Source organism: Simochromis diagramma, unplaced genomic scaffold (genome assembly GCF_900408965.1).
Source record: "Simochromis diagramma unplaced genomic scaffold, fSimDia1.1 OVJJ01000685.1, whole genome shotgun sequence".
In the NCBI taxonomy this organism is placed as follows: Eukaryota; Metazoa; Chordata; class Actinopteri; order Cichliformes; family Cichlidae; genus Simochromis; species Simochromis diagramma.
In genome coordinates, this window is record NW_024387477.1 from 18,630,969 (window position 1) to 18,703,057 (window position 72,089).

The 72,089-nt window shown below is 39.9% G+C and overlaps 2 protein-coding genes across 7 annotated transcripts; both read right to left on the bottom strand.

The window, feature by feature from the left end:
• Window positions 1-20,617: 20,617 nt before the first annotated feature.
• rab28 (RAB28, member RAS oncogene family) lies at window positions 20,618-53,264 on the bottom strand. Of its 6 annotated transcripts, none has more exons than XM_040015984.1 (8): window positions 52,803-53,264; window positions 46,191-46,287; window positions 43,235-43,323; window positions 40,471-40,600; window positions 26,367-26,470; window positions 26,191-26,250; window positions 24,121-24,222; window positions 23,235-23,348 (listed from the first exon to the last, which is right to left on the bottom strand). In XM_040015984.1, exons 1-7 carry the CDS (start codon window positions 52,875-52,877, stop codon window positions 24,127-24,129), a joined length of 651 nt encoding a protein of 216 aa, XP_039871918.1. In that variant the 5' UTR covers window positions 52,878-53,264; the 3' UTR covers window positions 23,235-23,348; window positions 24,121-24,126. The 6 variants fall into 6 exon arrangements, with proteins under 6 accessions (XP_039871919.1, XP_039871917.1, XP_039871921.1 ...); XM_040015982.1 differs by having other exon boundaries at window positions 26,191-26,268; window positions 52,803-53,263; XM_040015985.1 differs by lacking the exon at window positions 24,121-24,222 and having other exon boundaries at window positions 20,618-23,348; window positions 52,803-53,262.
• An 8,480-nt stretch (window positions 53,265-61,744) lies between these two features.
• Window positions 61,745-64,302, bottom strand: nkx3-2 (NK3 homeobox 2). The gene is made up of 2 exons (XM_040016527.1): window positions 63,663-64,302; window positions 61,745-62,966 (listed from the first exon to the last, which is right to left on the bottom strand). The coding sequence occupies exons 1-2, from the start codon at window positions 64,033-64,035 to the stop codon at window positions 62,542-62,544; spliced, it is 798 nt and encodes a 265-aa protein (XP_039872461.1). The 5' UTR covers window positions 64,036-64,302; the 3' UTR covers window positions 61,745-62,541.
• Window positions 64,303-72,089: the final 7,787 nt, after the last annotated feature.

Sequence of the window (72,089 nt, forward strand, 5' to 3'; positions counted from 1 at the left end):
CGACCCAACAGCCAGCACCCCTACATGACATCATCTATTATTCAGTCACACTGAAGTGACAAAAACACAGTCAGACATAAACATTTGTGAAGGTTGAAAATAAAAACACAGGACAGACAGGCTGGTGCTTATCTAACAAAACTCCCCCTGTATGGTGTCTGAATCTGTCACCTTCTTCTCTCCCCAACATGTCCAATATTTCCCTGCTCCTGCTGGTTTATAGGTTTAAAAATGGGAGCGGTTCCAAGCATTACTAGTAACATTAGTGTCAGTAATTTAATGCGCAGGTGTGAATGGATTCTCAAACAAGCCGGGGAGGCCCCCGGCGAGGCCTGCGCAGGACCGCCAGGGCCAGCGGCAGGTTTAAATAAATACGCTGCTGAGCAGACATGTCGGCAGCTGGGGCTCGATACGGCTGCTGCTGTTTGTGTTGTGGCTTTGAGGGTCGCTGAGGAGAAAGCAGCGGGACCCTACTGTGTTTCCTGGGAGATGAGGAGGGGAAAAGTGGCCAAGTGGCACCTGAAGACACGCTATATGTGGCAGATTATGGGATTTTTTTATTGTTTACTGTAAGCTTCATTAGTGTTGACTGCAGTTTTTTGTCTTTAAAGAAAGTAATTGTAGTCTTTTGTTCACTTGTGCCATCTTTGTCAAAAACAGTAATGACCTCAGAGCTCCATCAGTTAAATTATGGGGACCTGAGTATGACATGACTATGAAAAACCTGTGATTTGTTTTGTTTGTAGTGTTTTAATTGTATAAGAATTATTTTATTGTTACTATTATTATATTGTTTCGTGGCACATTCACTGACTCAGGTTATAATTATCAATTAATTTAAGCTTAAGTTAAGGGACTGGGGATTAAATCCCCAGAGGTTATATCCAGTGTTGGGGCCATTCCTCTATAAAAGTAATGTATTACTTTAATACTCCCTATAGAAAGTAATCTGTTACACTACTCATCACATGACCTTTCCATTATTCCGTAACATGGCCTGAAATGCATTATTGCATAATTATCAGTTAGTAGGCTACATACACTGGCACAAATCTATACCTGAAGGAGGATATAAATATGACAACACAAAGCAAAGATGAAAACAAGCTGAACACAAGCCTGACTGGTCTTAGCTTTGCTAAAGATCAGGCTCTGGCTGTTTGGCTGGGATCGGCATACCCAGCTTTAGGTTCACCGGTGGGTTCTTTGCTAGCCTTCTGTTAGCATGCTGTCTCTGCAGATGCTTCCAAAGAGCTGATGTTCTGTCAGCTGTAGGCTGCAGTGTAGTTACTTCTGTCCTGGACACACCAACTATACCATTGCACTAATGTTGTTTTGTGCAATAGAAATAAATCTAACATCCATACATGCATTTCTTAAAAGTTACAAACAGCTACATCATTTGTTTCCTCATGTACACAAAATGAAATCAGCTGATTGTAAGAACTGAAAGAAAAGGGCACTTTTGATGTAGAGCGTTACAACCAACACTGGAGACTGATGTAGTTGTTTGCATTTCTCTGTCTATATTTATCTAGTTTCACAACTGTAATAAAGAGAGAGTACTTCAGAATCCACAGAGTTGACATGTGTATTGTCCAAGCAGTTGTAAAGAGCAACACTGTAGATTTAAGGCAGTAATATGAACCATAAATCCAGTGCAAGCTTTTACGAACCAAAAGCAAAATATGAGTTTCTTAGTCTTGAGCTCGTGGTTTCTGATTTAAATCTGAATTTTGCCAATTGTCAGAAACATACTGAAAAACTTTTGCTTTTTTTTTTTTTTTGAAAGAAAACAGGCATAGTATCATTTGGGTGCTGGTACCAAACCTTGATATGATATCAGCAGTAACCAAACCAACAAAGATTTATATGCTCTCTCCTTCTTTTCTTACATTAACACATAACTTAAACATGTATGATTCATAAGCTTAAATGTGGTTTATGAAAGAACTGTCAGCAAGACATAATGTGTATATAATAAAGCTGAAATAAAACATGTTGGTGTGCCCCCTTTGACACTGTTCGTGATCTTCCTTTAAAAAATGCATGACATTTGTGTCCTTGATGCCTTGGACTTGATTAATAGCTTATAATAATCAACATATGATCCCACGCCTAACTTCCGTTTTGAACAATGGTAAATGATTCTTTTTTAAGTAGTCTTAGCCCTGTAATGGACTGGCAGCCTGTCCAGGGAGTAAGCCACCATTCACTGTGACAGGTGGGATATACTCCGCAACTCCAAGCTGAATTTAAGCTGAGAAAAAAAACATGGTTACAGCCGCAATATTAATTTTCTGTCAGTTGACAGAACTGTCAATCATTGCAGCTCAAGTTAAGCTGTTATAGGAATCACCATTCACTGTAGATCAACACTCATTATTTAACCAGTATGCTTGGATGACAATGTAACAGAGATGAGGAAATGACCCAGAAATCCCTAAAAGGTGGACGTGAAAAGTGAAATCACAGGCACAGAGAGGAGGTAAAAAAAAAAAAATGCTGCTGTCTGTAGGCAGCATGAGAGGGAGTCGATGAGGAGGCGCCCAGATGCCAGATGGGCCTGTTCGGGGATGGTTTATGGATTAAGGTCTGAGCAGAAAAGGGCAAAAAGAGGAGGATCGGTTTCAGAGTTTCTTTCCAACCTGCCAAAATTCCCTCGTGGACATCCTGACAGTCGTTACAAAAAAAGCTGGAGCTACTGATTCCTTCGGGCGTTCAGCCAGAAGTGGTATGAAGAGAGTGCACCTCTAAGTCCTGTAGTAAATCCCATGGATCCATGCTGAGCCACTGAGAGACACCTGCAGGATATATGATACAGTATATTTCATCTCAGCCTTTGAGCTCAGCTACATCGCCATCACTGAGTATTAGGTTGGCTTTGACTTGGAGAAAGACTTTATCATCACTTTCTATGATGTTAGTACTGCATAAAATCCTACATGTTAGCCTAAGATTGTGTATATAAACCAAACAAAACATTGAAATAGCCTTTCAAATGTTTCAGTTCTATCATTTTTATAACCAAATAAGTAATAAAAAAACAAGTTTAGCCTTTCTCTATTCCCAGTTCGATGTATTTCAGATACAATAATTACAAATGATAAGATCGGGTATGTAATTTGATCGTTGATTAAATAGAATCAAGTCGATTTAACATTTTCAATTTCTATTTAAGGCTTAAAATTGTTCTATTAGCTAATTATGACAAAAATGCTTCGATCTACTGTTTTTGTGTGCATCCATTTTCAAGGTAAACTAATTTACTTATTATTTAATTCAATTTTAGTTAGCAACTTCCCACAAAATGCCTTTCCACAGCCTTTAAAGCAGAGCGTGAACGTGTTTCATTGAGCAGTGAGTTATGCATGCAGGAACAGGGAGTGATGGTGATATTGTTAGCACCATGTCAGGGGGGTCCCCCAGAGGTCAGGGGTCCCCAAGGTGGGTGGTGGTTAAGCAGAGGGGTTGAGATAACACCTACAAGCTGGTGAAACAAATCTAGACGTTATTAACTAGAGATGTTGATGTTTTATTATTCTGTAACATTAGTTACCTGTATATCCTCATTTTTCCCATACAGTTTATGGATGTTGCTTCCTAACTACATAAACTAATGTGACTGTATGCTTTCTATCAAAAACAGCAGCCAAAGCTTTAAACGTGCCACTTCTGTGTTTGTACTGATAGAGAGTAGTGATGCTTTATTTTTAAGATTGGTTTTAAAGATACATTTTTTGAGGTTATAATGCAGAACTGCTCTTGTACTATATTAGTATAATTTGCATCTGAGGGGTGTAATATGTGGAGAAACTGTACTCGCCTCCATTTAAACTGCCCATCACTCAGCCGTCCCGTTACGAAGGAGCTCACATGATATTGATGAGAAGGGCGCAGCGACCTTTGTTATTCTGACTTCATTGTGTTTCTCTCTTCTGTGAAACTCTCAGAGTAGGAGTGCAGAACCCTATCCTCTGCTCTATGAATAGCAGGGCAGCAGGAGGGGATAACAATAGCAGAGGGTTTGGGTGTTCCCTGTGTCACACACTCTGAGAGTCAAACCTTTGGTTCATCCCAAGTCCCTCATCAAATATTAAACCCGCTGTCAGTCACCAGCAGCAGCACAGCCAGGCCTGTGAGGGTAACACTTTTCACAGCTGGTGGGTTGCTGCTGTTGGATCGGTTGTTCAGAATCAGAATCAGAAAGGGGTTTATTGCCAGATGTTGAGGAGGTTTACAACATTAGGAAATTGCTGCGGTGCTTCAGTGCAACATACTGTCATAAAAATATAAAAATAAGAATAAGAATTAAAAGTGCTAAGTGGATAGATATATACATGATATATACATGAGTGCAGGTGGTGATCAGTGCCAAACATGGAATGATGCAGTGAACACAGCGTAGGGTCATGTGTTAGTGGTGGGAACAGTCATATGGTTATTGTTCATGTGTCCGACAGCAGAGGAGGCAAAGGCTGTAAACTCCGTGTTGGTTGGTGGTGTCACAACTGTAAATACATAGCATGAGAAAAAGGTAGCAGGTGTCACAAAGTTCTCAGATATTATGCAAACCACAAAAAAATATCAGATTAGGATTTCATGTCAGCAAATTGTAAACTATAATCCACCTGCCATTTATAGAAGTAGGATTGCAACAAATTATAGTGGCTTATTGCTGTAAAATCTGATTTTTGTTTCTATGATTTCATTTCCCCTTTAATGCCTTTTTATTGTACTTATGGAAGGTGTCTGTTTTTCCCTTTATACCCTGTCAGGGTTCGGTGTCTGTAGTAAGGCATTTAAACTGAAGAAGTAGCTGTTCCATCTTTAAATTACTTCCCAAAGACTATTTCAGAAGAAAGCTGAGAATCTGAAGTCAGTTCTGGGGCAGCCTCCATTCTACTACTGCTAACTGTGACACTACTAAATGAAAGTATATAGTGATACAGCTCCCCACTCCCAATAAAGGAATGCTGTACATTTCATTACATTTACCTTAGCATATCATCTTGCAGGGCTTTTTGATTGGAAAAGTCGTATTGATATAGCATTACTATTTTGATAAATATTGAAATCGTGATTGTTTAACATTATTACTTAATGGCTATGAAAACAAATGAAAGATCCCCTGTTGAATTTTGAGAGGAGACATGAATCTTTTGGGAGCTGTGTGACCAAGAACATGTGGTGTAAAACCACGTGGAGCTACCTGCTGTGGTGATCCCAGCGGAGCAGGGAAATCTAATGCATTTATCGAACATTAACTTTAAACATTAAAGTTTTTCCAGCAAGGTGGTGCACCACCACATTATGGGTGCCAGGTCCGAGCATTCCTAGATGAACAGTTTGCTGGAAAGTGGATTGGTCGTCGTGGGCCAGTTGAATGGCCCCCAAGGACTCCCGATCTGACCCCCTTAGACTTTTGTCTTTGGGGTCATTTGAAGGCAATTGTCTATGGTGTGAAGATACGAGATGTGCAGCACCTGGATGCCTGTGCTGGCATTTCTCCTGCAGTGTTGCTATCAGTGTGTGAAGAGTGGGAGAAGAGGGTTGCATTGACAATCCAACACAATGGGCAGCACATTGAACACATTTTATAAGTGGTCAGAAACTTGTAAATAACTCATGAAAGAATAAAGTTACATTGAAACCAAGCACACCATTGTTGTTCTTGTGACATTACCAATAAGTTTGATGTGTCACATGGCCCTCTTCCTATTGAAAAAACAAAAGTTGTATCCAAGATGGCCGACTTGGATGGCCACCATGGCCACCATGGTCACCACCCATCTTGAGGAGTTTGCCCCCTCACATATACTAATGTGCCACAAACAGGACTTTAATATCACCAACCATTCCCACGGTGTATCCATATAAATGACCCACCCTGTAGATCTGAACTAAACCTAGCCTATCACAGCAAATAGGAATTCAGTTTGTCCCTTATGGTAGGTAGAAGAACAGAGGTGCTCTGGGTTTATTGCAAAATAAAATACAGTACCATCATCGTGACATCTTGCTTATCCTCTTTTCTTAATTAACCAAAGCAAAAGCTTTAACCCTTTAGAGCTGATCGGAGCGGACACGCGGAAATGTAGTCTTTTTTACCATCAGGGCCTCAGGGCTTATACTGGTCTTTTTAAAAGTTATCTTTGACTTTATGACTTTCTGTGTCGTTTCTGGGATGCTTAGGACTCATATTGCACTGCTGGAAATAGTTTTTTTTTTTATGCATATGCTGCTTTTTTGCAAATTTGCAGTATAATATTTATTTTCGTTTTTCCTGCAGTGTATAAAAATTGGTGTATTTCAAAAATAAAACTATGAAGACACTCAAAATAAATTTCCTGTGGTGGGAAACTATTTTGTGCAACTTTTTTGTATTTACAGTTTTGAGGGATAAGCCTCTTAAATTTCTCTAACTAGAAATATAGGTTAAAAAAGCAAAAACGATTTTCAATTTTTTTGTAGTTTATTGCACTTTTTTGCAATTTATGTAATTACTATGCACTTAATGAATACATATTATTAAAATCTGGGCTATAATGGTTGTATTGATGTATAGCAACTTGAAATGCTCCCAAAAATGGCTCCACAGCATGTAAAAATATAATATAAGCTCTGGCGGACTTGGTTCTATGGTAGGTCTTAAAGGGTTAATGAACTGCATTCACTCATTTTCTAAACTGCTTATTCAAGTTAGATTCATGGCGAGCCTGGAGCCCACGTCAGGTGTCATAGGCTGAGAAGCAGGTTACACCCTGCACAGGACTCCAGTACAGTATGTTTGTATGATGCATATTGTGTATTATTATCTATGTACTTATAATTTGTATGTTATGGAGTTACAAATGATCAATATTAATGAATTTTTATGCTGTTGTTCCTTATAATGCATTCAGCGAAAAGAAAGAAGGAAATTATTGAGTATTTCTTTCATCAGTCTTTCAGTAATATTCCAAGACTTTATCAACCATTTTCCACAAAATGATCTAACTGCCATGAGCAATGATGTTTACAGATGCATCCAAAAGTTTTGCTTTTCATAAACTTTGCCTTTTCAGTTTTTATTAGATTATCTTTTACATGTTTCTATGACATAGTGAAGGACTGTCAGACTTTAACTGGGGAAATAAACCAAAATTTAGTGTTGACAGCTGTGCCACAGCCACAACATATGGGCCATAACTGTAGCCCATGCACATATAAAGTTTTTTGAAAATACTAAATATTTTTTTTCAGACAATATATAGTTGAACGGTGCCCTGCATCTGACTGGAGATCTGTCCCCGCCTCTCACCACTGATCACACTGATTAGATAGAAGTCTCAAAAACTCCTGTATCAAATATGATACATTTGGCTTTAAAGGGTTGACATTATTATCACAAGCACAGAGCCGTACAGAGCTACAGAAGATAATAAGGAGCAGTAGTATAACTTGCAGTACAGGCGTCTCCATCATGGCACTGGGAAGCAGGTGAAAAGCAAGCATGCAGTGTACTGAAAAGGTGTTTTCCATGACCATTTCCACACATTAGAAATTTGAATCTGTTGGAGACACCATGCAGAACATGTTTCTCCAGATTTTGTTCACAATCCTCCCAGTGGAGATCAGTTTCTTTCATGGTGCTCTCTTTTGAGTTTGTTCTGGCGAAGAAGGCGGCAAACGATGAGACGGACACAGAGAACTTCTCTCCCAGCTCCCCTCCACCCGGCTTCTTTGTGACTGTTTTGGGATTAGTCACAGGATACTGCAGCTATTAATGACTCTTTTTAAAATGAATATTACGTGTCATCAAATCCCCTGTTGCATGATTTAATTTCCACACCCCTGAACATAATGGTGAACATAACTCCTGGACCTGTCAGAAAGGCAGTAAGTGGCGTTAACTCCTGTCAAATGAACAAAAAGGACGAAAATATTTTTCACAGGCTCCATCGTGGCGATAATGTTTCAGCTGACATTCTCCCTCGATACACCTGAGACAGGTGACTTTTGCGCTGCGAGGATTATCTGTTATGGAGTTTGAAGAGGTTCCCATTGTCCGAGGCCAAGAATATGAATAACCAAAGAGCTGGCGTCGCTAAAGGGGGAAGACATTGGCAGTGAGATGACACGAATACAAGATTAGCTCATCGAAATATATGAATTAGTAACACAGTGAAGACACTTTGGATGGTACCCTGCGGATTCGGCATCGGAGCCGCCCTTGATGATGAAACACTTTAATTGGTCCGTTTATGAAAAAGTGATTGAATTTCTGAAGCTGACTCAATAATTCAGCAGTTAATTGGCGCAGCTTAATTGGCAGTGGAGCATAAAAGATCCAGGGTGGCTCTTAAGTGCAGCACATCAGGTGCCACTTATAATGATGACAGATGGCTGTTTGTTGGGTTGGGTGTCAGATAGGGAAGGCTTTGTCATATTCACACTTCTCTCTTGTTCGGGGGCAGATCAGGTTTTTCCTCCCAGAGCGCTACACAGTTTCTCTTTTACATGCACCAACTGTGACTGTAGTGAATTATTGAAATCCAGCGATCCTCTGCCTGCACGACAGATATTTTGTTCGTTTCTTTAAATCAGCTTAATGGAAAATGTGTCATGTTACAAGAATTATTTTAGTTTAAGCTGTGTATGAGTTGCCCAATGGTTCTTCTATACATTATTTAGTATTTTTCAGACATCTCAACTGTGCTGTGGTTACTACATCACAAAGGGGTGGATATGGTCAGCAACAATACTCAGGTAGGCTGTAAAGTTTAACCACTGTACAAACCACAGGGTGGTCTTCAGCTGTAGTTCACTGCGTCAGGTGCTCAGAGACGCTCTTCTGTATGATTGGTTGGAATGAGTGGTTATCTGAGGTCTTGCCTTCCTATCAGCCGGAAATAGTCTGGCCATTCTTGTATGACCTTTGGCATCAACGAGGTGGTTTCAGTCCACTGCCTACCTGTCTACGTAACTCCTTTATTTTGCAAACTGTAAACAAAGAATGTGAAAGACATTAAATAAACTATTAAAATTAAACATATTTACTTCCACAACCAGGCTTTATGTTATTCTCTCCATTACCTCACTGGTAAATGTTTCAATGTGGCCACTGCATGAGGCAGGTACATCTCTTAACTTCCAGTACTAGTTTACAGAAGCAGGAGGTGTGTCCACATTAAACCCTCACTCACTGACTTTTCAAGTGTTTTTGTTTGGTTTTTACTTTTGATAAAATTTTGCGATCTCATGTGAGCCATTGGAACTAGTTGTTGTCCCTCTTTGTACCACCAGATGTAAAGATTCCCTGATATCCTCACTATTTAGCCTCAGAAATATATAATGGTGATTGTCTGTGGAGGTTCTCAGTGACTGTGACCCACACCTTGACTTGTGTGATTAGGTAGAGGATTAATAGAGGGTCCATGACCCTCTTGGGGACACTCTCATAGAACTTAAAATCTGGGATTCTCCACTTAGAACTGAAGAAGCTTCTCGGATGAGAGGTGAAACTTAAAGACACTTTAAGTGTCCAGACAATTTTCTTTCCACGCTCCTTATACAATAATGGTGAGTACACAGCAGCAGTACATCAGCACAGTATTCAGTGTATCAGAAGCTGCTTGCACTTGTTCCCTATTGAGTTCTCTGTGCTGCAAATAGACATGCTGGGTGAGTGAACCAGTCTGGCCTCTGCTGACAAATAGCTGCAGTTTAACTAAAGGAAAAAACCAATACTGCATTTAGTTTCCCATAAATGTGTTTATTCTTCTTTAACTTTTACCCTACAAATTACAGAAACTCGAAATTAGAGCACCCGCTAACTTATGTTTTTATTCATTAGCACTAAATTAGAAAGAGGTTAATTAACATGAATCAATTTTGAGCAGAACAAACATCATTTTCAACTTTGCCATTTTTCATAATCACTAATGATATATTTAGCACTGAAAATACAAACCGAAAAAGCTTGCTGATTTTCTCCTAAATCACACAAGAAAACTCCCCATTGTACGAGTTAGCAGTGCGTGTACACACACCTAATGTCTTCCTGTGTTCGGTGTTCTCTACATTTCCCGTCCCTAATTGCCTAATAATTTAAGCACACTTAAGTTGGCTCATTAGACCTGTATGAAGACTTAAGGGGGGAAACACCTGTTCATTTACTTAATGAAGTCCAGAAAACACTGCACTGTGTTCCTGGGCAAGAAAACAAACCGAGACATAACATTGCGGTTTCAAGACATACAAACCTTTAATGGAACTGCAACAGTAAAATGTAAATATCAGCACTTATGCTTTTGTTAATCTACCTGCAGAGACATGCTGGAGCGGCGTTCTGGGACTGTAAATCAAGTGTTTCCTCCACTGGAAAAATAATGAAGGGATTCAGGTGACCTGGGGCCAAAATACAGAATGAGGTAAATATCCAAAAGAAACCATTTGGATTGTATTAATGATATTTCCTTGTGCACACACAAGTGAGTGAGTGCTGGTCATGAGTCAAGAGACAATTTGGACTACTGGAGCAAAGAGTGAAAAAAACTGTAAGGGACAGAGGAAAAGGTGGGCAGGTGCTCCTCATTTAAAGTACATTTAATGCATGTGAAGTCATTTAAAAAGTACACATTCCTGCAACTTTGATCACATGTGGCAACATTTTATTTTTAGTAACTTACTGTATAACTATGACTGACTTGTGCCAGTTGTTATTACAAGGCCTCAATGCATTCATGGAATATTTACCATTATTGATTTTTTTAAATGATACATTAAAACTCCTATAATCAGTTTTTATAATGGATCAGTGTTTACAGAGGTGTATACACTCTCAGCTTAGATCCTGCAATACTGTTTTATTAACATAGGATTGCCACATGTTTGATTTTGTTATTTCTTTACACCTAATGGGATTTATGTCTTCTCCCGAGACTGAACCAAGGATCTTTCACTTGTTAGGTAAATGTGTATGATGTAGGATGTGACGGTTGGTCAGAGTAGTATTCATTCCACGCCTCCTGCACTATGACACTGATGAGCACAGAGTTTCACCTCAAAATTACAATTTTACAGTTTTCAGCAACTTAAAATAAAATTCTTGCTGCTGTTTTTATTATTTTACAAAAATCACTGACAGACTATTTGGATGCCAACATGTTGGGTGTTTTTTGGAGCCAAAAGTTGGCTTAATTGAAGAAAGTCTTGAGTAAAAAAATATCACTTGCTAGAATTGAACTAATGAAAAACTGAAGCAAAAATTCTTAAATAACCACACAACCTGTGAACTACACAGCAAGCTGTTAAACTGTACTTCATGATAGTCCTTACAGCTGTGCTGATGATGTGCAGCTGTTAAGAACCTCAACAGCCTCTCCTGTCATTATTAACAGTACAAAAAACACAAAAAACAACCCTTTGCATGCTCTCAAAGTACATACTTTGGTCGTCCTCTGTATCAATTAATGTAACTTACTTTTCACGTGCATTTCTCAGTGCACACCAGAATTCATTAAAATGTTTTATTAATTACATATAAAGCCCTATATGGCCAGGCTTCTATGTAGCAGACCTGCTGAGACCTTAGTCCAGCAGTCAGCCTCTGATCGAGATCCTGCTCCAATATAAAAGCCAGAGGTGCTGATCTGTGGTTTGTTTTAAATGACTGCTCAAAACGTATTTTTGTAGTTTAGCTTTTCCTTGATCTTTCTGAAAATATGAATGAATGCAAGACTGTGTGTTTGCATCTACTGTATCTCAACACACAGTACATGCAAATTCACAGTCTTGCATTTGAGATATGCAAACTTCCTTAACGTATGCTTTATCCATACTTTATAAGTACCTCTTAACAGTGCTAGCTATTATTTTTGTGCTATTTTTCTGTTATTAAAATGATTCAAAAGGCACTAACAGCACAGACGAGTGCAGAGAGGTCAAATTCATTGACTTTAATTAGCAGAGCTGAGGTCTAGTAGACACCAATCTGCTATAGCTACCTGTGACTGGACACCTGTTTAACACCAATATCCAGGCGGATGAGTAATAAAACAGAATTACCCCCCGAATACTTGTTAAGAAGGGGGAAACTATCCATAGAGGCCATTATGTGCACAGGGACATTTTAATGCTTTTTAATGCTGCAACATGGGAATCTTTGGGGATTGTCTAGTTTTTGGAGCCAGCGTCAAGTTGCCTCAAGTTTCTGACAGATCTGACTTTAGTGTGCACACATGACATAGAACTGTCGCCCAATTCTGCAGCTGTCCCTGGCATGCCACATGCTTTTAGGCTGCTTCTGTGATAACTAAAAATGATGCCGACTGAGACCTAACTGCAATTAGGGCAATATACCATCCTCAAATGGAAATGGAGACTCACTCTGATCACCAGGCTATATGCATTAGTCTTCTCTTGGTTTGCACTTGCATGTTCTAACGGTAGGACTGAGCCTGTGACAGCATGGTTTTCACGCAGAACTCACAGCTCCTGTCATCTGGTGATCAATGTGGCGACTTTAGGATGGAACTGGCCCGTGCAGTGTTAGTCTTTGCCATCTTCCAGCACTCTTTGCTCACACCTCTCTGTGCTGGAAACCCAAGACTACAGGACACAAAGGGCTATGTAAAGCATCTCACCCTTCCCTCTCAGTATAGTAATTAACCTGCCTCTCACCTCCCTGTCCAGCAGCGTCCTCAGAACAGCCTGGCAATCACCAGACACTTCACACAACAGCCTGCACACGGGAACTTGACCCTCACGGGTCCCTTTCTTCTTTTGTGACACTTTTCTCTGTGGCACTTCTCTTTCCAAATTACAGCGGCACGGCATACCTCGCACACATGCAATGTCATCACATTCTGTAATGACTTCATGTCTCCATTAAAACAGTTTGACAGATCACCGTGAATTAGTAGCAACTTGTAAGTGATTTCATATGTTTTAATACGAGGGGGGAACAAAAAATTTCTTGATGTGCAGCTCAAGCAGCTGAAGTCAGTAAATCACAGGCTCCACTCTGTCCATAGGCAATTTTCAAAGTAGGAAAACATTAAAGACTTATTAACTTTTAGTGGACATTCAATGCAGGTCAAGAAATGGAAATAGACTGAAACAGCCAATGAAAGCATGAGACCTTCTTTGGCGCACGTCATGACAAAAGCAGCCCTTAAATCAGATTTGAACAACTCGGCCTTGTTCATAATGCAGCCTGTCTAGCGACTCAACATCTAGCAAATAAGTGTAAGGGAGAGCCACTGGGGCAGTCCAGCACCTTTATTTCCATCAATAATTTCCTCTCCTTGGCTGATGACCTTTGTGCCCCCACAACGGGCTGGTTTTGATTAGCACTGCTGTGTACCGAAGTGAGACCTGCAGGGTTTGCGATGCTGTGATGGATTCTCTGAAAAAAGTCACACCATCCAGGTTTTCCACACTGCCCACATTGTGTTGGACAGAGAGAGGAATTCTAACGTCACCTCACATTATATCAGCGCTTTCGTGCTTCTAAATATGAGCCAGCCACTTTTTCCATCATACAACTTTCTTACTGGCAATCCAGTGAGAGAACATTGTCTGTTACCACCAAGAAATGGCCCAGGCACTGTCGCAGGACATTTCTTTCAAACATTTCAAGAAATATTCTTTGATTTGAACATTTCGGTGCTGCTCTGTATCGTGCAAGTCCCTCATTTAACCATATATTGTTTTTGGCTGAACCAGCGGGGTGGTGTTGTGATTGGTGTCACAGTACTTCAGCCAGACGGCCTAGGCTCAATTCCCCTTGACAGCCAAAATCCACCCTGCTGAGGTGCCCTTCAGCAAGACTTGGAATTCCTTCCAGCTGCAGAGAGATGCAGCTCTGCAGCAGAACACGGTGGCTTTCCGACTGACAAAATGCAGCTCTCTCCTCCATTTCAGTGGGACCACTCGGTTTAGGGGGAAAAAAGTTGGCCAATGAAATACAGCGCCAGTGGATAGCTTTGTAAACTCAAGCTTTACCCCAGTTTACCTTATAAACAATGCAATGAAAGATAAAATAGTTTCTCCCATAACATTCCCGAGCCATATAATCCTCTATTGCTGTCTCATGGGGATTAAAATGCTTAAATCTCTCACTCAAACTAGACTTTCCAGATCTTATCTTATAAAAAAATAGGGCTCTTTCAGTCTAAGGATCCTCTTATGCCGAGATGACATGATGTCAGCCAGACAAAAACCTGATCCAGCAGACAAACGGCATTAAGAGGAAGGGTTAGAATTGGTTGCTATTTAATCCAACGACTAAAGTTTTTAAGTGTGTCACTGAAGGTCACAGAATCTAACAGCATCTTGGACTTGAATGAATGTTTCAGCCACTCACAGTGACTTTGACAGCGTCTATAAATATAAAAGTAGAATGAACCCATTTAAATACACTGAACCCAAGTATTTAAACAAACCCGTGAGCATCTGGCACCCTCAGTTCTTTTTGACAACCATCCATCCACTGAGACCATTTCTGATGGAGCTTCAGTGAAACGCAAATGGGCTCTCAGATCACACAACATGCCTATTTAATTTTATGTTGTCAATCTGTGTGTCAATTTTGGTATTTGGTATTTTCGGTTACTTATTATACACTTACCCAATATTTTTGCACTCACTGTGTACTTTTACTGTTCTTTTGTCTACACTATGTCTTAGGGTGAAGAAAAACTGTGAGAAGCATTGTAATGGTGCATGTGCTCCTTGTTGCCCCTAGAGGCCAGAATGAAAATGCATATCAGTTGCACCCCTGTGTTGAGTAAAGTCATCATTACATTATTATTATACATTATTATTATTATGTGCATTTATAATGTGCACTGAAATAAAAACCTTTTATTACTTGCTCAAATCTACTTTGAGTTCCTGAACCTGGATGTTTTTTTCTGTCTTCTTTTTCACTAACCAAAACCTATTTTTACCAAACAGGGAAATAAAAGTCTGAACCACTCTCACCAAGTTATGACAAATGTGTCTAGATTCAGTTGTCTACATTAACCACAGTTGCATATGTTGTCAGGTGTCAGGGTCAAGTCATGAAATTTGGTGAGCTGTTATTGGTCGAGGTCCAACGTGTCATCCATCAGATATTCTCTGTTCTCAAATATAAATAATGGTCCAAAGTGAGATTTTTTCTTCCCCAACTTATGAAATGCTGAACAGCATCTCATCACCCTCATACATTACATGTTCAGTTCAGATAGATGTAGCCTTCTATTTATTCATCTTCTCTGGGCTCACAATAATGTCTGACCATATGAAACCCTTTCAAATCCCTTTAGATAACATGAGAAATGCATTTGGCCTCAAGCCTCAAGCATTTCTTGATTCCTGAAAAGTCTGTAAAAATCGCAGGGCACGCCATTTCCAGAAAAACCTAATGGAAAGAAGTCATATTCCTGCACCCTTTGTTCTCTGGAAAAGGGTGGACCACATATGTTCATTCCACTTGAGCAGGGTTTCTGGGTTTGAGCAGTCATCCCTCTAGAGCAACGAACACCTGAAGCAGTCACTCATGGATGTCAATAAACACAGACTTGTTCTATCTTACATGTCATCCTCACACACTATTGTTTCTCCACTGAGGCCTGAACAAGAGGCTCATTTTTTGAGGCTTCGAGCTGAATGAATTTTCCAGTCAAACATGGAGTGAAAGTTCCAGTCTGTCGCATGTTAAATGGGACATAATTAGTGGCAGGCATCAATGTGGAATTATCATACTTGCACAAATCCAGAAGGGATATGCCCTCTGTAACTAACAATATTGCTCAATTCATTTTGGCTGTAACCGTTTTTGGTCCACAAAAGCATTTATTTAATCCAAGGGCCAAACTTTCCCACCTCAAAAAATTCCACAGTGGAAAAAAGTATACATATCTTCACACTTTTCAGCATCTCAAAGCACTGCAACATCTCCTAAGTAGTCTTTTGAAAAGCTTCAAAGAGTTATCTTTGGATAAATGCTATTTTCAGTAGCCTGTAATGAATAGCACTTATAAAAACTGAATGGCTCTCATATCAGGTTTTATAGCCAAAGTATTTTGGGGAACAATGAGGAAGACATTACAAAGCAAACGAGACATAGAGAAGCAGAACTGAGTAATGACTTTGTAATCCACCACCCTCCTTATATTTTCACTGCGATGATTAACTCTTATGTATATTTATCTTCCAACAGATGCAGTAAGTACTGACACCCAACTCTAGCCCCACCCAGTCACTGTCTCTTTGTTGAAGGATGGCACAGGTTGGATTCAGGCACTGAGGAGAGGGTAAGTGCTCAGGTGCTGGATCATTGCTGTCATTTTTGCACGATGATATCATTGTGTTTTCTTCTGACTGAGCAGATCCTTTATCAAACATTTGATCTATACAAGCCTGGAAGTCAGGAGAGGTTTCAATTATCAGCACTGAAAAGACCGTGTTCATTCATCATCTGCTCTTTTTTGAAAGAGACGGCCTCTGACATATATTATGATGTGCACACATGTAGCATGTCTGCCGCTCTCACAGTGTTTGAGTAAGTAATCCAGCACATGATTATACTCAAAAGACACAGAACAAACACAGTTGACAATTCGAGGTCGCAAACACGCCTTAATTAAAGACCAATTTACAATTTGAGAATTTTTTTGTCACTGCCTAAAATAAATCTGACATCCATCCATTCGCGTCCGCTTATCCTTTTCAGGGTCGCGGGGGGCGCTGGAGCCTATCCCAGCTGTCATAGGGCGAGAGGCGGGGTACACCCTGGACAGGTCGCCAGTCTGTCGCAGGGCCAACACACAGAGACAGACAACCATTCGCACTCTCATTCACTCCCACATTCACACCTATGGGCAATTTGGATTATCCAATTAACTTATCCCGACTAAGTGCATGTCTTTGGACAGTGGGAGGAAGCCAGAGTACCCGGAGGGAACCCACGCAAACACGGGGAGAACATGCAAACTCCACACAGAAAGACCTGATGGTGGAATTGAACTCAGGACCTTCTTGCTGTGCGGCAACAGTGCGAACCACCGTGCTGCTAAATCTGACATTTCAAATAAAATTTAAAGAGGCAAGGCTGAGACACTTTGGATTTGTACAGAGGAGAGATGGTGGATATTTGGGGGTTAACTGGTGATTCTAAGCTGTTGGTGTGGATGTGAGTGTAAATGCTTATCTGTCTCTCCCTACAGGCCCCGTGATAGACTGCCAGCCTGTTGCTGATGATCATAGTTAGTGAGCAGTAAAGAAAATAGATTTATAGAATTCATTTGTTGTAATTATTTGAGTATTATGGCAAATATCCTTTGCTTTGACCAAAATGACAACACACCAACCCAATAGTTGTAATCTTTGAAATTTTCACAACATTTAACTGCCAAACCTCAAATCTGATTAAAAAAGCCCTACATTCAATAATATTTAGATACAACTATCATGGCTTTAACCCTCGTAGCCACAGATAACACCGTGTCACAAAAACAGAAACATACAAGCTCAGAGGAGTTTCTGTTCACCTCGTTGCTCTCTGGATCCACTTCAAGATAACAGCTGTAATTTTGAGCTATTATCCACCTTACTTTCTTACTTACAAATAACCTTTGTTGCACATATAATAATAAAAGTTTTCCTGGGGAACACATAGACCGATCTCAGTCATTTAACAATAAATAAAGAAGCGGTTTAACACGTTTCTCTAGATGACATTTGTTGCCGTAACACTTAGCCTCTGTTGGGATTCATTCTGTTGTATGTAAATAGCAAATTTTTCAAAGCTACCTAAAAGAAAATGTGGAATTAGATGCTTAAAAAATGAACTGCACTATTTAAACTGATTTATTCTGAGGGGATTTAATTAAAGTACAATTTCTTGTTTGACCAACACTCAACTGGCATTTGTAATTGAAAAGGTTATGATTTCCTAATCAAAAGACCCTTCAATGTTTTTAGATTTGAAGGCTATAACATGCACTACAAATATGCTTGTTTTGTTATTGTACTGGCTGCACTCCTCCTCTTTGCATCTAAAAGCCAATACTATAGCTATTTAGTTTTACGTGCTATTCACTACAGCCCACTGAAAATAGCATTCATCCATGGCCTCTGTAAAGAGAGAAAGACTTTCAGTTTCCTGTCCCCCGTGCCTCTTTTTCAGAATCTGCTTTTACTGGCAGGTCTTCTCACCAGACCAACAGACTATAAATATGACCCCTCTGAATGCCCACATCCTTGGCCCTAAAATAAATCATGTGCCTCTTGGCTGGAGCAGACACACGGCACCTACCAGGACAGTCCCGCCTGACTACACAAGCTGCAAATGAGACAAGCAGAGTTCTCAGATCACAATCTAACAACACACAGAGAAAACAGAGGAGAGAGCAATCCTCTAAAGCACCATGGGAACTAAGCACTGCTGGCTCACATCAGCGCTCTGATCAAATGGATGCCAGCTCGGGCCCAGAGCAAGCTCTGCCATGCCTTGCCTGTCACTCCAGTTGCTGCTGGCTGGCCGGGTGCACAGCGGCAAAGAATAGGAGCCAGTGTGGGGACCAGGGGGGGACTGGAGCTCATCAGAGAGGGTTGACTCAGTCCTGCCTACTCCCTCAATGCTGTGGGTCTGGCACTGTGCACAGGTGGAAAACGGAAGAGGGTGAGTGGGTAATCATGAGGGTGTTGGCCCCATTCTGCCCGCACAAAAAAAGAGCGTAGCCCACAACTATGGCCCTCTTACCAGCTTGTCATATGTGGTTTTTTGAGACTGTCAACACAGAGTTTCAGCAATGAGAAACACAGACGGGGAGGAAGAGGAACGAGAAATACAAAAAAAGGGGGAAAAAAGCAGGACTTGTGCCCACTGAGAAGATGTGTTTTGGTTTCTTGGAGGACTGAAACTTCGTCTGAGACGACAAAGTACTGAGCAAATTTAAAGTGTCAGAGTGGTTAACTAAATACCAACAAATACATCGTCCAGTTTGTCTGTTTACTTCTGGATCTTCTGGTATGTGTACCCAAACGGAAAGTGAGCAAACACCGAAACCAACCAACACACAAAGTGATTCACAAGAAGAAACAGTGAAAGCAGGTAGACAAATTCACTTTGACGCAAATCGGCCTTGACTTCTGCCTGTCTGTCAAAAAGCCTCACCCTTCTCAGGCATTATGCACTCCTTCCTTTCCTTTCGTCTTTAGGGGAACGTTTGCTGTTGTGAGCGTCTATGATTGAAACAGAGCTGCAGTTGTTTTCTTTGCAAAAACACCTGTCTAAACAGCAGCAAAGCCAAGGGCAAGTCTCGCCTGTCAGCGACGGTGACAGCTCTTGACAAAAATTCAGCAGAGACAATTCCTAAGACGTCTACTCAAGCGAAACAATGCAAGTGCGCTGGAATGACCCCAGCTGGGCTGCCTCGCTCTCCTTTAGTGTTGTTTATAGTAGCTCTGCACCGCACAGTCGCACTTAACAACACCTGGAACAGGACAAAACGGAGGGCATCCCTGTATAGATACAGCGTTTGTTTTGTTTGTCTCAGTGGTTTTGAAAGCGCTTAATCCTTCCAACTACGCCAGTGGATTCATTGACAATGACTCAGCAAATAAAAAGGCTAGCAAAAGGCCAGAGAATTCAAGTCATTAATTAATAAAGTTTACAACCATTAAAAAGCCATTTGGATCATCTGTTCAGGGTGGATTTAGTCAACAAAGACCAGGTGGCTCATTAGCTACCAGAGACTTAGGTTCGTCTGTATGGATGGGGATCTCTGGGGTGGTCAAGTTTCCATCCTTATGCTTAAATTTCAACACATGGGCTCTTACTCTGAACATCTTCATCAGCAGTAGTCTTGCTCATATGAGCACCTCCAGGGCGTGTTCCTGTTGGTTTCTGTTAGCAGAATGAGGTGAAAAATTGCAGCGACACCAAGGTCCAAATGTGGTAACAAGCTAACAAAGCCTGAGTAATGAGAATGTCTGCGCACATTCAGACAGCTCATTCTGTGGTAACAATATTCCCCTCAAACTCACATCATTTGCTAAATCAGGGTTTCTGCAGGGTAAAGCTAATTACGTTTTAATCCCACACATCATGCAGTAATTTCACGGTAATATAGGCCAAAGTACAAATGATGAAATCAACTATTATGAATATATCACATTTTTAGTGGAAGACACGGTAAACATTGGGCTCATTTCTAGCTCCACATTTTCATTCTTGGGCTCCACTAGAGTTGCTTTAGCATCATGGTGTTGAAATTATCCTAATTTATCTTATACTGGGTTTCAGTTCATTCTCGTAATCTATACTCTGTTGGAAATAGCCTTTGCCTTTAGAATCAGCCTTTCTTTAACCCAAGGTTTGAATCACAGGTGGGTGGGGCTTATGTGCTCACGAAGCTATGTGTCTAAATTGATAATAGGGATGAGATTAAGGATTAAGAATTATATAAAGTGTAGATTTTCCACAGAAGTATAACTCTCACATTAGTTTTAAGTTCACAGGAATTATTTGTACATATGCAAACATTATTGGGATGTAAAAAAAAAAATTAAAAATTACACTTTCCCACTAATAATGGATTGGATTTATATAGCACTTACAATGCCACTATTCATTCACTCTCACATTCTCACACTGGTGGAGGCAGCTACAGGTGTAGCCACAGCTGCCCTGGGGCAGACTGACAGAAGCAAGGCTGTCATATCGCACCATCGGCCCCACTACGAACCATCAAGTGTCCTGCTCCAATTTTTAACTCCACGCTCAATCCAAATCCCACTCTTTATTCAAGACATTGGCTGCTTTTTTAACTTAATATCAGTTCAGTCTTTGTACCTGACCACTCAGAGCAATGCTTTTTAAAAGCATAAAACTGTAACTAAAGACATGAATCAGTGGTGTGTCTACACATAACAGACGACTTACTAAAGAAGCAATTTTAAATTGTATCCTTGGACAATTTGTTTACTAGCAATCTGTTGGAAATTAGCAGAGTCTATGAAAAATATAACAGCTTGACAGGCATTAAATTGTATTCTGCCACCCTCCCAAAAAGCTATAAGTCAAAAAACTTGATCTGAAACTCATGTCCTTAGAAAAAAAGGAGAAAAAAATCTAACAAAATCTAGGGTCCTTTGTCCCTCTGTGGGGGGAAACTCCCACTAGGTTTAAATCTGGGACTCTCCACCATTTGACCTTAGAACTGAAGAAGCTTCTCGGATGAGAGGTGAAACGTCTTGAAGAAGTCCAGACGCTTTTCTTTGCAAGCTCCTTTGACTAGCAAATACTTGAGAAATAATTTAAGTTCTGCATCTGACCTTCAGTTGATCCATCTACTGTTCGTGAAGTGTCATCAGAACTTGTTGTAATGCAGAGGTGCCTGTCAAGAAGCTATTCTTAAGGGAGGCAAATGGGGAGAAAACACTGAGGTTTGCCAAATTACACAAGAACTGGGCTGGAAATCAGCAGTGACAGGTGGAGGCTCTGTAGAGGCTCCGTCATGGTTTGGGGCTGCATATCAGCCGGTGATGTTGGAGATCTTGTCAAAATTGATGGAATTATGAACCAAGAAAAGTACCATCAGATGTTATCCATCATGTAATACCATCTGGCAATGGCTTCCCTTCTCAGCTTTTCTGACAATGACCCAAACACATTTCTAGCGCACGGAAAGCGGACGTGGACAGAAAAACGCCCAATGCAACACCATCAGTCATGGTTTGACTCCCCCAGAGCGCAGACCTCAGCATTATTGAAGCAGTGAGGGATCCTCTTGACAGAACAGAACAAAAGGCAGCAAATCTAAAGAAGAGTCTCCTTCAGGAATAACTATCCCTGATGACTACCATAAAGACATTTAAATAAAACTTAAATAAATGTCTGTTTCCCATTTTCCAGGCAAGACCTGCAAAGTCTTGCTGTACACACAAGATTAATTAATTAACTTCACAAATCACTTCTTTTTCCATGTAGCATTTATTTAAAAACACAAATATGTGTCACTGTATATCTAAACATTCACTTTTCACTGTACATTTTTTTCATTTCTAAAGAGTACCTCTTCTTAGCATGATCAGAATTTACAGTGATGCCTTGTGATGATTTCTAATCATTGAAAGCTGCTTTGAAATGGAGCGGGGATAGCTTTTCATATACAAATACACATTTTACACATATGATGGCTGTTTAGTTGTGACCACCTAAACAAATCTGGTAGTATCTCAGACACACAAACTAAAGAACAGGTTGTTGTGCATCAAACTCATTCTCCAATTCAAACCGCTGTTCTAGACAGTCGAAGAGAAATCTAATCAAAACGTAAATTTTTAGCTTAGCTGATGCTCAACTTGATACTCAGAACCTCTTCAGTCATATTCATCTAATGTCATTAACACTTTACCAAAGGAGCATCTAACAAAATTACATGAACTCTAATCATAAATATAAAACTACATTTTCAAAATGGATAATATAATCTACAAGGAACACCTGGAGAAGAGACGCTGTTTAAACAGATGGAAATCATTTGTATGTTTGTTTTGTGGAAAATGTAAATCCTAATTTACGACTAAAATTTAAATATGTCTATGCAAAAATAACACAACATACGGTAGTTCACATCACATTACTGCTAGTGGAGGCCCTTACTTGGCAAAAAGAAAGCAGAGATTCATTTCACTCCACTCGCTAAAACATTTTCTACACCTACTTCCCCTCTCTTCAACTGATGAGCACCACAGGCATAAAAAGAAAATCAGAAAATCACATTTGCTTTCATCTTCCCGTTTATGTCCCGTGAACATCCACCCTGCAGTCGTAGTTACAGCCACAGATTAAACAGGGGTTACTGTTTAAACAAACGTCTCTAACAGCAATGGTAGAAGAAAATATGCTCATGTATAAAAATATTCTCAACTAGCAGACTGAAAAACCAGCTTTGTACTAACATAGAGCTAGTAATCGATGTAAGAGTCATTTTTAAATATAAATCTAAGATGAAATGAAAGAATAGCTGCGTGTAAACTTGAAAAAAAGAAAAGTGAGGTCTCGTATCCTTTTTGGTGAACCACCAATGAAATTATTCGTGCTAAATATCTGAACTACAGGCCAAGGCCTCGAAACCGCACGGTCTGTTCTCCTCACCCACAAAGAGAAACACTTTTCATCCAGTCATCAAAAAAATCTGGAAAGAGTAACACTGTAAACAAGCTTTGTGTGTGTTTATGTGTGTGTCTGTGTTTGTGTGTTTCGGAGGGGATCACTGCACCACACACATGGAGCTGCGAGGGGGGTTGACTGTCCTGGCTACAGTGTCCTGACTGTAGTTCACAATGTCCGCCTTCACCACGCGCTGAAAAAGATGGAAAGGTGTCTTTTTAGTTTGAAAGCTGCAACAACAATTCCTTTGAAATACCAGAAACCTCCAGTTAGGCCACAGATTAAATTAAGCCTCGCCTAACCAGAGTTAAACTGCTGAAAAGTGCGATAAGAGACACTGTGAATGAGATCTTGAGAAACAGAAGTGTTTGCTTTCATGCAGCTTTGAATGAAAAGACTGATACGACTCTTACGTCTTGACTATAAATTCAAAGCCACAGCCAGCAGCAGACTAGCTTAATTTAGCCCAAAAACCATTATCAGGAGAAACATCTAATTTTAAAAACTCTGTATGTCCGTCTAAGCGGTCCCATTACTGGCCGCAGGGTCATGCACAGACATAAGTTGTAAGGACATTCTCTTCTAGATGGCTGACTGAGATATCTCCCAAATTGTTTCTTTAACATTTCTTGACATGGGCTCAAAGTCCATGCTATGACTGAAGACATTGGTCAAAATGTTTGTGCACCCATGCCCTGAATCTGACAGGAAGCAGATGAAGGTCAGAATGGAGTCATATCTGTTTCATGGTTTTGAGGTTTTTCTCATTACATCACACATGGACAAAAACACACATAGCTTAGAATCCCAAAGTGGACTAAAAAAATAACACAGAGGACATGTCTTTTTATTTGATTCCTCTACTTTGTAAATTTAAACTCTGAACCAAAACATAACCTCTATTACTAATAGTTGCTACAACTACAAATCTACGGGGATATATCTGTGTAACTGTAGAGACATACTTCCGGCTACTGAATCAAACATATTTTGCTTTGCTGGGCGTTCTCTTGACTAATTGGACCTTCATCCTGTGGGTAGTCCACCAGCTCAGCCTTCACAATCCTCTGAGCAGGTTCAGTGTATCGAGCAGTAGATGAGTGGAAGACAGGAAAAAGAATAGAAAAACAAAACAAAACAGAAAAACAGACAGTTATAAAATCATGAGAGAGCACACGTATGATGAGAGTTAAAAGCGACATTGAGCAAAGTAATGAGTGAATGAGAAAGAATAAATCAGGGAGTGCTAGAGATGAGGAAGAAAAGGAGTGTAGACAGCACACAGAGCTAAGCCAGTTTTCTAATTAAACACACGCTAAAACACACAAAGGAAAAAACCTTAGAACACTGAAAATCTAGTCTTTCATTATTGAGATCGATGCCATGTCAGTACACTTCATCCTAGTTTATGTCTGATGAGACATTTTAAATTGCTGGTTTGTCCAAACCCTAAAAATAATTCATTTATTCAATAGAAAAGGGCAATAGCGCAAAAGGCAGCTGGACCCTATGGTGATTAACCACCTTCGAGGAGCCCACATGGCTGAATACCAGGCCCTGGTTGGCTGCCTGATTAACGAGCTGCCGAAACCTGGTGTTGGAGTCGGTGAGTGATCCGTAACTTCGCTATCTGATCTTACAGACAGAGGACCATGACGGAGAAGCCTGCCAGGCAGATATAATACTGTCGGGGGTTGTGACCCTCGTGTTCAGCTCTCTAAACCTGACAGCTGATAATGACACGTTGCTCGCCCACGGCTACACCCAGAGGCATGACCTGCTGAAAGCCTTCTCTCTGCACCAATTTCCATTTACAACACTGGTCTTTATGAAAATTTATGAACTGTTTCTTGCGTTTTGTTTTTGCTTTGACCAAGTAAAACACATTCCTCCACACCAACCTGCAGAAATCGACAACCACTTTGGACTACTGCGCTGACAAAACATCTGAAAATACCAGCTATGAGAAATTCTGAGCAAACCAACAGACTGAGAAAATAATTATTTGATTAGATTCTTAATTCTTAGATTATTCACAATCAATCAGATCCTCAGATCACAACACATACAGTATCCACTAGATATGTAAATTTCTGGAATGTACCTTTAACTCAGTGGTTTTACAGGAAGTTTAATAAATGTTAAGTAGTTTCTTTTGCTTATACAATATATGTTTTCTTCCCTGTAGAGCTGTGCTGTGTTTTGTGTTTCTGACAACTACTCATCCCTTCTTTATGAGTGGACAGTGGATCTAGCCACCCACCCAGCTTGATTAGCCTGGATTAAAGCACTTTGCTTTACTGACAGAACTATGAAGGGAGGGGGTTAAATGCAAAAGCAGATGGACAGCTACATTAGTCTGTGGTCATTTTCACTTAGTCAGAAGCGGTGTTGGCTGATTGGAGCAGAGCTTGAGAATTTGGCCACTCTTTCACCTACAAGCTCTCCCTTCTCTGGGGTCCTGACCTCTCTGTAGCCCCTCAGGCTCATCAACCACTAGCCAGCCAGTGTGGCTCCAGCCGGTCATATCACACTCAGGATTAATGCCTCTGGGGGAGGTGACCTTGTAAATCCTACAGCTGCCACTATTGGGCATCATGGACTGGCTGGCAAGCAGAGGCTCCGTTTTGTCAAAAAAAACAAAAACAGTGGGAGATAAAACTAATAAATCAGGCAGCCACTCCTAACCTTCTCACCCCAACAACTGCCTACCTTTAACCTCTGACTTCACGCATTAATGTGGTCAATGTGGGTCTATTTACAGATGGGCAGTGTCAGCGGCAGGTATACCATCACAGGAGGCAGACGTAGCAAAATCATGTTTACACAGCAAAAAGTCCTATACAGTGTGTGGTGACCTCCATTGACCTAACGCACTCCCCGTGACCTCGCTTAAGTTCAGGCATAACATTACACATAGGTGACTGGTGAAGTACTGATGAGACTAAGAGCAAATTATCCATATACGATTAGAAGAACGTCGCATACACATAGTTGCAAAATCTCTGCTAAACCTTGATGCTGTCACGGCTCACCTGTGACTGCTCTAGCTCTGCTTTGTTTAGTTTTACACCCAGAATCTCAGCAGCCAATCTCTGAAAACAAAGGTACACCTGGAATAAGAAATTCAGAGAAAAATAACACAAGGTGAATCCAATGAAAGCCACTTCCAATTTATTTTCTGACCTACTGAAAACTGGCTGGTACTAACCGAGTCCCCTGTCTTGGCTGATACGAACTGACTGATGAGGCCGTTCTCTTGGCAGAAGCGCTGGTGTTTATCAGACTTCACTGTCCTCATGTGCTCCAGGTCGACTGTGGACAAAACACAGCGAAGACGTGAGAAAAATTACAAGAGACAGACAGATGGATTTATGCGATGGTTACACAGCACTCTCACAGGTTTAACTGTTAAATATCAGAGCATAAACAAAAAAGATAACTGTTTACACTTGCGTTAAGATAGAAGAGGTCTGCCTAGTGTATGAGGATGGCATGCATAGAGGCATGTAAAAACAAAGCGTAATTCAATTGTTATGTTGCTTTCAAAACCCAGCTGCATAGACTGATCGTCGTTAGCTTTCAATTTATGGATGGAGTCATTGAGAGTGGAAATGATCTCCTTCCATTCCCAGCTGGTATTGAAGCTGGATGCGGCACATTCCTCAGCGTTAAGCCGAGTACAGTTGCACCCTGAAGCCACAAACCTGTATTTGACCCGAAACAGACAAACCAGCCCAGCTGTGGAGAAATACTTAAGAAACAATACATGAATGACCAAAGACTTGAGGCTACAATCACAGTGAGAGTGTAGACAGAGAAAGACGTTTGACTTATGAGCACACCGGGATGTTAAGGTGGGTGCAAGGGCCCGAGATCTGGGACTGTCACCTACACAGTGATTTACTGTGAGCACACAATGACAGCACCTTCCTTTTTTTCACTATTGTAGTGATGTCCCTGTCCATTCGACTCCTGTATAGTGATACTGGGCGCTTTGCTTCTCTCCTTCCTCACTATGGGGTCATGCTGGGGTCGATAAGGAAGGTCACCCAGGGGTCTTGTTGCTGAAAACATTATCTTGGTTCTTTATTTCTGGCTTTGTGCAGGAAGGTGGCCACGCCCGGTATCTGGTGCATGCATGTCTATGTTAGCTGGAAGAGGTCAGGCTACTGTACGGTTTTGCATTTCTCTCACCCCCCCTCGAGTTTTAGTCTTTGTGTGAGGCTTCATTGAAGTTGTCAGGATTTACCCTGTTCTCATGCCCCTTAGTGTGCATGTGTGTGTCTGTGTGTGACAGGGAAGAAGGGAGGTGTGGATCAAGCCAGAAGCAGAGAGAGAGAGGGAAATGTAAACACTGCACTAATCCTGTATTATTAATATCTGAGCCTCATGGCATATGACCTAAAAATGCTAAAGGCCAAAAAAATACATTTAGAAAGAATCATTTTAGGCTAACAGGAATATTAGCATCGTCATAAGTGACATATAAACACAAACCTTTCTGGGCAAGGGCAGACTCTTTTACAGCTACTCAATGTCCAGGGCAGACTGTCATGTCTCTCCCTGTACATAAACAGAGCTGTCTCATAGGCGTCAGCAGGTTATTAATTCCAGTCATTTACAGCCAAGGTACCCAGCATGCTACTAGAAGTAAACACTACTAATCCTTTGGATCCTGCACACTTGGGAGAGGCTATCAATCATGTGTCACAGTCAGATTAACCAACATTAACACAGTGGCTCAGAAGCTGTGGAAGACACGTTACTGTTAAGTAAAGAAAAAGGTGTGCAAATTTGGGAGGCTTCTTAATTTGGCCTGTGGGTGTGCGCGTCAAGCCAATGTGAAAACTGGAAGTGAGTAGCTGCTAAGAAAATTCAGAAAACAGCACAGACGCATGTCTGGAAACTTCAGGTTTGCTTACATGCAAATTAAAATTTCTGACAAAGCACCAAAAGACTAATCTCTAAAGTATTAGAATTGTCATTAATGTGGAAACACAAATAAAGGCACTTCATGTCTTTTGAAGACAAATGATTGTATTTTAAGTGCCAGAAATCTATTGTGAAGTGCCAGTTAAAGTGTACAGGCAGCAGATTTACTACTTACAACCTAATGTCTGCCTGGGCTGCTTGGGCACATTAGCATGAATGGTGTGTATGTGTAAGTTTGGTGATGGAGTTTTTATTATGAATGAATGATGAATTTTTATGAATTATTATGTCTATTTTTTATGCTTAAGGACAACAGATGGAAATTAGCCCTTGGCTAATAATCTGGTATGTTTACATTCATGTAATTTTTTTTTTTACATTTATGTTCATTAACATGCACTGTCCTAAATAAAATAAATAAATAAACAGCATGAGCACTGCATCTTGTCTAACTATTGTAGAATTGTAGATGTTTTTATATTTTTATCTGAAAATAACTCTTTAAGATGTTTTTTCAATAACTTTTAGATATTTAGATTAATAAATGTTTAAATTTAGATATCAAATTTAGATAAAAACACATGTTGCAATTATTCCATTTTGTTTGACTAACACCAGTGAGATCAGTCACTGTAGCTCTGAAAGCAAAATGGTACGCCTTTTGGTTTTAGAATATGATTGGAGCTGCTAAACAGTTTGGCTCCACCATTGTTGTACTTTTTGATTTATAATTCGCTTGGTTTTTTTTTAAATGTTGGCCATGTTAGCACCTGTACCCTTTTATTACTCTCTACCAGGGGTGGGCAACTCCTCGAGGTCTGGTGTCCTGCAGGTTTTAGATATCACCCTGGGTCGACACACCTGAATCACATGATTAGTTCGTTACCAGGCCTCTGGAGAACTTCAAGACATGTTGAGGAGCTAATTTAGCCATTTAAATCAGCTGTGATAGATCAAGGACACATCTAAAACCTGCGGGACACCCACTCTCGAGGCCTGGAGTTGGCCACCCCTGCTATGGAATATGTACAGATTGTGGTTCGACATCACCATGCTGAAATAAGCAACACCTTCCCTGGATTCTGGTAGAATACAAAGCTCCTCAGTATAATCACTCTGGGGGGGGTGCTACTACTACTACGAAGCAAAATTCAACTCAGAGATTACAGGTACCATCATGGTGGTTACCAATCTTGGATATTACTCTTTCTGGTTCGTGTTCTGTGTCCGCTCACATAAAGAGGGGGTGTATGATGCATCATTTCTTCTTCGGCATAAAATCAATCATCTGAGCACTACTTACTCCTATCTCAGCTATTATCAGAAGAACAAGTGAGATATATTTATAAAGAATTTTTTAATAATATAACAGTAAAACATTGGATGTAATAGTAATGTAATCGAGACGTAAAGCAGACTACGGCCAAACTTATAAGAATTTCTGCATTTTTTCTGCATCACAAACTGAATGCACCACAACAGTTTGTGGTTACATCTCAGTAGGTTGCATAAATAAATACTTCAGAGTATCTATGTCACAGTGGGGCACTACAAGAGACTTAACATAACCTGCTGTGGGCCAAGTTATGTGTTTAGCATCAGTTAGTATGGTGATTTAAAAGACAGCCACCTTCGTGACTCTGAAAACTCTGACTCAAAATAGTTTGCTTAGAAGTAGACACCTCTGGAGATTTCACATGTTGAAGTACACTCTGCTCCTCCCTACCAACATGGTCAGACAACAAGTATGACTAGCCTTCTCCTCTTTAGCGTTTGGGACACAGTGTCAATGATTTTGAACGAAATAATAAAACATTTTGACCAATTTCTCTCCATCTTAAATGACTTGCCTATGAGGATATGTGGATGTAGATATGTGTAGTGTAGCCTGTGTTCACTGACAATGGTTTTCAGTAGTTTCCATTATTGAAAATATTTGTGTTTTCAGTGGGGACATGAAGATCCCAGTCTCTTAATGTTTAAAGAAAAAAATCTAATATGAAAATGATTACATTGCATATTTATATTACACAGAACCCAGTGTTTTCTTTTTTTAAAGGGTTGTATGATTAAAAAAGGAACATCTACGTGGTAATATTAACTAAATATACATTATGATAGATAAGCAAACAAGGTAACCCTAAATTCTGTATATGGTAGTAGTGGTTCCTGGCTCCTTTAAGTCACAAAATAATACTGTAGGGTAAAGGACCCACTTTCCCACACAAAATAATTTTTCAGCATCTGTCTGTGTAGACTGAATACAAGACTAATCCCACAGTTTTAGTGTTTTGCTCCATTTTTCTCCCTAATGTACCCATTTCTACTTATCAGGTCAAAAGAATCTTTCTCCAATGATCTGGTTTACCTCTGTTTCTGTCAAACTGTACATCAGCTTAACAACCCCGAGGAAGTGACTGCAAACACGAAATAAACTGTTTAGGCCTCCGAGAGCATAGAGATAGCGAGTGGATCATTACTCGTCAAGAGCGATGGCTCTCCCTCGCTGTGGTCACCATCAGTGTTTATTTAAAAGGTCTGCCTGTCATTGGGGTGAATTACAAGACAACAGTTAGAGATTAATATCTGGGGGATAAATTAGGCTTTTACCGTAAATAATTGGTTTGTTATTGCAGTGACCTATTAAATGGGAACACAACCAAATGAGAAGAAAATATGGATGTTCCCCTCCACAATTTAGTGTCTATGTGGATGTCAGCTTTCCTCCTTCATGGAAAGAATCCACTCACTGGCAGACCTGATCATCCTGAAACCAGACAGGCTTGGCGGGGTTTTTTATGTCACTTAAAAACTTGAAATTAGTAAGGAGGTTGGATTTTGTTTGGATGGATCTGCCCAGAGAATGCTTTTAAAGTAGTACCATTTGCTCTGTCACCTTCCCTGAAAAGACAATCACACATTAACTGCCAATGAAACGAAGAAACTGAAAAGCCATTAGTGATGAATTAATATCGTCTTTACTGCTTTGAGTGACTTAAAACTAGAGTTTGTTTTTAGCACAGACCGCAGCTCTACTGGCACACTTGCACTTTCACATACACTGCTTACAACATCCCCATGGCTGGGACTGGAGCCAGGCTGAGATCTCGAAGCTTATCCAGCAGATCATCGTGGCAGTTGGCTATTGAATAATGGCTTGCTGTAGCAGTGTCTGGTGGTTCTTTCTGCATTGAATTATAAGAACCCTTTGAGTCAGTAATAAAGCACAAATAGGTGTATTGTGAAAATGTTGTGAAGTCATGTTGAAGAAAACACAGCAACCTGCTGTAGCAGAGCATTTTGTACACACTGCTCCAATAACAACCGAACAAGATCAAATTCAGTAAAAGACTCAAAAGCATGATACCAATAATCATGTAAACATAATTTGTGCAACTTTTGAAGGAAGAAATAATATGCTCATCTACCTAAAGACATAACCCCCTTCTTACTTATAACAGCGGAGCTAATTTATAAGAAAAGTATATTTTGTAGTAATACAGCAAGATGATCTAAAGACTTTCTGCCACTGAATTCTATACAACTGCAAGTCTTTTTAAAAATAGAAAGACAACGATCAACCAGCCAGGGGCTTGTACTGGCTGATTTTCAGTGTGTTCAGCACACACTGGCCGTCCAGTCTCACATATTACCTCAGACGATTATAAGTCGGTCTGAGACACTTACATCACCTGCCCAGTTTGAAGAAAGTGACAAAGGGAAAAATGGTAAAACTAAAACTAGCCAGAGCTTACAGCCACCCACAATCCACCAGCCACAGTATGGGCAGAGAAAAGACCGAAGCAGTAAGGAGAAAAATTATCAAGATGAGTGAAAAAGAAAAAAAAGGGTCAATGTCCTGTTATCTGGTGATTATATAAACATACTGAAAAATGATGTAAGTAGCTGACATTTGTTTTGTTGTACAACTCTATTGCATCTTTGGTAAGGTAAATTATGTCTGCTGGTGGTTGCAGGTTAAGTGCCAGTAAACGTGGTTTGTATTCACTTGTTTAAGTGAAAAAAGATCCTGTAACTTGCTAAAGTTTAGGGGAAAATGAATAATTGCTTTTATTATAATTTTTTTATTAGTTAATTTTTGTCTGTATATGCTGTCAGTTACCATCCTTTGAAAGAAAATCAGAACCAGAAATTATAATGAGCCAAGAAAATTACAATTAGTGCATCTCGTCGTCATCCCCTGTTCGCCTTTGCAAAGAATGCAGATTTAAGGTTTTCAATTAAACGGACCCACAAGCTACCTCCATCTTTCATATACGGTCTGGCTTCATTTGCAACAGCTTAAGTTATTAGCACAGTGTAGTCACATATTGCAAGACATTAGGTCAGTTTGATTGCTTTTTTGTCCCATAATAGTAAGTTTTGCCTGATAATTGTCACACATTATAATATGTGACTTTAGATAGTTTAACATGATACTGTTAAGTACCAGATCTCCTTCAAAACAACTTTGGTAACTTTAACCACCCCAAGCAAAGTTTTTTCCTCTTTTAAACCATCACTTTGCCAATGAGAATACACACCAGACCACAAAGGTTACTGGGCAAGTACCTTCAAGAGACACTGTATGGTTATTGTCACTGTACCCAAATGTGAACAATGTGATAATTCAAGGAGGGATTCCTTGATTGTTGGAGTTCACTGACACATGCTGCCAAGGCAAAACAATCACCTAAAAGGTCTGTGTTGGCTAACCAGCCTGAAATCCTACACTACACTGTCTAATCCTCTCAGGCCTTTTTAAAACCACGCTGTGATAACAGAGACACCTACTTACTGTTTGCCTCAGCCGGCTGCTGGGGACCAATTGGAACAGTTTATCCAGCGAGAAACAGCCAGAGAATAAGCTTGGCATAACACAGTTAATTGGCGACGGCCTCGTTTTAAACTAAACAGCAGTTGTGCGTTGGGGAGCATGAGGGCCGAATGTGTGAACTGTGAGTGCGTGTCTATGTATCTGTGTGTGGTAATAATGGCCAGGCATGCGTGTGTTTTCAGAGACTTGGGGCTCTGAGGGGTCATATCCCATTAAGTGAAAGTTACAGGACTGAGCCTAATCAACCCCAGGGGAGAACCTATCACTTCCAACATTACCTCACGCTATGGCTTTAAGACCCTGTTAAAAGGATTTGCCTCAGCTTACCCTCGCTGACCATGAATCGATTCAGACTGTATAGTGAGGGCAAGAAATATCAAACTGAGTCCAGATCCTAATGAAATGACTTACAACTGTCTGGGCAAATTGTTCTCCATGCACCACTAACTTTAAAAACATCCCAAGACTACTCTGCAGTACTGACATTTAATAGGGTTTTGCTAGCCTCAACTGTTACTTTACCCTTAAAATGACAGAAGAGCAGTGCTGTTCTTATAGGTTTCTGGCATCCTCTGCATATGCACAACATCATTTTACTCAAACCCCTCAACAACATTTTCATATATGTTATTCTTTGTTAAGTACAGCAAAGGTTTGTTATTAAATTAAACTCTCTCAAGTAAAATTAAGCTTTGTACTGTACGCCTGTGTTGGCTGATCATGTGTACTGATCCGCTAACTTATTTGTCCATCTACCATCAGTTTACTTCTGCTTATCCAATTCAGGGTCTCAGTGGGAGTCGAGCCTATCCCACCTGTCATGGGGTGAGAGTTGGGGAACACTCTGGAAAGATCGCCATTTACGCTCGCATTTACACCTACGGCCAATTTGGAATCGCGAATTACCTAAACACGTATGTCTTTGGGCTGTGGGAGAAACCTGGGGTACCCACATCGGAGCATTACACATGGCTTTTTACTCCTAACAACTTTTGTGAAACCTTTTTGCATTCTGCTTCTTGACTGCTTTGTTTTTAGGCCATCAGATATTCTTTTTTGGAGGACCCCACCTCTACATCGCCCCTGTGTTTATGGCTGCAAATTCAAACAATGCTCACTAGTGCCACCATTGGTCAAAACTTCCACTATCACACTTGCAGTCAAAAACACTCTAAAGCATATATTGCATATTCCACTACTTCCACTTAAAAAAGCCACAAAAAAAAATAACAGAAACTTAAAGGATAGTTAAATATCACTATTAATATTAAACTGCAGGAGTCTGATAGGCGAACAGGTAAAGATTAATCGCACGAGGTATTTTATTTAGCCATAAATTTTCTTGCACAAGATTTAGAAAAACGTTTACCAGTTTAAAAAGGTCAGTAAAAGTATAATAAATCATTCTGCGTGATGTTTGATTGAATTAGACACCGATTTAACTTTCATACATACCACGAGTGGCTAATAAAACAGCATAACTAGTTGAATTTATGTGAAGCATTTAAATGATTGGGTCCAACTGGTTTACATGACTCAAAGAGAGCTCATAAAAACTGAGGGTTTGAAATATGAAGGGTGTGATAGTTCTGTACCTGCATTACACACACACACACACACACACTACACACATATATATATATATATAGATATAGATAGATATAGATCTCTCTCTATACATACACACACACACACACACACACACACACACACACACACACACACACACACACACACACACACACACACACACACACACATATATGCAATATGACGTAAATGCAACAATAACTACTTTTTTACTTCCAAAAAACTGCTGGCTTGTCCCCAGTTTCTTTTTCAGAAATACAGTATAATCCATGACTGTTTTCTTTATTTTTTAAACACTATGCAGTCATTCAGGAGGCAAGTAACAGCACTGCTATACATTTCATTAAAACCTGAACAGTGTAGATATTGTTTATAATTGTTGCTGTTTATGTTTTTAAAGCCTGAAACATCTCATTTTAGTGCCAAAGTACTTCAATATTTAAATTTATCAGCTTAATACCTATTACAGCACAGAAAACACATTTCCCGCATCAATATTTCTGCGATTTATTGCTGGCTTTGGACGCTGTACAGCTGAATCTAAATGTATGGTTGGATAATTGGAAATAAAGCACTGAGGTAAGTTAATAATATTATCATGACTTTTCTGAGTGAGTACAGACAGATGAAGTGCTGTTCGTAGCCGGGTGCTGTCGAGGTGAGCGGGGCCTGTGCAGGATTCCTCGGGGGAATCCTGACAGAGACAGAGCGCTCTTTGTGCAGGGGCGCTCCAGCCCCGGTGGCCTGAAACGGGCCAGGACCATCAGGGGACTCGCTTTCCACTAGGTCAGAAGTGTTCTGTCGACAGCTCATTGATCACAGCTCATCTTGTCATTTGATCGTCCTTCATGAAACGATGTGCAGACACACTCATATGCACACATGCATTCACACTTGAAAACATAATCAGGTACTCCAAAGCAGCTAGTAAAACAATATGGTCTTCCCCCTCGGTCAGAGAATGAAAAACAGAGAGTGTCCAGCGGTAGCTCTGCACGCAGGCTGAGGGCTGGAGTGCCGGCCTGTCACTGCAACAGTAAAACATGAGGCCGAGAGCCTTGCCGGCTAGGTTAACGGGCTCCCAGGACTCATGAAAAGCGGACAAAAGGCCCAGTTCTGAGCCGACCGCACAAGTCGCTGCCCAGGGTTTCACTGGCCATGTCCTCCAAGCTCTCCTGTCGCTGTTAAACTAAGTGGACTTTTACGAGAGGGCAGTAATACATGCCTCTGTGAGCCGACAGCGTAACTATGAGCTATAACAATTAAACAGAGCACAGGGCAGCCTTCTTAACTGTATATGTTGCTCACTATAACACTATTCATATTTATAAAATCTTCCTGTGAGCAGTGATGCATTAGATTGGCCTTCATATTCAACATCATGCCACAGCAATGAATCATAACATGGAAAGAGTTCTGCTCACAACTGCCTGAACAAACTTGAAACATGAAGCAGAAGCAGAGTGCAAAGACTGTGATGTAATATTTCACACAACTAAAAAGTAAATTTAGCAAAAACGGAGGGAAAAACTGTGTTGATATTTCACATACATTTATAAAATATGCCCCTGGATCTACATCAGTCAGTTATTTACCTAATCCTGTGTCAGCAAGGCCTCTTCCAGGAATTCCTCCATATCAATGTTGTGGAGCAGTGAAGAAATAAAGTATAGCCTGAGTGTGATGAGGGTTCCAGGCTGCACTCCGGTCAGGTGGCTAAGCTGTTCTGTGCAAGTCAAATGGCCCGTGACTTACCACACAAGAAGGTATTCGAAGACTGATCATCTACTGCATGTGCAACAATATTTGCTTTATGGATGGCTAAAATGAATGAGGACTTTCCATGTTTCAACAGGCATGAGAGTCAAAAGACGAGTGCAGGGACCAAAGCTGGGTCAAAAGCTGTTACAATTAAATTTTACCATTTACTTAATTTAGTTCTGTGTCGGTAAGACTGCGAAAAAAAGAACTTAAGTACCTTTTAATCACTGTGTCTGCAATTGCGACTTTACACTGGATTATGAACCACAGTGTAATTCAGCTGTAATTCTTCATTCATCTCTCTCTATATCTAAATCTTGTGACCAGATTCGGTTTCACATCTTTTCCAGACTCACAGCCAGACAGCAGGCTACAGTGAGTGTGGTCATAGAGACAATTTGATACACACATCTAATTTGACCCTTTACCTTAAATAAAATGTGAAGAGAAACAGGAAACACTGGATTTGCTGTAAACTGTAAACATTCCAGATGTCTATCCAACCATACACCGTGCCTAACTGGGTCTATATTCTGTATATATAATGTTTTACAGCGTCGAACCTGTGGTCATGCTACCCACAGTGCAAAACAGACACTGCTGACGTGTTCATCCCTCCTGTCTGGGGAGGGGTGAGGGTGCCGGGGTAAGAGTACTGGGCTTTTGTCCGACCACATGTCTATTGTGGCTAAACCTTTCCCTTGGGGGCAATTAGGACCTTTTAGTTTGTTGTAAGAGGACCTAAGTATGAGTGGGTTGAGCCAGGAAAAACATTTTTGAGCTAAACCAAAAACAGAAGCGCATTGAGCTCCTCTGCACTCCTGGACTTCTGAGCATCTCTCTATTAAGAAACGTGCAGCCCTACACTGAACAGACAGGAACTGTGGCAGCTTTACAGGGGCAAGGAGGTGACAGAGGTGAGAGAGAGAGTTGTGGAGAGGGAGGCTACAACTCCACCCGAGGCCTACCCAAGAGGGCTAAGAGCTTAAGACCAACAATGTTGTTGGGTAAGGACATGCTTCAAGAGAATCCAGAGTAAGGAAAGATCCATGTTTCACTTTAACTTTCATATGGTTGGATGGAAAACCGGGGAGAGGGAAGTGCAACGGGTAATGGTATGCAGTGAGATCTGTCGTAGCGTGCAGAAAGCAAACACATGTGTGTTGTTAAACACAACAGAAACGCAGAGCCAATGAAAAGACATTACAGTAACCAAAGGCAGCTACAGCGGAGGTGTTGGTCTACACATGTGAGAGATAAGAGGACTTGTAGGTATAAGTGTGTTTAATTGAAAGAGTCAGTGTTTGCACAGGGCTGAAAATGAAGGCACAAGTATGTTTGAGAGATGGAACAAGATAAGGGCTTAGAAAAGAAAGAAACAGAACACAAGAAGAAAGCAGGTAGGGTTAGATTCCATTCATGCGGGCACCTTATCTTCTTGCAGAAGAGATGTTTCCCAGGGCAGGCCTGAGTGGATCAGCAATGAACAGTGTTAGAACCACAGAGCAAAAGCCCATGAGTGATGAGGCAAGGTTAAGAGAACTGAACCCATTTAAGTCACCCAAATAAGGGCTGTACAAGTCAATGATGGATGCTGTGGAGTTCCTGAGGGAAAGAGCACTGGCAATGGGAACGGTGATGGGTGGGGAGGGAGCCAAGGTCCTGTGATCCCTACTTAATAAAAACAAATTGGTTTGATAAACGATACAGAGTTAATGCCTACAAAGAAATATGGGTACTAATTTTGAACAGTAACATCAGTTATTTCAACACAACAGCATTTTAACAGCTCTTATCAAGATGCAAAAATATGGATCAATGCTGCCACAGTTTTGTGCTTTTGCTTTGTAAAATCACAGATTTCAGACAATCTCTCATTTAAAAAGCAAACAGTCACAAACAGGCTCATCGCAGCTGAAGCAGAAAGAGGGAGAATTTATCATCTGGAGCGCTTTCAAAACACACAGCACTTGTTACTTCACTAAAAATGAAGCATTCAAGTGTTGGAAGGGATGACCGCATAACAAGCCAACATATCTCTTGAGAGGTTCCTGTGTACCATACGGTATAACGTGAGGATGCACTGTAATAAACATTATAGTGTGTTTAGACAGACCAAGAGCTTAGGATTCTTCCATTACCAATGTTTTCCCAGAAATTCGACTAGTGTGTTCTTTCACCTAAGTGCATGTGTGTGCATGCAACTGCATAAATAATTCTGTGCACATATGTGAGCCCTCAATAAAACATTTCATGGGCTCCCTCTCTGAATTGTTACAAGTGGTGCCATTATTTGACATAAGACTCTGGGCAGCAGGTTGAGGGTTGTGGGGTGCAGCATACTGATGCTTAACAAGTACACTTAACCCTAGCTGGTCATTCAAAGCCGAAGAAAGGAAAGGCTGTTTCCCAGCAGCGACATGGCACAGGAGGGCAGCCAGGCCAGGGTAAGGAGAGGAGGGGACGGCATCACTAATGAACCTGTCTGCTTCGACGGCTCAATTACCGTACACGGGGAAAAGAAGACAGTGTTCAAATTAGAGTAGCAGGCAGGAACAGTAGTAGTACTGGATTTTAAAGCTCAGTGTATAGTAGCTGTCACTAAGCCAAATACAGTATTATCTGACTGAAGCATGCATGTTGACTTTTATTAGTATTCAAATCAACTTGTTATAATACTGTTATAGATTTTTTTTATCTGAATATTCTTCCAGCAGTAAACGGCCACTAAAGTAAGTATTACCACAGCCACTGTTCACCTTAAGTTAATCTAAGTGGAACCACTAAAAATATCGGAGTGGTGAAACACCACAATCTCCCCCTAAGACATCACAGAGACATAAATCTGTAGTGTTTTTATAAGCTCCTTGTTATGTCTGTACTTCTATTTTGGTTGTCACAAACATGCTGCCTCATTCAGCCCAACATCATGGGAACTATTCAAAAGCCATCTAAACTCTGCTCACCAAAGAATGCTGTGTTTTCATATGCTCACAACACTGTTAAAGTATTAAAATTGGAGGAGGGAAGAGCCACAGTACTACAAAACAGTAGATGTTTTGCAAAATAGATTAAAAGAATATCTAGACTAACTTTGCCGAGCACCCTGGAAAATATAAAATAAAGAAAACGGACACCATGGGAGGGTTCGGGGATTCTTACTCTCGCAAAGTAATTGATTGCTCCTAGTGGGGCAATCTGTGTGGGATTGTGTTTTTCTTTTTTTCAGTGTGTAGGAACAGAAAAAACACACATGGACCATTCTCAGCATTAGAGCCATTAGAGGTAAAGTAACTGTGGGGGTGGTGGGTGTGGGGGGGCGTGGATGAGGAGCTTGACAGCGGGATGTACACTACTTAAGTATTACAGTACACACACTCACCAGCACATCCCAAACTCCAGCCTAAATACAGAGGCGCCCACTGTTAAAGCCGGGGCATTAGAAAACGCAACGGATGTGAAGACAAGAGAATCTGCTCTAGACAGGCGAATTAAACCGTGACCTATGATCTCCGTTGAGTAACATTAGCGAGTTTCCTGTGTGTAGGCACCGCTCTGTTGACAGTTCATCATTGCCTGGGAAGGTGGACAGTCACCATAACACACACACACAGTGACGCCTCGCTTTAAAATAACACAACGGCAGCCATGACTCCACATCTGTCACGGGGATGTTTAAAAGAGTCATCATTATTGGTCTTTATTTTGGAGATGCTGGGACGGCTGCAGGCTAATAGGAAAAGAGCCGTCTGGTTAACGTCCAGTCCCTCACCTTAACCGACTCGGGACAGGAGAGCAGAATCAGACTGTGGGATGGGTGAGGGGGGCAGATAAGCGGTAGCCTGGGTCCGCTGGCCCATATTAAATCATCATCAGTCACGCCCAGGAGTTCACAAACATCAGCATTCCCATCGCTCTCAAACTTCGCTCTCTTATCACACCAATCAGTTATCTGGTGCTCTAACAAACACGTCTGCTACCATCACATATGCACTCCTCCACACAAACACAGGCACTCAGATGAAAAATGAAAAATACTCAAACAAAAACCTGTAATAACCTAATTTCATATGCAGCTTCTGAAATAAAAATCCTGCAAATAAAGTTCTTTCAAAGCAGTGTAATCATTCTTATAGTCTGTGTCTATGGTCTTTTTTGTGTGCATTTTATTTTTTGTTCGTGCAATACTTACTTTTGTTGCCTACCAAGGAGATAACTGGCTGAATATCAGATTCCTCGTTGGCCTTCTTGACCATGCTAAACCAATCCTCTAGATTCTCAAAGCTCTGGTAGTTGGTGATATCGTATACCAGTAGAACCCCCTGTATTGGACAAAGAGGAGGCAAACAGTGTTAATGCTAACAAACACCGATTTCAGAAGTTCACATTTATAACAGATGTATACTGATTATTTTCTACCAACAAGGATCATTCTGTAAAAGTAATTGATTGCTCCTAGTGGGGCGACCTGTGTGGGATTGTGTCAAATCTGTAAAATTTTACCTACCTACTCTCCAATACTGTACATATTTTCAGAAGCTCTTGAAGTATACAGGGGCTGGTTGAAATCGTGCCGTTTAAAGATGCAAATACTAATTATATTTTTTTTAAAAAGCCAAATAAATTTTTTTCACCACATTTTTTATAGTCAACACTGAGCAATAATATTGTAGGATATATCATAGTTTCAATTACAAAGATGCTGCAACGCTTTATCTATTTTTTGAGGAGAACTTTGTAAAAAGTGTATTTTAGGTAAACTTTTAAGGATCGGGGACATTTAACAAAAAATGTTGACTGATCAATATGTACTTAAAGGGGCTGTGATTTTGAAAATAATCTTAATTCTGCGTGGCATTTTAATTTTAATATATGATAAGTAGCTGGACCGAGAAAAAAATAATAATCAGCTGATTCTGAGGGAATCAAGTGGGAGGCAGTTACTGATTTTTGACCCACATAGTCACATTCATGAGTAAAATTGAGCCAGGAAGGCAACAGTAGGTGGCACTGCTCCACTTCTTAGAGTAGGGGTCACACTCATTCACTCAAACATAACTTTAGTACTATCATGAAACTAAAACGAAGCTGAGGATCTTTTTTTATTATGAAAATAGTGATTTGCACATAAATTACTCCCAGTTGTGTAAGCATACTGCAGATTCACTGCAGAATGGAGGTCAGGTTTGGTTATCTGCTGTCTGAGCTAATGAATGAAGGTTGTCTGCTTCGAGACATTTTTTCTCCTCCCTCCATAATCCTAAACGCTAGCTGCACGACAGAAACAGTCATGCAACGATACAAGAGCCGTGTTTGGTTAAACACTCAGGCCAGAAGGAGCTGTTTACATGAACACATAAATTAATCAAAAAGCAAACAGATACAAGAGGTGCTTGCACAGTGCAAGACAAATAATAATCGCATGAGTCAACTATCTCTAACTACACAAGGCTTCGCCTTTTCAAAAGGGTCTGGAAATGAACATGAGCCAGAGTAAATGTCTCTACGTTTACTGCATGATGCAACATGACCGGAGGGGTGTCTGTTGCTTTTTGTCCAACGGACACGCACTGTCACAACACGCATGGTCGGCGACGACAGCTTACCCCTCTTGACAATTACAGCGAGCCTCTCTGAACAGCCATGATTGATTACAGGACGCACAGTGCCGAACAAAAGGTGTGAAACTTCTACACTTCCCTAATGACAAACTCCCAAAGCAGAGTGCCGTAATGGGGCGGTGTGATGCACCAGATTTTTCTCACGAAGGAAGAAGACAGAGATAATATTAGAGCAAACATCAAGAGAAAAAATTGACTTTAATTAAGCCAAATAGATTTCTGAAATGAACAAGAATGCTCAACCGTTTATCCAGGTTCTAAGGATAAACATTACAAAAATGTATTCTCGTACTGCTGCATGTTTTTAGAGCTTCAGTACTGGTTTTAGGATTAGGCTTTTCAAACAAGATATGATCTAAAGGTGAACGAGTGTGTCATCTGCTGTAAAACAACACAGCTACCTGCGGGCACTTAAGTTGCGGCATATAAACTGGTAAGCACTGACACAAACTGTTGTGTTTGTACAAAGCTCGGCTGTCATGTTAATCAACAGCGTGTAAAATTTTCCAGTGAACAAGCATTAAATAAAAGGTGAGAGTCAACAGATCATTTAGTCATGTCAGCTTTTGTGCATATGAGGCAAATATTATCAAAACACTGGAAGTTACTTAGCCTACAAAATAAGTCAAATTACTTGCATTTGTCATATAATTGCAAATCCTTTGTGGTTACAACTATACATGTATGTGTAATTGTTTTGTGTAATTTTTTAACTTTGTTTGTTCGTATGTATTTGTTTGGAAATGTGCTGCCTCTTGGCCAGGACTCCCTTGAAAAAGAGGTTTTTGATCTCAACGGGACATTCCTGGTTAAATAAAGGTTAAATAAAATTAAAATAAAAAAATAATTTAAAAAAAAATACTTATTGCTCACAGTGTTGACCTACAGTATTATCAACATTTTTCAGTTTAACCACCCAAGTCTGGCAGCTCTTTGAAAACTAGAGATATAGGGATTTTTTTAAAGCTCCACTGACCTGCTGCACTTCACTATGAATCCAAATGACAGTTTATTATGATTTCCCTCCACAGGGAGGGAGTGGCAGGCTTTGAATGACTGCTGAGACTGTAATAATAAGCATGCACAGAGTCACCAATACACGGATATTACCAAACTGGAAACTAATTCTTCCTGTGCTTCCCATGACTTTATTCTCCAATGTGACAAATCATGTATTAACATTTGGTTTGCAGATTTACAAATTTCTTTCCTTCCTGAGTTTTTTTCTCTTCATGTTAGAGGGCTTAAGTTCCCAGAGAGGAAGTGGCAGCACAAATAGAGATGTCTACATGTTTGTTATATAGAATAAAAAGCTGGTTCTCTGTGCGCCCTTACATGAGCTCCATATACGTATTTATCCAGCATTTTCCCTCCTAATGTTTGGCCTCCTATGTCCCACACCTGCAGGGTGACGTTCAAATTGCCTGTGGTAAAGAGAAAAAACATAAAAACTCCAATATTAGAAAAAACTGACATTTAAATGACAAAAAATACAAAGGTCTACTCTGTAAGGGAGGCAAAGAGGCTTTTAGAGTTTACATTTACACTTTCATTTCCTAAAATGCATTTATCTGCTAACCAGTTAAAAAACACAAATAAAAAAAATGATAAGGCCAATTTGCGGGTTTCTACTCCAGATGTTGTATTTCCTTTTAACTTGTTTGTTTTAACAAAGATCAAGATCCTGTGGAAATGATAAGTAAGCTGTAACTGGAGCCTGTATTTTTGGGTGAGCGATTTCCATAATAAAAGTCAACATTGTTGATTTACATAATGGAAACAATAAATCAGCAATTAATCTTTCATGCTTAGCGCTCTTGAACTGGCAGATCACCTACACCTCACATCCAAGAATATCCAGCCCAGAGATTGAGGGGAGATGAAATAGGTACGCTTACCCTCTAATTTAAACATTCTTAATACACTGGCAGTAAAAAAAAGACTTCTTATTAGTCTAGGAAGAGCTGTTTGCATTGTGCCATAACCTGCCAAGTAAGGAAAGTGAAGAGAATTATGTGCTGTTAAGAAAAATAGCAATAATTAAACAGAAAATAAGAGGAAAAGAAGACTGTTGTCCTTATGCCTGTGGAAAGAGAAAGGAGGAGTGGATGAGAGAGGGAGAGAGAAAGACGGGCACAAAAACCAAATCCAAATAAATATTTTCTTCCTCTGGAAAATGAAAGGGGTGGTTGAAAAAAAAGTCAAAAAAAGAGGAGGAGGGAGGACCAGACAGTGAGGAGTTTATGTTGGTGTGATGAAGGCCCAGGAGCAATGGGGAGCTGAGCATACACAGTGGACACGGCTGGACACGGCTGGACGACTCAAACCCTTCACAGGTCCCCTTTTTAAGGTGCGGGAAGGAAACGCTGAGGGTTACAGTCACTTGATCTAGACTATACAGTGTCAATGTAAAGCTACATTGAGAAGTGTGATGAATAATGGCTCCCTGGTGTCTTAAAGAGCCATCCCCACCCATCCACTGTGCTCAGACGCTAGCTTTATTTGTGTTTCAAAGATTCATGCTGACTCTGCAGGGCTGACATTTTTCACCTCGCACTTTGGAAAAAGTGAAAACTGCAGACAAACCTTAAAAACTGATAACAAGGTAAGAAAAACCAGTGTCTTGAAGGTGGCGCAGGATAAAAGCTTCTGAAGGCTGAACTCTGACAGGATTTATCAAGTAAATTTCACCTCTACTCAATCCCCTTCACCGCCTGTACCTCACTGGTTTGGCAGGGACATCTGGAAGAGGTATTGTTATAAAAAGCACACACAGAGGAGGCTGTTGTGTGCCAGTCGGCCTCGCCTCACCTCTCCCCACATTGGAAAATGTACATTAAGTTTGACAAGCTGGGCCTTCATGGTGAGAGGGGCCAACGCTGGCTATAGGCTACTCTCCCCCCTGCTGCAAAAGACCCTTACAGCCCCATAGAGACCCAGAGAACCACACAACCTCTCCAATACAAGGCAAGGTGGGGGTCCTAACAAAGTTTGGGACCACCCAGCTTGTACAGCCACCCTCCTCTTCATCAGCTCATCAACACCCAATTCCCCAGAAAATGGGCCATTTAACAAGTCCGCTGTTGAACCCAGTGTTGTTGCTGCCCCAGTGATACAGACATATGTACACTATATTCAAACAAAGCTTCGAATTTAACGCTAAAAAGATCTGTGATTATTTCAGGAACGAAACTTACTGGAAAGAGAAGTCACACGATCAATAGCGTTTGTTCGAGCTCATATTAAGGAGCCGAGCCCAGCCTATGCTTATGGTTGGTTCTTTTCATCCCGACTCCACCACAACATTTTTGGGGGTTTAGTTCTCCTAAGTCTCATAAGCTGAAACTGACACAAAGTCAAAATAGAATCCTTCAGCCAAGTCACAAATCAGCATAACTTTTACTTTTAGCACTTAATTTGCCCTCGCTTAATGTTGTTTTATTAGTAATGAAAGAATGGAGCCACTTTGCAGATTTCTGGAGCTTAGGCTTTGGCAGGGCTCAAGAAATGCCATTTAAAATGCTGAAAATCCCCATTTCACATGGTAGGAAGTAAAAACGGAGTGCTTTCGTCTAAATATAGCATTCGTCAATAAACATTTATTTTACAGATCTAAAAGGGAAACAAAGTGTGGCTTTATTTCTGCTCGCTCAACCTAAACAAATAGGAACATCAATGTTTTATGTAGTGCAGGACAAAGATCAGTTGATCTTGGGGGATCAGCGTTATGGATATAAAATGTTAATGTATTTACTCTGTACCGTGCCCACAGAATTATGAGCAAGGCTTGCCCGTTTGGACATAACCTGTCCATTGGCCTTGTGAAACCCCCCCAACCCAACTCAAAAAGAAGAGAGGGAGTGTGTGCTGTTTGCTCTGGAGAGAAGACCTTTCAAAGTGAATAAGCCTGAGAAATGACAGACACTCTACAATGAGGAGCTCCCAGAAAAGACACATTCAGCTCCTGAGTTTACCTGAAGTTGTCTGGAAATGGCAGAACAGGAAAACAGAAATAAAAGCGATGGCGAACAACAAGCCTATTTGTCGGACCTTCATTAACTTTTCTATTAATACTCTACTCACCCCTCATAATTTTAAGTAAACACAAGATCTAAAATCTTAAGGCAGATATACAGAATTCAAACAGCCTCTCACAGTTAACACAGTCTGTTGTGTTTTAAGCATTCGCTGTGCATTATCATCAGTGTTTTATTAGAATTACAAATCGGCAGAGCGCCAGTGCACACTCGTGCAACACACACGTCTCCGAACGATTACAAAGGTGTCTCACCTGGAAGGCTAATTCTCTTCAGAAAGAAATCCAGACCAATGGTTTGTTTGTACTGCTTCCCAAAGGCCTCTTGTGCAAATCTGGTGGCGAGTGATGTCTGAAACAAAAAGACAAAAGGAGAGAGGTGGAGAATGAGTGCCAAACAACTTTCCAGCTATCAGCGAGACTTTAATATACGTCTTTCAAAACAGTTAAAAAGAAAATGCTTTAAGGATTAAGGGACAAACCGTCATTGGGTGCATATTATGTGTCTCATATATTTACACATACACATTCAAATCGCAACATAGACCAAGAAAAATGCAAGACGCTGCAAAATTCCTTCCAGAGAAAATATACGGTATATTACATTAAAGAACTTCTTGAAAAAAGCAACATGTCATTGGGGAGCAGCAGAAGAAAAACTTTGATTTCATTCACACCAACCGAAAGCCAAAATAAGCTTTTCACAATATTTTATTTTCTAAAATGTCTAAAAATACAAGGGTATAATTTATCATATAACAACACTTCTGTGTGATTTTTTTTTTTTTTTACCACAATAGCATGGAGCCACAATGAGCCTTTCTTTGGAAGCGAAACCTTGAAACTTGTGATCATTCACATCCATTTTAAGCTCCCACAAATACTCTGTGATTGACTAGACGGGTCTGATGTAAATGCCTGCCTCCTCTGCTGTCTGTCTCTCTACTCAGCCATGGCTGTGACAGTGAAAATCAATGCGAATTACCAAAACAGGTGTCAGAGTATGTGTCATGTCTCCGGACTGCAGACCTAATAATTGCCACCAATTATAAAACCTCCATCACTGTCACTGTTGTGTTTTTGGGGGGGGGGGGCCTGTCGTGAAAATTCATGGGAATTCATAGAGCAGGCCTGACATGCCAAGTTTAATTCATTTTGATGGATGAGGATAGGGGGAAAAATGAGGTGCTGAACATCTATTAGCTATCTTTAGAGCAGTGTGCTTGCATAAACACAACGGAGAAGTGAAGCAGTGGGATTCCCTGAGTGTTCATGTGGCAGAAAATGCATTTTAATGTGGTGCTTGACAATCACTGAGGGTTAGAGGACTTAAAACTAAATTCTCTTTCAATCCATTAAGCTTTCACTTGAGCCCGTGCCCTTATCTACCTCCATTCATGCTCAGCAGCTTTAGGTACAGTCAGATAATGCTTCAAATAACACAGGCTTTTGCCCCTATTTCTCCAGGGTAGGTGCCATTTCAGACACCCCTTATCAAGGTTTACAAAGAATTTCTTAAAGTAAATAGTTTTTGTTTTCTTGTGAATGCCACTATAAGTAAACCTAATCTTTTAATTAACCCTGTTGATTGAGTAATTCTAACCTTTGCCAAAGGCGCTTTTGATTCACACTTCCTTCGGGGTGCAGAATAAGGTTTTATCCCCCTAATTCTCTAAAGGTTCAAGACCTGCAGACTTTTTTAATCTCAGCCTGTGAAGTGTGTCACAGACTCAAGAGTGACTGAAAAATTACTAGAGGTGACTGACGCAACAAGGAGAAAATCGGTCATTTAAGTAGCCCAAACAATCACTGACAACACAGGCATAACAAGCTCGGACAGCAAAAATTTATTCCACATGCTCGTGTTGGCCTCGTTGGCCATTTGTCTTGGCATTTCAGTAGCTTGGCTCACTTCCCTCTGCGTAGTCCTTTTTTTTCCACCGTACAATTGGAGCTAACCAGCGAATGTAAAAGCTGGCGTAATCCTGACACTCAAACAGAGAACAGTACAGGGTCACCAGTGATACCAATGCCGGGAAATGGGGGGAAGTTCTACTGAAACAAGAAACAGGGAGAGAGGGGGAAAAAAATATGGCAAGCAATGTGATGCAATTCAAAAGAGGGAGCATGGTATCAAACTGCCTCCTTATTTTCCCTAAACAGTTAAAACCAATATAAATGTTGGTGTTGTATAATATCCATTAATGTACAGGGCCTGCGCCTAAAGCTCCTTTTTAGCCTATGGGTCAGAGAACAGCAAATATTTAGGAAAAACCGAGTGGCTTATAATTCAGGTTGAAAAATGGACCTGTGTGTAAGTCAGACCCAGCACCTTAAGAGCCTGGCTAAATGTGAGACTCCATATTTTAAAAACATCTCGCTCAGGTGGACAAGCCTCCCCACATCTCGCTGTACTTCTGAATGGACAACCAACCACAAGCAAAAATATCGCTGAAAATGCTGTCCAAGAAAAACGGATCCGATTGCAATTTGCTGAGCAAATTGACATTAATAAGGGGGGAAACGGCATTCAAGATGTCAGTCAGCGGTGCCTACTCAAAAACGGGGGGCAGGGCTCCTGTTTTCTGCCCAAAACAGACAAGCAGGTAAGTCATTCAGACAGTGACGAGCTGACACCTGGCAGCAGCGTGAGGAGGGTTATTAATGTAGCGTATCTACTGGGAACTGAGTTGAGTTGTGTGTTCTCTGCACACACACCCCAAAAGAAAAAAAATGTCGACTTTCCAGAATGAGAACATTCATTTTTCTCATTGGGTCTCACCATTACTGCTACATTCATTTTCTTTCTCCCAGAGGACCGAGAAATCAGTTTTGAAAGGGGATGTGTAGCCGACAGGCACTTGACATCCCTGCATTACATTCATGTTCACTCTGGGATTCGAGATGCGGTGAAGAAGAAGACGACGAAACATAGCCGAATTGTCATGACAACCTCCATGCACTGCTGCAAATGATTGTTTGGTGTAACTAGGAAAAAATCCACTGTTGTTGATGTAAGTTAGGCCTTTTTATTCCAAGTCTTTTTAAGTGACTTTAATGAATATGATTCAGTCCAGTGCCTTTGAAAGGGGACAGGAACTAACTAGCTTGTGTAGGTTTAGCAATGCAACAACTATATTACAAGTCTTCATGTGTGTTTTTCTTCCCACTGTTATTTTATTCTATCAACTGAGAAAACAGCAACATTTCTCAAAAGGGCTTCCAGGCATAATTTTCTTAAATAGGGCCTCTCTCTGGAGCCAAATGAGAGTCCTTGGCCAGAAGAGAAAAGGCATACTGATGGAAAACAACCAGCAGCTGCAAAAGCCAGGCAAAGCAAATTGCAGTCTTTATCAACTGTTATACCCTCTATGTTCCTACACAGTGCCGAGTTTTAGAGGCGAGAACAACAGCAGTTTAATATAAGGGGACTTGGAGAATTCATCATCATGCTTTGATTATTATTCAGAAAAATGAAAATATGCATTTCACTGAAACAAGGTGGTCAGAAAAAGATTTTTTAAGCATAAATGATATGTTTTGTTGAAATATTTTAATTTGGAACAAGCTTTTTCATTTAACGCCTATATTTGTGTTTATCATACCTGTAATGTTTATGTTATCTCTCGCAAGTTTTAAAACATTTTAATGTAATAAACTATAGTTTCCAATCATTTTTATGCAATAAGTTAAGGATTGTCCTCCAGTTTCTGTTGAAGTAAATTTTATTTTAGTATGACTATGAAAAGTTATAGAATAAGCAGACTGATAAAATTCTGGCAGGAAAGATTTTTACAAATAAAAATACTTTAACAGGACACGTGAAGTCCCAGAGTCTACACATCATACTGATAAACAGCTCTGGATGAAAACAGAATTTAAAACAAAATCCTTTAAATCCAGGTACTGTATTATATGGCTCAAGTATAACGATAAAAAATAACCAACGTGATATTTTAACTTTTTCAAGCACACGTGCACAAAAAAGAAACAACATAACAGAGCAACACATTATCATCTAGAAGCCTTCATCAGGGTCTGACAAAGACATAATCCTCCTCAAATGAAATACAAGCTGTGGGTGGCAATTAGACTGTGGATAAATGCATAAACAAATATTTTTTCATGGCATAAATTCAATCTCAGCGCTACATTACAGGACCAAACCACAGGCACATGTCCTAAAACTATGTTCAGCAGCACATGCAACATGGATTAAGGGCTGGGTAGACTTAATAGGTTTAGAACAACAGATTGCTTCTGGTTTAAGTCCATCAGCTATCTTTGAGATAGAATCAAAACTACAGTCCATGAACTCTGTAAAAACAGACCCCTGGATTTTCTTATTGGGCAAAAAGAAACATTGATAAACTCCTTTTTTTTTAAGTTGGAACACCAATGAATAACTTTTGGAGGAAATTTGTGTATTTGCATTAAGATAAAGATTATCTTCTTACATCCAGAAAAACCCGGTTTAGATTTCTCAAACTTTTACAGGATTTAGTTCATGCTGCTGTTTATTGTACCCCTATGTCCGTTCTGTGGTAATTAGGTTTTATCCTTATTTCCTCATAGTAAATATAAAATGTAAACGCACAGTTCCCCAGTGTTGTAGGGCTCACTCATGTGCCAAGCTTTTAGACAGGCATAATGACAGTCATTAAATCGTCACATCACTGATTTTCAGTAGATTATTTGTACTGAAATAGGTTGTTCAACAGCCGCTAACAACGCTGCACTTTCATTAATGTTATGCAAAGATTTACCGTAAGTATAGGAAAACTCTGACAACAAAAGGAGTACAGTGCAAAGCTTGTTGCTCACTTGTAACATCTTCATTCTATTATCCTCTCCCTGCAAACGAGAGTACTGTGCAGAAGTCTCGAGCCATCCTTTATTTCTTTATATTTTTCTTCCAAACAGCATCACTTTATTGTATTTATTAAAGGGGTTTTGAGCAGTAGTTCTCCTGGCTTGCTGAAAGGATTTCCAAGTTTTTCTTTGGACACTAGCTGCTTTTTCCATCTATTTTCAGTCCAATCCTCCTACCTTAGATTTTTCATTGTTAAGCCACTGACTTTATAATTTAAAAATAAAAAGGGATCTAACTCAGGGAAGAACCAGTGTTATATTATATACCCTTGGGCATTTTTTACTAGCAGCATCTCACAATGCTGCTAGTAAAAACAATTTTTCACAATGTTTCCATTTCTTTAGTTGAATCTGTAAAAAGCCATTCTTAAGGAAGGGAAACAGGGAGAAATGCTGCTAACCTAAATATACAAGAACCGCATTGAAAATCATGCATTAAGTATTATGAAGTGATGACTCCAAATTTTAAATGTTTATAGGCACGTACTGAGGTCAGCACAGAGGCACAACACTGACTGCAGTCATCTGAAAAACACAGTGGAAGCTCTTTTATGGTTTGGGGCTGCACTGCTGCCAACAAGTGTTGGGGATCTTGTCAAAATTGATAAAATTACGATTGCAGAAAAGTACAAGTATCAGATTTTATCCACTATGCCACTATGCAATACCATCTGGAAAGCATCTCAGTGGCAGCGGCTTTATTTTCAAGCATGACAATAATCCTAAACACACTGCCAATGCTGTGCATAGTGTAGCATCTTAGGAGCGACTGCACGGGATATTCCAGCATGCTCCATGACATTGTGTTAGTTGAAATGAAATTAGGGAGCTTTAACATATCTGTTATGGTTACATATCTGTTCTAGCTGTGTTACTGGTTTACAATGTAGGAGTGAAGTGACGTCGAGGATTAGTTACCCCCCCTAAACACAAAGTCACGGGTGGGATTAAATACTAAACAAACTATCATTCTCCTGTAGCTGTGTGGTTTGTGGAGCACAAGGGCTGACAATTTATTCACACGCTTTAATTTAATTTAAAGTGCTGCTCAAAAATAGTCAAAAAAGGCAAAAAAAAGCTTCCAACCATACAGCTGAAACTACAGCCTTAATATACCAATATATTGAATAAAACAAAATACATCCTGTGGCTGTGTGGGTGGAAGACTGGGTCGTCCACCAATCAGAAATTCGGTGGATTGATCCATGACTCCTCTAGTCTGCATGCCAAAGTATCCATGGGTGAGACACTAAAGCCCAAGTTACCCCCACCCCACGGAACCACTGGAGTGTGTGAATGTTAGAAAGCGCTTGGACATAAATAAATGTGGTGTATGAATTGCTCAGTGGTTGGGGCAGTTCAGTAGAAAGTCACCGTACTAGTCCAGTTGCCATTTTCCTGATCCACAAGCCTAAACGTAGCAACTCAATGGCTGAGGGGGAAATTTGATTTTTATTAGTCACTGTAATTTACTTGTACTTTACAGATTAGCCGTATGGTATGAAACTGGTTGAATATGAAAATCTAAAAATGACAAATAAAAATCCGAAAGATAAATTATACCCTTTGAACATCATCTGATGTTGACTGTCTTTAGCGTCAGCTTTCGTTTTGTGTGTCCTTGGCTAGCCTGTTAGCCCTACAGGTGCTGAATAACAGCTACAAGTGGGCTAAAATTTATTGAGAACCTAAAGTGGCACGTGGACTGAGGCGTTTATGTGACCGTGTAAACGTCAGCTTTAATCATAATCGCCCCGGGTTACGTTGATGTTGTTGTGATTTACCTCTGTCGTTGTTGTTAGCTAATTAGCAGCCGTGGCTACAGTAGCGTCGGTCGCCATGGTTACTGCGTGGACAGCACAGTGTCAGCAGAAAGTGACTGAGTAGGCAAAAATGGTGTGCAGTGTGGACAAGTTACATTTTCCCGAGCATTACCTCTTAATTAACGTTGAGTAGGTGTTCGTTTTTGTGTTTGTATCTGTGTGGTGGTCTCACCTTCCCACTCGCTCCGTCTCCCACAACTACGATTTTTAGCTGCTTGTCCTGGCTCTCCTCCTCGGAGTCCGACATGGCGCTACAAAATATTTTTTAAAAGCACTTAGTGCTTGAAACCGAAACGGTAGAAACGAGTCAAGGGTGGATGTATGGAGCTGTCACGCTAATAATCACAAACGGATTAGACGAGAGCTGAGTGGGCACGCAGACGCCATTTTGACTCCGCTAAGAAGACTTGACTGGCTGCAGCAGCTCTCAATACGATTGACTCCACTTGCACCGATTTTTCCAGTTAAAGCGAGAGTACCGGACACCGAAAGACAGTCCTCGGGATTTGGCATTTCAGTCTTTAAATATCCTCTTTACCGCCATGAAGCCCTTCTCTGCAGGAGAAAGACCCGAACCGGAAACCGAATCACCGGCGTGTGTGTGTGTGGTGGAGTCCTGTGTGTGACGCGTTGCCGTTGCCGTGGTAACACGGGGTTAAAGTGCAGGTGTAAAACATGACAAATGTAACAAAGTGCATCTGAAGTGCACTTTTACTGAAGTGAAACAGTATAAACAAAAAAAAACAAATAATTTTTAATTTTATACTGTTGTGTCGGTGCTTCACATTTTTTATCTGTTGATGCGGATTTTAGATCAACCACTGTGACTCAAATCAAAGAAAATGTTTGTTTTAGGTCACATTGAAACTGTCTTGTCTGTGACTTGTTTTTTCTTTTTGTTGTTGTTGTTTTTATTTTCTTTCTGTGATGAGACAGTGGTGATGGAGTTCAAGCGAGACTTTACCATTGTCACAAGAACTGTGTGTGTCTCCATATGATACCATTTCAGAAAGTGTGGGGAACACGTGCAAATGCCACGCATGCAAGGTTTTGTAAAATTGCTTTGAGTGCACAGACTAGTTACTATAAGTATAGTTTTTTGTGTGTGTCTAAGAGAAAGAGACATGAAACAGAAGTGAGGTCAGTGTTTAATGGCTGTAATGATTATACATGGGATAATGAATTCCCAACAGTTCCAGAATGTTATAATGTTATGTTATAACAAAAACCCCTATGATGATTGCGGGGAAAACAAATCAAAGGTCCAGTTTACTCTGCCCTGGACAGAGTTACTGCACAGCAAAATCTCCAGTGTTAAATTAACACTAGAGAGTGTCTATATGGGTCCACACCTCTGAGTGTTAAATACAAAATAACTCAAAATGTTAGAAATATTCCAGTGTTAGAAAATCAGCACTGCTCAGTGTTAGCCATTGTTAATCTTCAAAACTGACTAGGTTACTTTTAAACATATAACACTGTCAAAAGTGTTAATTTAACACTCAACAGTGTTGTATTTAACACTCAGAGGTGTGGACCCATATAGACACTCTCTAGTGTTAATTTAACACTGGAGATTTTGCTGTGTGGGATCCCACCCTGGAGCCAGTCCTGAAGTAGGAGCTCGAGGGTGAGCACTTGGTGGCCAGGCCTTAGCCCATGGAATCTGACTGGGCTTAGCTCAAAGAAGCTATATGGGTCTGCTCTTCTGTGGAACCACCACCCACAGGAGGGGCTATAGGGGTTCAGTAACTTGTGGACTGAACAGCAGTTAGGTGCAATGGTCCTGGTAGTCTGATTCCAGGCCACCATGTCACTCCAATGTTGTGTGGTTTGCCTGTTCAAGGAGAGGGTATGCTTTCAACTAAAGGGAGATCAGGGGCCTTCCCGGGAAGGGTATTAGAGAGGTCTGATTGTCTGTTTGTCACACTTTGGATGCAGCAGGAACAATGCGGTTTTCAGAGTATGGAGTATCTTGACTGTTGTTATGTGCCATTCAGTACCTGTATAGCTGCAGCATGAGTTTGGTCTGTATTCCAGGAGTGAGTTAGACACATTTCTGGTGGGTGTTGAACTCCACGAGGGCTGCCCTTTACCCATTCTGTTCATAGACTTTTATGTTTTTTAATATTTATAATTCTGTTGGCTTCATCAACCACTTCAGCTTGTACTAGAGTGGTTTACAACCGAGAATGAAGTGGTGGGAATGACAGTAAGCGCCTACAAGTCTGAGACCATGTTTCTTAGCCAGAAAATCTGTAGAGTGCCCGCTCTGAGACAAGTTTCTTCTCCCAGTGGCTCCCAGTTGCGGAGTTTAAGTATCTCAGGATCTTGTTCATGAGTGAGAGGAGAATGGACAGATCAACTGAGTCAGTGTCCGCAGTGTTATGGACAGTTTACTAATCTGTTGTGGGGAAGAAAGAGCTTCAGGTCAGTCTACATTACTACCCTCACCTGTGGTCATGAGCTCTGGGTGGTGATCAAAAGAAAGAGCTTCCTGATATAAATCAGTTGAGAAATGAGTTTCCTTTGAAGGGTAGTACCTGTGACAGCGAGGAGCTCGTTCATTTGAGAAGGACTGAGTAGAGCCATTGCTTCTCCATATTGCAAAAAGCCAGTTGAGGTGGTTCAGGCATCTGACTAATTAAGATGCCTCTTGGTCCCTTCCTAGGTAAGGCATTTCAGGCACGTCCTACCAGGAGGAGACCCAGGACTCACTGGAGGAATTATGTCTTGGCTTGTCTGGGAACAACTTGGTTTTTATAATGGATAAGCTAGAAAAGCTGGCCAGGTTTGGGCTTCTCAGCGTAGACTGTTGCCCTCACAATCTGAACCCATATGAGCAGTAAAAAGAAGACGGATGGATGGATGATTAAAATATAGTAAATTATAAATGTATTTTAGGTAAAACAGTATATGATATTGTGTGAAACTTGGTGTTTTTCTCCAAAAATGAGTGCTGTAAAGCCTTAAAAAATACTTTCTATGAGTAGTATGTAAAGATTAAACAAAGTGGCACAAGGGGAGACGAAGACTAGTCAGGAGGTGAGGGGGATTTGGGAATGCAAAAATTATATCAGTGACTAAAAGAAGCAACCCAACTTAACCTCCTAGGACCTGGCGTCCACATATGTGGACATCACATTTTGGGTTATGTAGACCAAAATACTCAATTTTGCTCTACAAGGGCCTGATATCCACTTATGAGGACCTTATACTGCAACTGTTCTATTGAAATTTTAAACGTATATGCTCATATGTGGCTGTCATTTTTCTTATAAACAAAAATTAGGTAAAAAAAAAAAAAAAAATCTCGTAATTCTTTGTTTTTACATTCTTCAGGTCCCAATCAGCCCAAATATCAAAGAGAAATGAAAAATGCATGTCATGGAAGAGTTTGGGTCTTAGGAGGTTAAGTAAAAGTGCAAATGTATTATCTTCCCAAGACACCTAAAGTAAAATATGTTTATTATAAGGAGAGAATTGTGCAAGAGTGAATATGGTAGTAGAAGTGTATTTTTCAAAGGAAACATGATTTTTAAAACTATATTTTGTTGCTGTATTCATTTTTATCAGATTTTACTGGTGATTCAATTCAATATTATTTATGTAGTGCCAATTCACAACAATAGTTGCCTCAAGGTGTTGTCTGTGTGTTTCAAGATAGCTGCCAAATGTTAGAATATACATATTATTGTCATTTTACTTCAGTCAAATGGTAAATAAGAAGAAGAAATTCATGCTTTTGGAAATAATGTAGCAGAGTACAAAGTACATTATTTCCTTTTAAAAATAGAAAGTGGTACTGCAGTATTTAAATGGGACCTACAATATGAATTTCCAACTAATTTTTTTCTTTTTTTTCCGTGAGAATAGCTTTGCTTGAACCACAGTTCAAAATAAACAACACATTTCAGCTCTCCCCTGTCCTTCATAGTTAAATTCTTCTGATTTATTGCCTCTCACAAACAGAAGGTTTGAAAACCAGGTGTGTGGAGCTCCTGTGTTTTGTGTCTGAGATGCCTATATTATACGGATGAAAGATTAGAGTCCAGACATTTAGAGCTCCATTTACTCTGCTAAGGTACTATTTTCATGTACTTTCAGTACTTCCATTGTCAGCTTCTTTGTATGTCACATTGCCTTTCCAAATATTGGGTTATTTGTTCCACTGCTTTAACTCGATCATTAATAATAATGTTGTGCACAAACATATAATTATCTTTTGAAATATGTTACAATGCAATACGACACACCGTCAAAGGTGCCTAAAAAGCTCCAGCTCAACCATTCATTGAAATGATCATAGATTAGCAATACAGTAACATGAAAGCAGCCATTCTTTGAGTATGCTGACTTTTACAGCTTATTATAGGCTTAAGTCAAGTTTTGAATGAAGACCTTGTATTTATAATGAGTTCTTCTGAAAAGCTTTGTTCTGAATTGCTTCTTTCAGTCAGTCTCAGTACTTCCACCACTAAGCTGAAGCGTCTCTTCATTCATATCTGTGTGTACTTTATGCATTGTCTGGAAATCCCCATTGACTGAGTACTGATAAAGACCTACACTTCAAACAAACAAAATAGCAGAGATAGGTCTATTGAGCACAATAATATTAGTTTAAATGGGGTTAATAAAGTGTTGGCTATAAACCAATATCTATATCATCTCTACCACAAAAGATTTAGAACAGACTTTTCATGAAGTTGCCATTTAATGCCTGATCACATCTCACATTCAGACGGTAAAGGGGATTCTTGGAGTGCAGATTGTGATGACTAATTATAACAGCTGTAACGGTACAAAGGCTCGAAAGAACTATTGAAAGTTATAGAACCACCTTACTCGCTTTTCTTTTCAATATGTATTATTTTGTTTTTGATGATAAACACTTTTGTGCACCACGTGTTAAATATCTGTATTAATAACTACATTTCAGCAGTCTGCTCTTCATAGATAGACAAATATGTTTTTTTTTAACATTACACTATTTGAATTTTTTACCAGTTAAATATAAATTATATCTTTACTCCAATTATTGACACTGAAAAAAAAACAAGAAAATAGTCATTCTGTTAGGCATTAAAAGAAATATGATTCATTCATGTTTTACATGAACTCTTTAGGCTTCATTCCTAACTTTTTTTTATTCAGTTTACAAATATGCACCATTACTTACTCAACAAAATAAACAGAGAAATTACAAGAATGTCTTAAACTATTGTCTGGATATTAAAGCTGAATCTGTCAACCATGGGGAGACACACAAAATATTTTATAGCCTACAACTTTACCATTGAAACCTATAATCTACAAACTATGGAATTACAGCTATGTCCCAGATATCTCACTGCATAGTTTTTTGTTTTTTCCCCCACGACTGCTGGAGCTAGATGTGCACAGTGTAACTTAATATAAACGAGCAAGTTCCATTTACTCTATGGAAGAAAAAGAAAACATTTCATGTGATTGGTCTTTGTCACACCTTACATCTTCTATCAACTGTTTTTGTATGTTTTCTTGAAAATGTCACATTGCCTTTTCAGTGCAGGGGAAGGATGGCACTGGGAATAGGGGATAACGAGGAATCTGCACCTGAGCCACTTTGAAGCAAGTGGCAGTGAATGGCAGCTCGGTATATCCCAAAGTCCTTATAAGGGTGTGATTGACAGATTCCTTGGTGAGACAGAAAGCTACAGAGAAAAATATTGTCTAATTGTTTTTGTTTTTTTGTTTAAAAAAAGGGGGTTTGTAAGAAGAGAAGCACAATTTGAGGACGGCGAAGAAACAGCAGTTTGGAAAAAAAACATCCAGAGAGCTACTTTGAATTTCACTGTTTATTTTGCATTGCAAGTTCAGTCTGCTGTGTGTTTGATCTGCAAAGAATTTAAAGTTGCAGAGTGAATGTGCTCCAAGAAGGTCTCGGATCTTTTGTATGTCAGGATTAAAGCTCGACTCTTCAAAGAAAATGCTTAAAAACACGGAAATACAAAGATCAGTATGTCTTTGGAAATTTCCGGTGATTGCTGGCTTGTGATCATTATGTGGTAAAATCATCAATGTCGTGAAAAATCTGGTGTCACAAAACTGGCATGTTGAATATAATGTTGCAGCGTTAGTCCTTAAAACATGGGGATTAAAGTTCATGCAAAAATAATAACTGTTAAAGCACTATTCAACATGCAAATAATAATAATAATCATAATAATAATAATAATAATGAGAACGCTACTTGGTGTCCCTCGAACCATCGGCGAAAAAAGACAAATGGAAAGAATTGTGACCGGAAAAACAGCTTAAAATATCCAAGTTCGGGCACTCGGGAAAGGTGGTTGTTCAACGCGCTACGTTGAGTGCCTGGAATTGTGTGGTTTGAGACATTTTTCCCGTTTTTCTTTGTATGAAAAAGAATAAAAAACAAAAAAAATAGTTGTAATAAAAAGGGGGGGGGGGACCTCTAATTAATTTTTTTTTAAAAATCCAAATCCAATATGAGAGTATATTATTATTTTAAATCACACAGACACACACACATAGGCAGATTAAATATCCCTGCTGATAACCGTTATATAATGTTCTCGTATACGATGGTAAAAATATCTTGAAGTAAATGAAGCCGTGACTGATTGTTCACAGTTTGACTTGTTTCACGGGGGGAAATAAGATTTGACAAAGGTGATTTTTGAAATCGCGTGTTATGGTGAGATTTAAACGTTCAACGATTCGCTAAGTGACTTTGAGAATACACAGGGGGATTTTATTATCCCGTTTACTTTTTCTTCATTCTGTATTTCACGCGGAAAAAAACTCAACAGCAGACTAAAGTTAGATTGGGTAATATGGGATAAGTGTTCATAATCACAAACTTAAATCCACCCTTTGATGATCTTTTACTGATCCTTTATAAGATGGAAACATGTCAGTTTTCTGTCATCGGTACTGTAACTCAGTATATAATAATAGGTGCGGCGTTCCTGTGAAAATCTAATTTATTTTTGCTCTGTACAAAAATCTAGAAAGACGATGGAATTTTCCGTGACTTCCAGATCAATTAAAGCCAGGTTTGGGGAAAAAAGGAAATTATTTTTCACAGAACGACCAAAAATAGATTAAATAAAGTGGCTGGTTTGGACTTATCTTGGTCATAATCCGAAGTCCTGCTTTCCCAGAAGAATATTCGATTAAGCATTCGAAACTACATCTCCTTTGATGTAGTCAAAGATATTACTTTTTCACGATAACCTTTTAAAGAAGAGAAGCTGCTGCTTGTGCGTAAAATCTAAATAAAATTTAAATTCTGATTTTAACATATTAATACATTTGTTTGTTTAGGGGAAACTGTAGAGAATATTTGCTGTAAAAGTCAAATCTTAACTGCAATACTACAAAAACAAAATAATAATATTGCAACGTACGAAGCATCAGCTATGGGGAAATAACGGGGAGTAGTTGGAATGGGTGTAATGTACACCGATGGGGGTGTTTGCATTTCAAGTCGCTGAGGTTAAAAGGAAATAGAGCCGCGATATGTCCCTCTATATCAGATATCTCCACATGCAGGTAGGAAAGGAAGCAATGTGGGACGGTCCACTCCCCAATATCCCTCTCTGTCCTTCAAGCTCCAAAGGAGCCAATGAGCATCATCACTGCTGCTGGCGATGGCCCTAGGTGACAAGTATACCTGCATCAAGTAGATTAGATTTGAGGACATACAGGCGCCTTTCGTGAGTGGGCATGTCTTACTATATAGGGTGAAAAAGAATGGTGCATTGATCAACTGAGACACTACATATACCCATTTGTCCGTGCGTAAAACGCATTGCATTTGTAACTTGTGTCCCAATAAACGGAGTCAGCAGGGTTCACGGCCTTGATTCCTTTTCGCGTCCATGTGTCCCACGCGATAACTTGGATGTTCAGTGTATCTTTAATCATTCACGCTGATCTTCCTGTCCAACAGCCAACACCTCATGATACACCGCCTGATGGCTGCGTTAGGGTCCGTAAGTAATGGAAGTATTTTGAAAGGTAAGAGATGGATGTTTAATGTACGACAGCTCCCTGTTGACCCTGACTTAACACTTAGGCCGTCACTGGATACAAAATAACAGCTTGTACGACTCCCCTCATATTTCAGTTGCACCATTCAGCCGGAAGTTAGCGAAGCTTCGTGTTTTGTTTCATTTTTTTCTTTTAAGATATTGTCTTCTATCTGCTAAAAGTAGCAAATGAGAACCCCCTTTTTATTCTCTGACAGCAGTGACATCGGCCTCCTTAACCCCAGAATACTCCTCTCCTCGTGCTGACATACGGCCCTAAAGGTAGCTGTCAGTTTGCCCTGTCCGGGAATTACACAGCCATTCATCACTGTCTGACAGGTGTGTTTAGGAAGAAAGCCATAGTGGCCCAGATGACGGGGTCTCAGTGTCTGACAGTAACACCATAGTAAACAGAAGGAAAGTGAAACGAGACACAAAATTTAAGCACAATAATGTTTACAGTGGTAGGTGTATAAATAATAATTTAATTGAAATTAAATAGACTAGATTTTTTTTAAACAACTATATTTAATTTTTGGTTTACTGCGTCTGTGTGTGTGTTTGTGTGCATGTGTGTGTCCACTGTTGATTTAGTAGGATATTATCCGAGTTTCAATCGTTTTCAGATCTCAAAGCACAGAAAAGCCACCTTTTCAATTAATTAATGTAATTATTGGTATAAGTTAAGATCCACGTTAATCCGATTTAACGACAATTTATGATTATTGTTAAGCTTCGAGAGGACTTTTGATGATAAAAAACCAAAACAAAATAAAACACAGAAAGGAGGGGCGCAGTACAGCATTGTACCTGGACCTGTAACTATTCTGAAATTTCTAGAAAAGCTTATAATTAATATCAACAATAATTCAATGGGGGGGGGGGGGGGGGGTGCATTTATTTTCTTTTTGGCCATTAAGTTAAAAAGAGAGAAAGAGAGCCTATTTGTATTTGTCGGACAAAAAAGGGTTAAATTGTTTTAATTATTGGTAAAAATTTTGATTGCTTTGTGGATATTTATATTTAATGTTCCAATACTAAACATAACCCTTAAAAAATAAAATTGCATCCCAAATGAAAGTAATGCCTGATATGTTTTAATGTTTTTCGATCTAAACAGTCACTTAACACAAATAAAACATGTACATTTTAATAGGAGGTCGGCTTGTTTTAGCCTGCTTCCTGCTATAGGCCAGTAACTCAACAAACCACCTCTTTTCAGTCTAACAGCGAACCACACTATAATGCATTGAAATAAAGTAACGTATATGCTCAAAAGTGCTGAATTATCTTACCTTTACAAACACAGCAAGAGAAAAAAAATACACAACCTGCAACAGAGACAGCTGTTTGAGAAGTTAATGGAATATGCCTATTTCCAATCACTGCAGAGGTAGGAAGGCGCATGTAAAATATAAATCGACATTAAGGTGACATTTTCAGTCTGCTCAGGCCTCCGGTTTCCAAAACAGGTTCCGGGGGCTTCAGAGGTCCTTGAGGGAGTCCAAGCAAAGACACAAATACTTTAATATTATTGCTGTGTCACTCCTCAGAGAATAACATAGTGACATTTTTAGGAGGTCCTGTCTCTCCGCTTATGATTTTAGGGTCTAAACCATGAGAAACTGTTTCTTTAACGGGTCCCTGGAGGGGGGAAACCTTACTACATACATGAAGGAGTCGCTTTAAAGTATTTCAGGATGTGAAAAGCCATGAAAAGTTTTTGCTGTCTTGCCTGGACAACATGGTGAGGAAATTCAATCAGAGACGTTGAGCAGTCCCTTCGGACCTCTTCCTCTTGTCAGAAGTAAAGCTATTTGGGCTTCCTGGGAGCAAAAATAATAAAAATGAATAAATACAGTCACCGAGTTTTCACTGGTTCCCCGCACACGCAGAGAGCGTCCATGCAGGGAGGCAGTAGGCGTAGGGGTAATAGTAGGACGGTTGCAGGGAGAGCAGCGGGGGCCGTAAGATCTCTCCCGGGCTGTACTGTCTCTGGTCGTCCCGCACCAAAACTTTCACCGCCACCTTCTTGGCTGCTGGGGTCGAAGCCATCAGATCGGCGGCCATCTGGCGGCGTTTCGTCTTGTACCGGCGGTTCTGGAACCAGATCTTCACCTGAGTCTCTGTGAGCTTCAGGGAGGCCGCCAGGTCCGCCCGCTCCGGCCCGGAAAGGTACCGCTGGTGGTTGAAACGGCGCTCCAGCTCGAAGACCTGTGCGTGAGAGAAGGCAGCTCTGGAGCGCTTTTTCCGCTGTTTAGGTTGATCCAGACTCTTCTCGTCCAGGTTGCTGGAATCTGGAAGAGGAGGGCACACAGATGGACGATGCATTTGAATCTCTTATTTGTCTCACATTTCGGGGCATTACGTTCATACTTGTCGATTATTTCATGGTTGCTTTGAGTTTTGAATCAGTGAAACGAAAAGGCGAAAAATTAAACTTAGAGAAATGTGCAAACTTAGACGAAGGTATGTTTATTTTCACTTTTTATTAAAAACAAACTGCGTTTACCTTTCTTTTTTATTTTAGATTAAACAAAAAAGTTCGATTTTCATTTAGGCCTCATTTAAAATTATTTCATTTAAGATCATTACTCCTGACATTAAACCAGCCGTGTGTTGCTGGTCGATTATACCGTCAGTCAAAACATAAACGTGCCAAATCATCAACATTATCGTGACAAAGTCTAAAATTAAGCCAGGAATGCATATATACTCATGCGTAACGAGAGGACTTGGTGCATAAAAGCTATCAGGATGTGAAGAAGTTTTGAAAATAGGGCCTATGCCCTGCAATAACACCTGGCAGCTCTTCTTGTGATTCCACACAGCTGTAACAGCAGTGTAAACATCTAAATTAAAAGAGCACTTGGCTCTTTCAGACTGAACTCTGTATTAAAGCGAAGAGTTTCGCGGAGTCTTATTGTTGTACTTAAACCAGTCACGCTTTTCCCCCTGAGTTATAGTTATTCTGATCTTTCTGGCCTACTTACCCGTGCCATTACCGGGCTCCGTGTCACTCTTGGAGTTTTCCGCAGCTGCAGACTCGTGGTCCGTCTCCTCTTGCAGGCTTTCCTCCGGCACATCCGACGCAGGGTCTCCGTCTTTCTCCGATTTACATGGGGCTGGAGTCTTGCTGTCGTTGTCCTCACTGAGTCCCGAATCCGAGTCGTAGCTCTTCTGGTCGGTCGGCTCACAAGCTTCACTCTCGTTTCTCCTCGATCCGCCGTCCATCTCTCCAAATATTTTCCAGCAGGCAGTCTTTGAGAAGCACATGTCCAAATCTGGCAAGTGTCGACTGTCGTCTTTTTTGTTCAGGATGGCTTGGATTGAGAAAGGCATCAGCGAGTTGCCACGAACGGCCATTTTTCAAAGAAGCGAAGATTGCTCTGACTTCAGGTTCAGTAATTACCCGGCCCAGATAGTGGAGTAAATGTCAGTTCATCCACATTTTATTTTACTCCCTCCGTCGATCGCTGCTGGCTCTTAACTTTGCCCCTCCAGTGTTGGTTTCTAGTCGCATCCCTCGGAAGAAGCCGTAAAAAGTTTCTGCTACATCCGCAGAAGCGATGCTGCTCCGCTGCATAGCTCTACCATCAACCCGGGCTCACTACAATCTCCAGCTCTTTTCACCCAATTTTTTCACCATACGCCCTCACCTGTGACTGACAGGCAGCCTTTTCGCGTCCGATTGGCCTAGAGAAGAGGAAAGTCGTTTTATGATTGGCCACTGTAAACGACGTCATGCTGCTTTTAACCAGCTGGGGGAAGAAAAAACTTTCTTTGGTCAGAGCTTGAGAAGCAAATGTCAACCAACGCATTTATTTTAACCGAAACTTCATCCAAAACAAGAGGACAGTCTTCGTGCATGTATGACTCCTGTGTATAGGATTGCTTTTTGGTAATGTTTTATTATGTAAAAAAACGTATGGTTAATTTAGCAAAAGACCAGATTTCCTTGCGTTGCTAAAGTTTTTTTTTTTTAAATCCTGCAGTAAGAAAAACGAGGATGGCATGCGCAAATGTCGGAGATCACAAGATAGTAGAATTCACCAGCAACATCATTCAGAACTGTATAGTAGAAAGCATTGTCTCCGGTTTTCCTCAAATCACTTAAATGCAACATCAGGACTGAATTTGTAGGAAATTTAATCATTAAAAAAACCTTAACCCTTCATCAACCCTCAGATCTGTCTGGGAATCCTGTGCGTCCCGCGCGTAATGTGATGGTTGTTGCCTTCAGGGTTGACCAGCGAGTGACAGGCTATTCGCGCCGTCTACCTTTAATTAAGTTAACACAATGTATCGCCTTCTTTACACCCAGGATGTTGAATCGTTAAAACCTCAGCATATCCGCAAACTTCTTCAACTATATAAATAGACTACGAATAAAAAATAAAAGGCACCTCACTTACAAGTACTACATTTCTGAAGTCTTATTAGATTCAGTAGAGGCTGTTTTTACAGATTTCAGTTCAACGCCCTTTAAACAATGAATTCCTATTTCCCTGATGAATAAGAATCAAAACTGATTTTACTTCGATTTAAAATAACACGTGACTCTTTTAAAAATCGCCTTTTTTGCGGATAATTATTTTGTGCGTAAAATGAACGTTTGCCTTTTTTTTAAGCCAAGCTTTGTTGAAACGCTCTAAATATCAGATATACTGAATGTATGACCACTTTTAGGCATTACTATGGTGCTGGGTATAAAGTGTGATAGTCCACCCTGTCCCAAAGTTTAAGTGGACAACCATCTGAGCTGCAGGTCCAGATCTTGACCTTTGTGGCGTTTTACACGTCGCTCGCCTAAAAAAACGGATCTCAGCGCTTTTCTGCTGTTTTTATTTACCACTAACTTGGATTAAATAGTAAACATAATGACCTCGTCGCCGTCTTCACGCACAGGTCAGAGGATAACATGGACATGACATAGTTATTAGGATTAAAAAGAACTTTTTAGATGACCTAGACACCTCACACGATCCTAATGAAACCATCCTGAAAGGTATTAAAACCTTTGCTTTTAAGACATATTTGTCTATGGAACTGTTTGATGCGTTTAATTCAGTTTATTCTTATCAATGCTGGTAAGAAATCGTGTCAATTAAGATAAACAGGGACAAAACGTATTATTATTATTATTATTATTATTATTATTATTATTATTATTATTATTATTATAGCACGAATACCTGTTAAACTTTTTTCCTAATTTTACTACATATTTATATTTTGTTTCCTTTGCGCTTTTGAGCCTCATTTCATTTTCTGCGCTTGACTTTCGCTGCCGGCTTTAATCTACAGTTAAACGCAGAATCGATTATTTGAAAAGATACCAGATGAAAAGTTTCGTTCAAATAATCTTGAACTGTGAAATAAAGATCAAGAAAAGCTCAAGTTTCAGTCAGTGTTCTCGATCCAGATGCTTTTTGGACATATTTTCTGTTCTGAAAAATCAGAGGACCTGAATAAATATTAGCTTTAAATGCTGAGCTGGATGATAAATCTAAATATGCCCTTTCTTGCGAGCGCCTTTTTTGTGCATCCTGAAAGCAGCTGGTGCGGCTGTGTAATACACCCACAACTCTGCTAAACGAACCCAGCATCCTGTGAATAACAGGTAGAAAAAGTGTGAAAATTCGCCCCAGCTGAGTGGAGTTAATCAGTGCTGCTGTCATCTGGTCCAAACCCTGTTGCGTGCATATATTATACCATCTAGTGGTCAGTGAAAATACCTCTTAACATTTTGACATCTGGTGTCTTTGGGGTCATCCCAGCCATTGGAAAAGTTAAAAACACGCTTTGCTTTTTTTCAGTGAACACATCTCCACAAGAAGTTACTCTCCCCAAAAAATTCAACGACATGGGAAGCCGCACGTCTGAAGTTTCTTTTAGAAATCACTCGGTGCAACCGCATGTCCCTGCCCCGTGAAAATGAATTAAATGAAATTAAGTGGCATTGTCTCAGGCCTGGATGTGACCTTGCGGATGAAAGTCTGCATCACCGCAAGCAATGAAAACACAACTGGAAAAAAGGAAAAGCACAAAACCGCCGACACATCTGGATATTTTCACACACTCTGCCCTTGTTCTTTTAGAAACTGCTCATTCCACCCAAGGCCAACAACACACAGAGTGGTATATCACACACTTCAAAAATCTCTTGTATTGTAGAAACTTTCTCTCTCTCCCTCTTTCTCATACCACACGGTTTTCTTTAGTCCTAAACAAGCCTCATTGACCCGTACACTGCGCTTCATCCTGGGAAAAATGGAAAATAAATAGAAAAGTCTGCCAGTTCTCCAGCAGAGTCAGCCAGTGTGCAGCCTATCACTGTGATGTCGAGCAGAGCTCCGCGGGTTACTCTGTGTTTTTGGTAACCACGCTGCGAGAAACAGCAATAAGCGGCAAGTAGCTGTAAGTGGCAGGAAATGTAAACAGCTGATTTGACTCACAAAAAAGAGACGATCATTTGAACAACTGGAATCAATACCTCATGACAATTTTAGGTAAATTAGGCCCTTTCCCCAGCGTTCAACACCCTTTGCTACATTTAGTCTTGAAAATGTGCCATAAATCATCGAAAGGAACGATCATAAAATTATTTTCTTATTATCGTTTCTCTTTTCTTTATACCTTTTTCTTTCAAGTGTGATGGACTCCTAAAAACAGCCATTTCAGGCCGTGATGATGAAATGTTACGTTATTACCTGTAAATGCCGATTAGAGCACTTTTTTAATGAATGATATACAGAATAATCCCATTAGCGTCATATTTTCTAATCGATTACAACAATATTTCAGTGCAAATCTTTCTCCGTAGTTTATTCTGTAACGTTCTTATGTAACCCTCTTATTTTATGATTAAGTTGTTTTTAGTTTCGTTTTGTTTTTCTAATCTCTTGTTTTGTTAATAAAATAATATGTATCATAAAATACCCAGATAACGTAGTTGTCCCCAATAACTGTATTTAAATACAATACTTGGAAAATGAATTACTTACCTAATTATTTTGCTGGAGATATAACCATATGACACAGTTATAGCATTTTAATAGTTTCTAATATAAATATAATATTTTAATAGACTTGATAGATAATAGATTTTTTCCCTAAATGACAACACTCTAAACATCTTCGTCCTCCTAAAATAAAAGACGTTATTGTCTTGTTGTATCCTTAGATATCTTAATAAGACAATATGGTGGTACCCGTCTAAGGTAATACCTTTGTACTCTTCACAGCTTGTGGAGACCAGTCTTTTATGTGCTTTCTATAATAAAATAAGGTATAAACTTGATTTTAGAGGTACACATTCAATTAATTTATGTACTTTTGATTATTAATTATTCATGCACTTGAATATGGACTGGCATTTGTATGAGCACTTTTCTACTCAGGCTAACCACTTTAATCTTTTTTTGTTCATGTATGTTTCAACACCTGCACCTAAGGCAAACTCATAATCACAGATTAACCTGACAAGCACGCATTCGGGTTGTGGCAGGAAACCAGAGAAACCAAAACGCTCAAGGAGAACAAAGACCCCAGGGAAGTTCAAACCCAGAACCTTCTTACTGTCAGGTGACAATGCTAACTGCTCCACCACCATGCTTCCAATACAAATGACAGAAACTGAGTGAAACATGTCAGACTGGATTAAATTCTTATGTTTAACCCTGAAATTTTAGAGTAAAATAAAAAATGTCACCTAACATTGTTTGTATTTGCACCTTAAAACTGAAAAAGAACTGAAAAACTCCCATCTATAGATACAGAAAATGATTTTTACTGTACTTTTTTTTTAGCATGAACTGGGGTATTATGTGTAAAACTGTGAACAACGTTAGGCAAAATGTATTTTATTTACCAAAGCATATAGGAGGATTGTGAATTTCATAAGTGAAAAAAACAACAACTTTTGGCCATTTGCACTTAAAAACAGGGGGAATAAGCCAAAAAACGAGGTACATGTACTCTGAGACAAAGATAAAAACAGTATGCTGCTTCTTTTCGTCCAGCCAGCAATTCAAAACTCAAAACTATTCAGTTTTAATCAGAAAGACAACCAATCATCGCATTTGAGAAGCTGAAACTTGTCAATTTGCTTGGTGTTTTGCTTTAATACTTAAATAATTAATAGATTTTTTTAAATTATGTTTTTGGATAACATGTGAAAAAAGATCAAACCAATTAAAAAAAAACAAAAAAAAATTCAATTTTGCATTTAAAAGGCGTTTCACTCTTTGACAACACCCCACGCTTTGTCTTTTCACGGTCAACATGAACCTTAAAGGGCTGCTTTTGGCACAGGATGGCCCCCTCTGCTGGTGAAAATAAGAAACGGCCTACCTTAGAAAATGCTAACGTTGAAAACATGAGATGACCATGCCTGGAAAAGGTATATTCAGTCTGTTTTTTTCTACATTGACACAGTTAATTAATGCAGCTCCCCTCCAGTGAAATTCCTGCTTTCTTTCCAGTACAGAAATAAACTTTCACAGCATATTAGGCAGTTAATTCACCACCACCATCCTGCCCGTTCTTTGAATTTAATCTCATGTTTTAAACAGAAATCCTGCACCATGCAGTAACATACCAGTTGCTGTGGTAACATCTCTGTTTCCCCTCCTCCGCAGGATGTGTTTATGACAGGTCTTGATTTTTTCTTTTTTTCCTCGTGCCCTGGTATGAAGGAGGAGGCTCGCAGCACGCCATGCCCCCACGCCCCCTCCTTAGAGCTGCCAAATTGTGTTCAGATGGAGCAATACATGAGAGGGCACTGCCAAGAGTCATTTGCAGTAAATGCTCCCAAACACCTTCTAGATTTCCCACCAAATATCAGGTCCATCGTGATAGCATCCTTAATCAACCTCAACATTGGAAAGTGGTAGGAAAGGGACAGAGAGAGGGGGGTTACTGCCAGCTTTAAGTATGCTTTTAGTCCCCTAAGTTACAACTGAACCCACTTTCCCAAAGAAAAATTATCCTTGCATGCGATGGAGCACTAAATGGAAGAGCCCTGGGGACAGAACACTTAATACAGTAAATGGAACCAAGAGACAAGAAAAAAAAGTTCCTCCACCTCTTGGAAGCTGTTCAAAACTTCTAGGCTACAATACTGCAGACACCAGGGCAGAAGTGGGGGGATAGCCCACTGTTACACTCCAATTAATGTGTGTAGATAGTGCAGACGTGATTTATAGTTTATTTTCGGCTCTGCTGTGCTGACAAACGAGCTCCCATCCACCCCTGGCATGCAACAGATAATGCATGCAGCTCAAGCACATCATGAAAGGCTTCTCAGGTTTGAAGGGCCTTTTCGCTGCCTCCTCAGGGCTCAGTGACCGTCTCTTTTCTCCTCTGCTCACGCCTAAATAAAGATGTCCTTCAAAGCTGTGGACCCCTTTCAGTGGTTTCCTGTCACATGCAAAATACCACTTTTGAACATACAAGTTGATGTAGTTATGAAAACGTCAAGGACCATTTAGAAATTCTTGAGATATTATGGGACTTTTTCTTTTTCAGACTGCAGCTGCACCTACCGGTTCACTTATACTTTGCATTTACCTCCTCTCTGGGTGCTGTTTACAACTTAGAGAACAAAAGTGTGATAGTTATTAACGCATATATGATATATGATATTATATTAAACTGTTCAAATGTCTGAAAAGCAGTTCACAACATAAAGACAAACAGTCACGAGGATGAATAACAGCGAAATGGAGGAACTCAAAACTTTGTGGACAACATATTGTAGAAAGCATGCCATAGAAACAAAAAAAATGTGCACTGACCCCCCTGTAGAATCAGCTTTTCTTTTATACAAGAACTTGAATGTAAGAAATTTAGCACTTCAATCTTTTTCACAATTTATTTAAAGCCCAGGAGATGGACTTATGAAGGCTTATGAAATGTTCCTGGCTAAAGAAGACAAAAAACATTAGACCCACTTTACTTGTTACCATGTAAAAGCCAAAATCATGACATATCTCACAGCAGAAAACTGCGACAGGTTAATGTCTATAATTTAGAGCAGCAGGAACCCTGGTACACTGTATTTTTTTCTCTGTTTTCTCATAATTTGGGGTAACACTATATAAAAGGTCTAGTTTTACTTACCTTTTAGCACAAGTATAATCCAAGGTAGCATTAGTTATTTCCACTAATTTAAGTAATTAAATTGATGCAGTTTTGCTGCTGGAATCATAAAATGTTCTCTGATATTGATGCTTAAATGTGTTTTCTGCCTTGAAAATGTCACATGGTAGCTTCTGAAATAAAAAGGTTATAAGGGGATCACAGGTATAAACAGCCAGAGCCAACCTATATGTACTTAGAGGGTTATTGTACAAAAAGCCGAGCTGATCCTGAGAGAGCAAGGTTGGAGGCACTGACTGATTTTCGCATGACAAAAACTGAATCTATTTTTCTTTAACTTCAGATCCACAGAGGAAATAGTTAATCACACACAGACCTTTAGTGTGGGAAGCAAATAGCACCAATGTGTGAAAGCAAAAAGAAATTTGCTCTATTTGAGATTGAATTTAAACCGATTACAATAGTTTTCTCAATTATATGGTGACTGTGTGCACGTGAAAGCATTAGCCTTGTTGCTTTAGAAATTATTGAATCATTAAATCAAACCATTGTTGGTAATTCTTTTTTTATCCACTCATTATGCAGCTCATCATGATAGTTTTTGGATGACAGCACAAGCACGGTGGTGGTGTGGTTAGCACTGTCGCTTCACAGCAAAAAGGCTCCCTAGTGTAAGCCTGGCTTGGAGCCTTTCTAATCAAATAAGTACAATTTATTTATTATTTTTCACGACAACAATGAACAAATAAAAAGACACAAAAATAATATCTACTAGTTAAAGCCTAAATAAGTCTTGAGCTACAGGTTTTGGTCAGAAGAAATCAGTGACCTGGATGTTATAAAGGGGTGCAAGAGTCCAGTAATGAAACCACTTGTTTCATCACGCGCAGCTCTGAAAGAGATGATCTGAAACTGTCTGAACTGTTGTGTGTGGCCTGTTCTCCCTGGCACTGCATGGGTTTCCAGTCCAAAGGCATGCATGTTAGGTTAACAGGTAATTCTATATTGTCCGTGCAGAAAGGTAAAGTGTGTGTATAACACTGCTAAAATGAGACTTGCAGTCTAAAGGGCTTTGGGGTGATATGAATGCAAGTACATTACAGGAATGAGAGGTGCAATGCAAAGTTCTGAATGTGCAGAAAATATGTTGGAATCAAGCTCAGTTAATTGTGTGGCTTTTTTATGAGCTTTCTTGGTGGTCAAACAAATGTAGAATATCAACAAGATCATAGTTTAAAAGTTCTGCTTCGTAGCATCAGCAGAAATGTAATTTCTAATCTGATTAAACCAAACCCACACAGTGAGGGATGGAACTG

Bases quoted from the DNA above. Each gene is read 5' to 3' on its own strand.
- rab28 (XM_040015982.1), bottom strand. From the start codon at position 52,877: ATGTCGGACTCCGAGGAGGAGAGCCAGGACAAGCAGCTAAAAATCGTA. The intron at 40,601-43,234 runs GTAAGGGCGCAC...TGTCCAATACAG, and splicing joins AATACGTATATGGAGCTCAT to GGGGTTCTACTGGTATACGA. The intron at 26,471-40,470 runs GTAAGTATTGCA...TTTTGTCCACAG, and splicing joins CTCCTTGGTAGGCAACAAAA to TCGACCTGGAGCACATGAGG.
- nkx3-2 (XM_040016527.1), bottom strand. From the start codon at position 64,035: ATGGCCGTTCGTGGCAACTCGCTGATGCCTTTCTCAATCCAAGCCATC. The intron at 62,967-63,662 runs GTAAGTAGGCCA...CTCCTCTTCCAG, and splicing joins GGAGCCCGGTAATGGCACGG to ATTCCAGCAACCTGGACGAG.